At 38.3% G+C, this 72,089-nt stretch overlaps 3 protein-coding genes across 3 annotated transcripts; 2 read left to right on the forward strand and 1 right to left on the reverse strand.

The window, feature by feature from the left end:
- The first annotated feature begins 25,114 nt into the window (after positions 1 to 25,114).
- Positions 25,115 to 25,585, forward strand: LOC142605746 (uncharacterized). Its single transcript, XM_075777189.1, has one exon. The coding sequence runs from the start codon at positions 25,115 to 25,117 to the stop codon at positions 25,583 to 25,585; it is 471 nt and encodes a 156-aa protein (XP_075633304.1).
- Positions 25,586 to 25,708: 123 nt separating this feature from the next.
- LOC142605747 (uncharacterized) lies at positions 25,709 to 26,826 on the forward strand. Its single transcript, XM_075777190.1, has 3 exons — positions 25,709 to 26,249; positions 26,409 to 26,596; positions 26,713 to 26,826. Exons 1-3 carry the CDS (start codon positions 25,709 to 25,711, stop codon positions 26,824 to 26,826), a joined length of 843 nt encoding a protein of 280 aa, XP_075633305.1.
- A 12,257-nt stretch (positions 26,827 to 39,083) lies between these two features.
- On the reverse strand, positions 39,084 to 42,183 carry LOC142606808 (acyltransferase GLAUCE). The gene is made up of 2 exons (XM_075778147.1): positions 41,699 to 42,183; positions 39,084 to 40,159 (listed from the first exon to the last, which is right to left on the reverse strand). Exons 1-2 carry the CDS (start codon positions 42,152 to 42,154, stop codon positions 39,254 to 39,256), a joined length of 1,362 nt encoding a protein of 453 aa, XP_075634262.1. The 5' UTR covers positions 42,155 to 42,183; the 3' UTR covers positions 39,084 to 39,253.
- Between the last annotated feature and the right edge of the window lie 29,906 nt (positions 42,184 to 72,089).

The raw sequence follows: 72,089 nt of genomic DNA on the forward strand, positions 1-72,089 counted from the left end.
ATTTATTGGCATTTTATACATAATTAAATTTTTAGTTATATGAGACTATATGTAAATGAACTAATTGGACATTATCATAGTCCTTAAGATGCAATGTATGTGATTTAGTTATAGAAGATATAAATCACAAGTTCCTTGTAAACTCAAAATACAATTCGTAGTTGGTGATGAAATTTGGAGTTTCATCTGCGAAGACTATAATACATTAACTAAGATGGTTTGTCTTGATCATGTAAGTGGAGACTTCTAATTGATGTGTTAATGTGTCTTAAGTGTGTAAGACATATTGAACTGAACTGTTGCATATTTATATAGTTGTATTAAATATAGTTAATGGTAACTTTGGACTTGTCAAAAGTTGACAGGAAAGCCCAAGGCCCATTGGAGCTAGTGTCTTATTGGTCCCTTTTGATCCCACTCCAAGCCACACACTAAAGCTTAATTGGAAAAGCCCAAAAGGCTTGCCCAATTGTGACTTTTCACATAAATCACATACTATGCATCTCATGGACTATATGATAATATCTGAATATTCATGTTACCATTATTTTAGATAATAATAAAATAACTTTATCAATCACAATATTAAGTCATACATAATATCATACTTAATATCATACATGGCATCATACAATAGGATTTAAGGGCACTAATCCTAACACCAACAACTGTCACCTGAATAATAAATCTCACGACTTCTGATTTCATAGACTCTCAATACTGAGAGGATAGTGAACCTAATCATAAAATGTAGGTTTCTTTGATATATCAAGAGTCAGATCAAATTTAAAGGTCAAAACATTAGTATGTTGGGTAATTGCACGTAGTGTTGAGGGAACACATATTCTCAAGATGGAATCCATAATCTCTTTCTATGGAGACACGAAATATCCCTTTTTGATAAGTTTAATAGGAACTGGTTATTTAGGGCTGGCAACTTTAGTAAAGAGTTACTAAAGTTTATATATAATGAAATTAGATTTCATAAATATGAATAGCTAAAAGATTAAACCGGGGACTCAAGAAATAAATAGTTGTTAACAAAGTGACAGTTTATTATGACTTTGGTCACTGTGGATATTTCATAGAGGGGTCAAATGATATCATATTAGAGTCTTGGGATATAATTTATAATAAGTCCTAGAGTACAATTATATTTTTTATAGTGTTACATGTTATATAATTAATGGTAACTTTGGGCTTATCAAGAGTTGACAAATAAGTCCAAGGCCTATTAGAGCTAGAACCTCATTTGTCCCTTTGGTCCCATTCCAAGCCACATGCTAAAACCTAATTTGGCTGGCCCAAAAGGCAAACCCAATTAGATAATCAGTTATTTATTTAATAAGAGTATTAAATAAAGTAACTGTTAAGACAGTTAAAAATGTATGTATGGTTAAAAGAAGAGAAAATAGCTTTTTCTATGAAGCATCTTTTGAATACACTTTTCTTTTGAAAAATCAACATGCTTAAGAACTGATTGAGAGACCATTCATCTTGGGCATTATGTTGAGTTTGGATGAAGATTGAAGGTTTTCTCAAGTTTTGTTTTTGAATTTCACTACATCAAGGTACGCTTTTTTTTCTTTGCTCCAAAATTCAAGGTTATATGTTATCTCTCATGAATGAAGTAGATCATTGTGTTGCTTTTGCTGTGTGTTTTGTATGAGATTCAAAACTAGTTTTTCCAGCATCAAAGTCCATGAATCTCTCATCATCTAGGCCTTGGCATGCAACAAAGAGGCCCATGATTAGGGAGATTGATATTAACTTTGTAGGATGTTGGATGCAAGGCTCATAGCAAATTTGTTACCCTAGGCCCAAGGTTCTCATTTTCAAGGATTGTTTGATTTTGGGCTTATGATAGCAACTAGGCTACAGTCCTATGAACCTTCCAAGTTAAGATATATCTTTAGACTTTGAGATAAGTAAGTCTCTTATATGTGAGAACTTCTTTTCTTTTTCATCCCAATAAATTAGGGCATACCATAACCTTTATGCCATCCTTTCAAATTTTTGCATCTTTCATTTTTCCTTTAGAATTAGGTGAACACAAGGTATATGATTGAACAAAACAAGAGATATAAAGAATAGCCTCTTTTGATAGGATCTGATACCTCTATAAATGTGAGTAAGCTCCTTAAAGCTAAATGGATAGATCAATAGGTCACTCACAACTTGTTGGGTCATGATTCCAACCTTAGGCCTAAATGGATCGTAATGGATTGGTGGCAAACCATTAATATACTCAAAGCCTATTATAGACGATGGCACGGATTGTGAGTTGGTGAGATGAACTTTAGAAGATTTTGGCTTGAATGGAGCCTTCATCTTCCCACTCATCACCAACCATGGCAAAGGACAAAAAAACCAAGTGAAAGTGTGTGCAAACAATATGAAGAAAGTCTTTATTATGATTAAGAAATGGAATACATTGGAATCAAACTTTCTATCTCAAGTGGAGTGGCCACCATAGGCGTAAGCACCAGTGGATGTGTGGTGTCATCGTCGCAATTTGGAGGGAGTATTCCTTGGCCTAGGGTGGACCATGGCAGACAAATGTATATTAGGTCTAGGAATCATAAATATAGCACCCTTTGTGGAAGGACTGATCTTTTACCAGAGCACGTGTTCGGTGGTTAGGTATGGGAATAGGAAGGTGTTAGGCACCCAAAGCCACCTAACCCATGGGTCGATTTCCACTCATTGTGTTCCAAGTCTTAATCTCGTTAAAGGTAGGTTCAATATGTTATTCTAACTCACACACACTCTACCATGCATCTAAGGCACACAACATGGCATCGATCATCCCAAGCCTAACATTCATCTATCATGACATTTAAACAAACATCTCCAAGGGTAGAAACATCACATGGAAAAATCAATAAAACATGTTAAAGCATCTAAACATGATAGACATGGTATTCAACCAAGCGTGTTCATGTTATTTAGACATATCAATCTCATTCTCCAACCAATGCAATTTCAAGTAAGTGCATGACTTACCTCACTTACCTCATTGCATCACAACACTTGTGTTCATGTTCATATGCATGTTCATGGTATCCAAGTAAATCAAAATCCTAATAAACATAAAGGCATGAAACAAAGTAAAGTGAAACAAAACAAATGTATGCAAATGTGAAAACTAGGTTAAATAGAGGCTAAACATGTAGATAAAATAAAGGAAAAACAAACAGAAGTGAATTAAGGTCTCTGGGAAGAGTATGTGTAATACCCCGCATATCTTTATCTGAGCTTATTATATATTTATTTAATATACAGAGTTGATGGACCATAAGTAATTTTTTGTTAGTAATTATAGCCCACTACCCCAGTAAGCCCACATCTCTAATGGGTTAAATATAAGGTAGAGGAAAAGATAAATTAGGGTTTTCATAAGAAGGGTTTCATCACACAGGAGGCTAGGAGGTGTATTTTTCCTTGGAGTTAGTTAAAGAGGCAACCAAAGAATTCCATGTATGATTTCTCATTCGTTAGAATCAAAGAATTAAAGGTTTAGAATTTTATTATGGAAAACGTTAGGGATATGTAGATTGTTTAAAGGGGTATTTTTCCTAGAATATGGTTTACACTTTACATTAGTTTCCTACAAATTACAGTCTTAATATATGTATTGGATTTTTACGTTTTCATTAGGGTTAATATGTATTAAACCCCAAGTTGCCCACTATGTGCATTCTAGTACAGGCCGTGAATTTAAAAAGGTTATGTATATGGCTTTACATCTTCTTTTGGTTGTATGTATATTAAATCGTAGGTAGCCACTGTGAGTATTTTAGAACAAAGCCATGGATTACAAAACTCAATTCATTTATATAGCATTACATTTTCATTGGTTTATATATATATATACTATATTCTAGCATTGGCCACCATGTATATCGATGAACGAGTCATGGATCAAATCTTTAGTCATGAGGCCACCACCTTTCCAATTGTGGTGAAAGCCACAATATATAACCACAATAGAAAACCTTACAGCCATCCTAATATATATATATTAGGATGGCTGTAAGGTTTTCTATTGTGGTTATATATATTAGGTGGCTTTAACGTTTTTTTCTGTTATGTATATTAATTGAAGTCCTTAAGTATTGGTTACTTTCTCTAAGGTTTGATAAATTCAAGGAAACATTTTTGGGTAAAGATTCCCTGCATTAGTGTTATTAATTGGTTCATCAAACAACAAGTCTCTTGAAACAATTTTTATAGTTCAATAAGCTTTATATTTCGTGGAGGATATTAAGTAATTTTCATGATTAAATATAGGTCCTATTTAAGAGTATTTTGATATGATACAATGTGGATTGGTTATTGATGATGCCAAAAATCGTTATTGAGCCACATGGTCCTCACGTGCTCCCGATGAAAAACCTGCACAATACGAAAGCTGAAGACCTTAAGAGGAGTACCAATGTGGTACTGGCCAAATACCCTCCGATGGTCAAGTTAGAGAAAATCTCTTATTCACAACTCTAAAGCACTAGAGCTGAGGTGAATTATGCATACCTTGGTTTATGAGGGCTTTGGGGTATTTATAGTAGTGTAGGGCCAAAATCTGCGCCTTGGCTAAGAAGTACTTTCCTTCTAGGAGAGTAACTCATGGATTTTGTGTATCTTCTAGAGTTCTTTTCCTTATAGGAGTCCTTTTTAATTAGGGTTATGCGTGTAGCGCAAGAACTTCTCTTATACACGTATACGTGGAAACTAAGTAAGGCCATGGAAGGAGGTTTAATTAATATCTTCAGCTTATTCCCGTCAGCCTTCAATGTCCTCCCTTCTTGATGTCATCATCTTATAATTGGGGTCATTAGCTTACTACCTTCAGCAACTCCCTTCAGCTCAGTGGTCTTCAGCTCACCATCTTCAATTTACTATCGTCAGCTTTATGACTGTCAGCTTACTGCCTTCTATACACAGCTGTTAGGTATGAGGTGGAACTGTAAGCTTTACAAGAAGGTAGTTCTATGGGTAAAGCTGATGATCTTGCTATATTCGTTGCCTTCGGTTTTTTCATGGGCTAATTATGAAATTATCCTCATCAGTTGCCCCTACTCCATAGCCTTGTCAGCTTTAACTGACGATTTTATGGAGTTAACATCACCAAAAGGTCATTCATGCGTGGTGCCTCGAGCCACCTTCATTAAATGTCGTAGCACGTGTCATAGTTTGATTCACTTCGTTTTTGAACAAGCATGTCGCTTCATCTTCTGTTCCACTTTTGCCTATATATATCTCTCCTCTTCTCCCATTTCCAACTTTTCACTCTTTGCTGATTTTGAGAAGGAGAGACCATCGCCTTCTAAAATCCCTTTGTCCGTCATTTTCCTGGCCTCGTCGTCGTCACTACCGTTAGCTTCCCAGAGCCGTTGTTTTCTCGAGGAACTGCTCAACCATAAGTTCTCATTCCTTTTATTCTCCCTTTTAATTTTTATTTTTATAGCCAGTACTTCTTAGTCAAGTCGTCGACTTAGGTTCTTAGAATCAATCCGTCGCTTATAGGTAGTCAGATGTCTAGAGAGGCGACGAGTGAACAATCGTCGATCCGCGAAGGAGCAGGTTACGACGAAGTCTTTCAATCAGGTCATGAGCCCGAGGAGGGCTTCTCCTGTCCGTCAGAGAGGGGAACGTCAGCCCATTCTTCGGATGAGGAAGTGGAGAGTTGTAGTGAAGGTGAGGTGAGGTGAGTGAGGGTGAAGCGAGGACGATGGGAGTGAGGGAGGAGTACGTGATAGAGGTAAAAGGATGGGTGACAGGGAAAGAGAAGGAGCTGATGCCGAAGGTAATGACGACAGTGGTGAGGAGGTCTTAGAGAGCACCTCAGGGGCCCCCGGGGATGACCGTCCTTTCATTTTGCCCCCGGATTGGACCGTCAATGAATTCTTGCCATCAATGTCCATCAACGTTTTTAATAACCTACGTGCCCGTTATCAAATACCGGACGAGATCCCATTCCGTCTCCTCGAGGAATGTGAAAGATGTTATTCAGGACGAACCGCGGATGTTGGAATGTATGATGCCATGTTTACGGCAGGATTAAGGCTACCGCTGACAGCATTACATCGTTAGCTGGCTAATTTTTTAGGAATATTCGTCAGCCAGATTGCCCCCAATGCCTGGCAAACATTTATCGGTGTTGAGATCGTGTGGGGTCGTTTAAGTGGTGGACACCGTCAGTTAACCCTAGACAAGTTTTTTTGGTGCTACCGTCCCCAACACATCTCTTCGTCAAAGGGGATATATCATTTTGTAGTAAGGAAGAAGGAGTTAAAGTTGGTATCAGATATGCCCGATTCTAATAGGAAGTGGAAGGGCAGATACTTTTTTGTAGAGGGGACGAACTAGATATGTCGTTAGGAGGAGTGGGAGTCGATGCCTCATGGTTTTTTTGACAACACTTGGGCATATGTCAGGGACTCAGGTTGATCTCGTCTGCCTCTTTACTTGGTTCATTTGTTTGACTCCTAACTCCGTTTGCTTTTCCTTTCAACTAACGTTTATCCACGCATTACCGCTGAACAAGAGGATTTCATCCACCAAGTGACGGCTATCCCGTTGGACGATTGGAAGTGTCAAGACCTGATCACACTTGATGCTTTATATTTATATTGTGGCGGTCCGAAGCCGATAGAAGAAGTTTGCAAGCTGAACGCCTATTCTCTTCGTCGTGAGAATCTTCCTGATTTCTTCCGTATCTTCCCTCGTGTCATTGCCTTCTTAAATTTCACTGTCTTTTGCAAAAATGGAGGCAGCTAAGCAAAAAATACGGGCTGCTGCTGCCGCCAAGAAGAAGGAAGAGGAGAAGAAGGCCTAAGGGGAGGTGATTCCCTCATCAGCTATTAAGACCGTCGGGAAGACGGGAGCCAAGAGGAAGGCTGACAAGACGGAGCTTTGCTCTGGGAAGAAAATAGCCGTCACACCTAGGGATAAAACCCATAAAAAGTCGTCGCCTCCTAAGCCCGCCCATGGGGCAGGCAAAGGGCTAATGACGGTATCTGGCCCTATCAGCTAGGGGTCTGACCGTCGTCTTCTCACCCATAAGGACTACGCCATGAAGGTGGTGAAGTCTATATTAAAGAGTGGAGAGATGGACCCCTGTGCTGAGAGGGCGACTGAAAAGCTAGGGGCGTCGGGCTTGTTTGATCTTGCTCGAGTATGCTTCTTTTCTTATGTTAATGTTAGACAAGTTTTAGTAAGTTGACGTCATTATGTGCCATGTAGGCTATGGTTCGTATGAAGGCTCTGCAAGATAGAAGTGTCACCAAAGAGGGGGTAATCACCCATTTCTACACACGCATCAAGAATCTGATCGACGAGCAGGAGCAATACAAGGAATCCTCTCGTCTTCTTAGTAAAGAGGTGAAGGTGTTGAAAGAAAAGCTGGCAGAAGAGGGTCATCAAAGGAAATTGGAATAAGAGGCCAAGCTGATGGCAGAAAAGAAGCTGAAGGCTCTTTTAAGTCAAGTGGAATCTGCCAGAAACGACGCTAGGACGGAGTTTAAGGATTCTCAATCCTTCATAGATGCTTGCGCCGTCTATTATGGTGACGGATTTGAGGACTGTTTGAAATAGGTTAAGTCTGCTTACCCCAACTTGGATTTATCTAAGATTACTATGGACGAACCTCTACCGTCTACTCCGGGGGATGACACTGTCTGTGAAGAAAGTGACGGTGCTAACAAACATGAGGCGAGCCAGAAAGATGATAGCATCGTCCTTGCACAGCCAGTCGCAGATAAGTCCATTACCTTGATTCCGTCATCAAACACTCAGGGCGCCGACCTCAATGCTGAAGACCCTCCTACTCCAGGTGTTTAGCTATCCTTGCTAAGGGTGCTGGGAATTCTCAAGACCCTCCAACTTCATGAATTTAAGCATTTTTTTTTTGCAGCTTGCATAATGTTTTTAAGCCCATTTTTTGGGTTCTACTTGTAAAAAATACTACTTTATTTGTAAAATTTTGTACTCGTTACTTTCAATATATATTTGTGTTTATCTTGAATTCGTGTGTTAGGGTGCTTGGTGAAATAATCTGAAGCCGTCTGCCTATGTTTTCCTTAGGCTCATCTTCCTATTGATTTCAATTCGTCAACTTGTTAATGGGGACGTCAGCTTTCTTTTAGTTGACCAGTCGCCCGTTCCATAAACATTCATTTTTTAAGTTTTTGTAAGGAATTCGTCTGCTTTGATAACGTGCAGATCCACCTTGTGCAGCTGTCCACTTTGTGGGCTTACTGACCATTTCATCCATCTTGTGGACATGGTGATAATGTCGCCTACTAGGGCTAAAAGATAAGGTCGTCCACTTGGTGGACTGCATGGGCTTAAGTCCGTCCACTTTATGGATAACGACATCAGTTTTCTCTTAGCTGACAAATGAACTTATTTCAAGTCGTTTTCATATACCCATCAGCTTTATGGGTAACGGCATCAACTTTCTCTTGGTTGATTAAATTTATTCATTTTGTGAGTTTTATAATGGATTTGTCCACTTAGTGGACGTTATATTGAACCCGTCCACTTTATGGACTTAATAAGAAGGTTGTCCACTTTGTGGACTTATTGATAAATTCGTCCACTTTTTGGACTTAGTAGTAGATTCATCCACTTTGTGGACTTAATCATGAGGTCGTCCACTTTGTGGACTTAGCAGTAGATTCGTCCACTTTGTGAACTTAGTGATAAGGTCATCCACTTTGTGGACTTAATGATAAGGTCGTCCACTTTGTGGATTTAATGATAAGGTCGTCCACTTTGTGGACTTAATGATAAGGTCGTCCACTTTGTGGTCTTGGCAGCAAGCTCGTCCACTTTGTGAACTTGATAATGCTGTCTCCTTGAAGACTATCTAACATAACAAATATATCAGTCGTTTCTGATTAAAATCCTCTTATTATAATGAATGCATAAGTAGAAAATTGTTCCAAAAAGGATAAACCTTCAGCCCTTTGGGCTTAAAATGTATTGTAGGCAAAAATAAACTAAGAAAAATGATTAAAAGAAATATATTGGATAAACCGGAAATGAGGAGTAGTGTTCTTCATTCTATCTTCTACTGGTAGTACTTCTTGAGATGTTATGCGTTCCATGGGTGGTGCAGCTTCTGCCCGTCGAGTGTTTCTAGGTGGTAGGTGCCCTTCCTTAGCCATGACGTGATTTTGTAGGGTCCATCCCAGTTTGGGTCGAGCTTTCCTTGTGCGGGATCTCTGGTGGCACCTATCACTTTCCTCAGGATGAGGTCTCCAACTTTGAAATCCCGATGTTTGACTCGAGAGTTGTAGTGTTTTGCCACGAGGTCCAAGTATTGCGCGAGTCTCTATTCAGCCATCGCCCTGACCTCGTCAACCAAATTAAGCTGTAGTCGTATGTCCTTGTGATTTCTTCCCTCATTGTGATTGTCCACCCTGTAGCTCGCGAGTCCGATCTCAGCCGGGATGACTAACTCGCTCCCGTATGTTAGCCGAAACGAAGTTTCTCCCGTGGGAGTCCTGACTGTCGTCGTGTATGCCCATAGTACGCTAGGTAGTTCTTCTGGCCAGACACCCTTTGCCCCCTCGAGCCGAGTCTTGATTATCCGAAGCAGGGATCGGTTCGTGACCTTAACTTATCCGTTGGCTTGGGGATGGGCAGGGGAGGAGTAGTGGTTTTTAATTCCTAATTGTGAGCAGATGTCTCGAAAAGAGTCATTGTCAAATTGCTTACCATTGTCCGAGATCAAGACCCTTGGAATTCCATACCTACAAATGATGTTCCTCTAAACAAAGCTTCGTACGTTCTTCTCAATGATTGTGGCCAGGGCTTCAGCTTCTACCCATTTGGTGAAGTAGTCGATGCCGACTATTAGGAACTTCAGCTGCCTTGCTACGATTGGGAATGGGCCCATGATGTCCAGTCCCCATTGGGCAAATGGCCACGGAGCTGTTATTGGGGTCAGTTCTTCCGTCGGTTCCCTGATAATGCTGTTGAATCTTTGGCACTTGTTACAAGTTCTGACATACATCTATACGTCTTTTTGCATGGTCGGCAATAATATCCAGCCCGAATTAATTTATGCACCAATGACCGTGACCCTAAATGATTGCTGCAGATCCCCTTGTGTACTTCTCTCATTACATAATCTGCTTCTTCGGGTCCTAAGCATCTCAAGTTTGGTCGGGAGAAACCTCTTTTATACAAAACGTCTCTTATCGAGACAAATTGTGCCGCCTGGACCTTCAGCTTCCTTGCGGCTTCCTTCCCTTCAAGCAGGGTGCCATCTCTCAAGTAAGAAGCTAAAGTGGTGGTCCAATTGCTTTCGGATCCTATCTCCTGTACATCGATGACGTCTATTAGTGGTGAGAGCTGAATAAAGGATAGTACCTTGTTGGGAGTGGTCGTGTATTCTGCTGATACGGCTTTAGCAAGGCGGTTGGCTTGCTCATTTTCTCCCCTCAAGATCTGAACGACCCTTGCCTGCAGCTCATTCACCCTCCTTTTTGCTTGCTCCAAATACTTCTTCATCCTTTCTCCCTTACATTCATAGTCGACGTTTACCTGATTAGTGATGACTTAAGAGTCATAATGGATCACCATGTTTGCAGCTCCTACGGCTTTGGCTAGATCCAAACCTACTATGAGGGCTTCATATTCCGCTTCGTTATTAGTCGTAGGAAAATCAAGTCGAACCATGCATTCGATCTTGTCGCCCTCTGGAGACTGAAGTACGACCCCTGTTCCATCGGCCTTCTTGCTTGACAATCCATCCGTGAACACACTCCATTGGGGATACTCTACCCCCTGGCCTCCTGCATTGGTAAACTCTGCAATGTAGTCGGCGACCACTTGTCCCTTGATGGCGGTACGTGGGCGATACTTTATGTCAAACTCGCTTAGCGCTATTGCCCATATGGCCATGCGTCCCGTGGCTTCTGGGCTGCTCATCGCTTGTCGTAAGGGCCTTTTGGTTAAGACAACTATGGTATAGGCTTGAAAGTACGGCTTGAGCTTGCGGGCCGCCGTGACTAGAGCGAAGGCGAGCTTTTCCATCAGTGGGTATCTTCCTTCTGCGCCATGAAGTGCTCGGCTGGCATAGCATACGGGCCTTTGCACCTCGTCGTCTTCTCTAACTAAGACCGCATTGACAGTAGCTTGAGAGATGGCCAAATAGAGGAACAGTTCTTCTCCTAGTTGTGATGGACTTAGTAGCGATGGTGAAGAGAGGTAGGCCTTCAGGTCTTCGAACGCTTGTTGATATTCGTCCATCCACTCAAAAGACTTCTTCAGTGTGTGGAATAATTGTAGACATTTATTTCTTGCCCTAGATACGAATCTATTAAGCATGGTGACCTTGCCATTAAGGTTTTGTACTTCCTTCACATTTTTAGGAGGTGCCATTTTCATTATAGCCCGGATCTTGTCCAGGTTAGCCTCAATACCTCTTTGGGACACCATGTATCCTAAGAACTTTCCCGTCGTTACTCTAAAGGCAAGCTTGCCTAGATTAAGCTTCATGTTGTAGGAGCGAAGAATATCGAAGGTTTCCTTGAGATCCCCCAAGTGATCTTCTTCCCTTCGGCTTTTTACTAGCATGTCATCCACGTATACTTGGACATTTCTCCCAATCTGTTGTTCAAACATCTTGTTCATGAGCCTTTGGTATATTACACCAGCGTTTTTCAATCCGAAGGGCATGACTTTGTAACAAAAAAGGCCTTGGCTTGTTATGAACGAAGTCTTCTCCTGATCAGCTTCGTCCATTTGGATTTGGTTGTATCTAGAAAACGTGTTCATAAAGCTCAACAGTTGGTGTTGAGCCATAGAGTCTACCAGGAGGTCAACCTGTAGGAGGGGATAGCTATCTTTAGGGCATGCTTTGTTTAGGTCCGTGAAGTCGACACACATTCTCCATTTTTCGTTGCTCTTTTTTACCATTACGACGTTCGCCAACCAATCAGGGTAGTAAACTTCCCTAATAAATCCCGCCTCTTGTAGCTTGCGGACTTCTTCTGCCACTGCTCGATCTCTCTTGGGCGAAAACTCTTTTCTTTTGGCAAACAGGTGGAAAGGATGGCGACACATTCAACCTGTGCACCATGACCAACGGGTCAATTCCTAGCATGTCTTCATTGCTCCAAGCGAACACGTCTCGATTTTCTTTGAGGAAGGTCATGAGTTCTTGACATACCATCGAGTCTGCAAGGGTGCCGATCTTGGTTGTCCACTCTGGTTGGGAGTCGTCGAGAGGTACGTCTTCGAGTCTCTCAACAGGCTCCGTCGCTGCCCGACGTTATTCTATGCTCATGGCTTGGAGGTGGTCATCCATCTTCATCATAGCTACGTAATATTCGCGTGCGGCCACCTGATCTCCTCTTAATTCTCCTACTCCATAATCAGTAGGGAATTTTATCATCAAATGGTAGGTTGAGGTTATAGCCTTCCACGAGTTGAGGGTGGGATGTCCTATGATGGTATTGTAGGCTGATGAGCAATCGACTACGAGGAATGTTACATTCTTGGTGATCTGCTGAGGGTAGTCTCCAACGGTTACCGCCAAAGTGACGACGCCAAGGGGAAATACCCTCGTTCCTCCAAAGCCGACAAGCGGAGTGTTAGTCGGAATTAGCTACTCTCTATCATTCCCCATCTGTTGGAATGCGGGGTAGTAGAGGATTTCCTCCGAGCTGCCGTTGTCGATGAGGACTCGGTGCATGTTGTAGTCTCCTGCCTGTATGGTAACGACGAGTGCATCATCATGGGGGTGGTGAAGACATCGTGCATCTTCTTTTGAGAATCCAATGAAGGGATTTTCAATCAGTGACATTTTGGGTACGGAACCCGTCATCTGGATATTCTGAACCATCCTGAGGTATGTCTTTCAGGCTTTCTTTGATGACCTAGCAGCTGCAGTGCCCCCTACAATCATCCTTATATCTCCTAGGGGCTGCTTGGGGCGTTCGTTCTCCCGTCGGGGAGCTTGGTCTTGCAGCGGGTCCGCTCTCTCCTTGCTAACGAACCTCTGCAGCCTTCCTTGTCCAATAAGGGCTTCTATTTATTGCTTCAAGTCGTAGCAATCAACTGTGTCACGGCCATGATCTCGATGAAAGCGGCAATATTTTTCCTTTGGCCTCTTGTTGGGATCTCCCTTTAGCTTGCCGGGAAAAGTCAGGGCTCATTTATCTTTGATCTGCATCAATACCTAGTCGATAAGGGCGGTCAACGGGGTGAAGCTCGTGAACCTCCCCGCGGGTGGTCTGGGGCGTTGATCATCCCGTCATTCTTCAGTTCTAGCCTTCTTTCGCCCCCTATCCGAATACGTGTCTTCCTCTCTTTCCCATTTTTTTGGGTTTCTCTTCTCGAGCCTACAGTTCATCTTTCATGTTCATGTACATTGTCGCTCGGTAGAGCACATTTGACGAGGTCTTCGGGTCGTTCTTATATAGGGAGAATAGGAACTTACCCTTATGCAGCCCGTTGGTGAACGCTACTACGAGTATCTTGTCGTCTGCTTCATCAATCGAGAGGGCCTCCTTGTTGAAACGAGCTATGTATGACCTCAGTGTCTCGTCTTCCCACTGCTTAATGTTCATCAGGCATACGGTGGATTTCTTGTACCTGTTGTTGGGGTTTATGCCCTAAAACCTAATTTATTGGCATGTATTTAATAATTAACTTGTTTAATTATATGAGACTATCTATAAATGAACTAATGGGACATTATCATAGTCCATGAGATGCATTGTATGTGATTTATGTGATTTAGTCACAGAAGATATAAATCACAAGTTCCTTATAAACTCAAAATGTAGTTCGTAGTCGGTGATGAAATTAGGCATTTCATCTGCGAATACTATAACATATCAACTAAGATGATTTGTCTTGATCATGGAAGTGGAGACTTCTAGTTGGTATGTTGATATCTTTTAAGAATTAAGACATATTGAACTGGACCGTTGTGAGATTTATTATTCTCCTAATGACTATCAAATGAATAATAAATCTCACGACTTCTATTTACATCAACTCTAAATCCTGAGAGAATAATAGACCTGATCATGAGATGTAGGTTGCTTTGATATATCAGGAGTGAGATCTATTAGTTACGGTCAAAAACTCAATATGTTGGGCAACCACATTTAGTGTTGATGGAACACATATTCTCAAGATGGAATTCATAGTCTCTTAATGGAGATACAAAATATTCCTTTGAGATAAGTTTAATGGATTTAGTTATTCAGAGAGTTGGGCCCAACCACTTTAGTAAGGAGTTACTAAAGTATATATTTATGAAATTAGATTTCATAAATATATGGTGAATAACATAAAGGATTAAACTGGGTACTCAAGGATTAAGATGTAGTAATCTTCAAAGTGGCAGTCTATATATATAACTTTGTATTACTACGAATATTTTAATGAAGGGGTTGCATGTATAATAAAGTCTTGGGATATAATTTATTAATAAGGCCTAGAGTGCAATTATATTTATATAGTGGTATTAAATATAATTAATGGTAACTTTCGACTTGTCAAGAGTTGATGGAAAAGCCCAAGGCCCATTGGAGCTAGTGTCTTATTGGTCCCTTTTGGTCCCATTCCAAGCCACACACTAAAGCCCAATTGGAAAGGCCCAATAGGCCAGCCCAATTAGATAATCAATTAGTTATAAAGGGAGAAACATACAGAATTTTTATTGAAGATATAAGAAATGGTGTGTATGTGAAAGAGACACACACTTTCATTCTCCATTTGAAAACTGATTGAGAGACCACACATCTTGGGCGTAAAGTAGAATTGGAGTGAAGATTAAAAGTATTCCCGAGTACTTCAATCTTTGGTTTTGAATTTCACCACACCAAGGTACGCTATCTTGTTTTTAAATTCTGAAATTTACATAGTGCATGTTATCAATCATGAATGAAATAGATAATTGTTTGTTGCTTCCGCTATGTGTTTTGTATGAGATACAAAACCAGTTTTTTCCTTCACCTGTGGCCTCCAATGAAGTGCGAGGCGAATTGGGCGCTTAACTCTTTGAAGGTATCGATGGAGTTTGGGCGTCAGTCTACTAAACTAGATCCTCGCGGGTCCCTTCAACGTGGTGGGGAAGGCTCTGCACATGATCGCGTCTGGCAACCTTTGAAGGTGCATCAGGGTCTTGAAAGACTCCAAGTGATCTAAGGGGTCCTTGGACCCGTCGTAGCTTTCTACCTGCGACATGTAAAATTTTTGCAGAAAGGGGAACGAACTAACGAACGTTGTGAAGGTCGAGTTGGTTCACTAGACCAGATCATCAAGATCATTGGACACCCATCCCTTGAGGGCGTTCATCATGCAGTCCATTTGTTCCTTCATCATCTGTATCTCAGCGACTATGTGAGGTGGGACAGTATCAGTGACGGACGGCCGGTTCGTGTCTTGCCGCTCTAGCTTGCTAGAGGCGTTGCTGCCTTCCGGCCCCTCCTGGTTCCTTCTTTCCTCGCTAGTTCCTCTTGATCTTCTTCCTGGGTGTCCAAGTCTTGGTTCTATTTGGTGAGGCGTTCCACAATGGTTGCCAGAGTTTGGACTTGCCTCTCGAGTGCCGTCGTGTGCGGTTCGTCTCCTTAAACATTGTTAGTGGTTGCCATCAAGCGAGTGAGTACCATGTAACCCTTTGTCCGGGAAGCGATAGTACGACTTTATAAGTCGCTAAGTTTCCCACAGATGGCACCAACTGATGATGCCGAAAATCGTTAGTGAGCCACACGGTCCTTACGTGCTCCCGATGAAGAACCTGCACAATACAAAAGCTGGAGACCTTAAGAGGAGTACCGATGTGGTACCGGCCAAATACCCTCCGATGGTCAAGTTAGAGAAAATCTCTTGTTCATAACTCTAAAGTGCTAGAGCTGAGGTGAATTATGCATACCTTGATTTATGAGGGCTTGGGGGTATTTATAGTAGTGTAAGGTCGAAATCTGCGCCTTGGCTAAGAAGTACTTTCATTCTAGGAGAGTAACTCATGGAATTTGCGTATCTTCTAGAGTTCTTGTCCTTATAGGAGTCCTATTAATTAGGGTTATGCATGTAGTGCAAGAACTTCCCTTATACACATATGCATGGAGACTAAGGAAGGAGGTTTAATTAATCTCTTTAGCTTATTCCCGTTAGCCTTCAATGTCGTCCCTTTTTGATGTCGTCATCTTATAATTGGGGTCATTAGCTTACTACCTTCAGCAACTCCCTTCAGCTCAGTGGTCTTCAGCTCACCACCTTCAATTTACTATCGTTAGCTTTATGACCGTCAGCTTACTGCCGTCAATACATAGCTGTTAGGTATGAGGTGGAACTGTAAGCTTTACAAGAAGGTAGTTCTATGGGTAAAGCTGACAATCTTGCTATATTCGTTGCCTTCAGTTTTGTCATGGGCTAATTATGAAATTATCCTCATTAGTTATCATGATACTTTTGAGTTCTAAATAGGGGTTATATGGCCAAAATGGGGTTTTATCCCTTTCTGCAAAACTTTCCAGCAAAACGCCCCCTGTCTGAATCTATTTAAGGAATATGCCCCTGTTTTGAAACTCGTTTTTTAAAAAATCAAGTTCCAATGAAAAACTCAATTTGCCGAAAATCTATTTTTTTTTAAAATTTCTGCATGGAACTTGACCTCAATGTAGATTTTTTTTTTTTTTTTTTTTTTTTTTTTTTTAAGTTTGATTGCCTATAACTCGATTTTTGCCAAAACAAGTTTTTCATTGAAACTTGATTTTTAGAAAATCGAGTTTAAAACAGGGGCATATCCCTAAATAGTTTCAAAAAGAGAGGCATTTTGCTGGAAAGTTTTAGCGAAAGGGGTATATCCCCATTTTGGCCGAGGTTATATTCAACAGTGCATTTTCCCTGTGGAAAAGATATTATGCATAGACAATAAGCGATTGAATAGGATGCCTGTGATGAAAAAGAAAGTATTGATTACCCAAGACTGTCCTTAAATCAAGTTACCATCAACTCAAAGTTAAGAAGGAAGATATTCTTAAGATTTCCATTCATACATGTTGAAAGCTCGGATTTGTGTTAAAAACACAAGAGCTTGTTTAGACCCCAAATTAAAAATTACGGCTCGATTGATTTTACTCTAAATTATCTATGTGCGGAAACAAGAGTAAATGCGAGCAAACAACCAATAAAACTACTCTAAGCCATATTCAACAAATCATAGTAGTAAAATGAAAGCTAAAAGAGTACGAAAGAGAGATGCAAACATAAGATAACACGCCGATGTGTTATCGAAGAGGAAACCGAAGAACTCGGTGAAAAACCTCTCCGCCACCCTCCAAGCGGTAAATCGATCCACTAGACAATAAGTTGGGATACACGAATAGAAAAAGACCCTCCAAGCCTAGTCTACCCAATGCACCTAAGACCTCCAAGCTCCTACTCCAACAAGGCTTCTCGGAACCGTATCTTGTCTAGCTTTCCGGATCCTGTAATGTGCCTGATTGCATCCACCAAAGCTTGGCTTCTTCCAATGCTTCCCAGCAGCACCAAAAACTCACTGGACACTCAGTATGGGTGTGGTAAGTGTTTGGGCTATCAACCTCTTAAGGATATAGAAATGGAGAGGTAGGAGTAGAGGAAAACCACAATGGATGGTGTGTAGAATTTTGGGTATGACAATCTCACACTCTCAAGGGTTGAGGCTAAGGTTTTCTCTTCTGAAAAACTCTCTACTCAATATGTGGATAATGATGGTATATATAGTGTGTATGAGGATGTAGTGGAGCAGATAGGAAAAAATATCAAAACAAACTGTTTCACGGGTATCTCGCAGGAAGGCCTTACCTGCGAGACACTCACAAAAACCAGCTCTCACCATCTGTCATGACTCTTCGCATTCCAATCTTGTGCAAGGCACATGCATCACTTCACAGGATGCTTAGTCGCGAGATACCCGTCAGAAATCTTCTGTCTTCAAATGCTTGAGTCTTCACACTCTTTCTCTTTATCATACAACCCTTACAATAAAATTCCACATAAAGTACAAGGTATAAAAGATTGAACAAAATTACAATCAACTTTGGCACAGAATTAAAGCCAACACAAAGCAGTTGTAAATCACAACTTTACAATCTCCCCCTTTGGCTATTCCGTGGCAAAACACCCCATAACAAACTCTAGACTTAACGTGAGTTTAGGAACAGTGGCAAAACACACTCATACTTAATCTAGAAGCTGTGAAGCACTTGCACGAATACACTGTATCTTGAAACACTCGCTCACAAACAAAACTTTCGTTAAGCTTATGACAAGTTGAATACATGGTACGTATATGAGCAAGTATAAAGCGATTAAGATGAACAACAAGATATAAGCAATGAAGCATAACTTGATCATACAAGAACAGTCATTACGGAATGACTACAATGATCATATAACTAGTAAACGATCATCTGGACACACAATGCATTTAAGTGCAAAGCAAGAATCAATTGCATGTCCAAAACACTCAACCAATGCAAAATACCAAAGCATTTGCATTAAGGATACATGATCCAACAAGGGCACAAGAGTGTAGTACTCAAGATAAACTATAAGTACAAAAAAAATGCTATAAAGCAATGATATAAACACAAAGTACTGAATATTAAACTGAATTTAAATCAAAGTACTTAAAGCTTTTGAAAGAAAAGCAATGTAAATAAAAGAGTTCTAGACTATGGCGTAAGCAAGTAAAGAACTAAACCACAAAAAGAGTTAACCAAAAGTCTAAAAAGTGCATGTGCTACACTATGTTCCCCTCTATGCTCCCCCTCAAAATGTGCTTTTCCCCCTTAAAATTTTCTCCCCCTTTTTGACTGGAATGGCCAAAGGAGCTAGTCTTTATCTTCCTCTAGTTTCCTTTGAATTTGATTTAATTGAGTTTAGAGAGAATTGAACTTTGTGTCGAAGCAAATATGATGAGAGTGCATGATAGATGCATGTCCGAATAGCTTGGTGCTGATGTCTTACATGGATGACATAATGATGTCTAACTTCTCATCTAGAGCATAAGAGCTAGAGCTTAAACTAGCATAAGGATTATTACTCTCTTGCTTGGTTGCCTTCTGAGTGTGACTAATGTTGGCACTGAGAGAACGCGCACTAATTAGAGTAGGTTGTGGGTATGGTCTCTCATCTTCCAATGGGTGAACACCTTTCAGCTTTAGAATTTTTGAGATAAGGCAACTAAAGGGAAGGCAGTTCCTTGAGGCAGTCCTCTCGGCAATTTTGCGAAGGATGTGGAAGATATGCGAGCAAATGTCAATCACTTCATTATGGACCATGTCATTGAGAAATAAAGCCCGACCGAGATTCATGTAACCAATGCTTGAGAGAGGATAGAGGTTATGAAACATGATTGATGTGAGCAGCCTCAATTTGGGTGATAATGATGCAACACTTACTGCTTTGCCATTGGAAGAGAATTCCAAGTCCTTTCCTAGAGTTTCCTAAAGAGAATCCTGCACAGGATCTAACTCATCGTACATCGGGGGCATCAGAAACATAGGCCAGTTGATATGTAGAATGTTAGCAAGATAAGTGGGTGTTATTATGAAATTCTTTCCTGTAACCCAACATTTCAGCTCATCTCCCTCAGCAATGGCATTTGCATTGAATTCCTTCACCATATTCTTGTACGATTCAACAAAACTTGACAGAAGGAAATTCCAATCCGTGGTAGCAAACCATTTTGGAATGCTAGTATTGAGGAGAGAGGCTTGGTCAACTACTCTCTCAACCAATAAAGGGCATCTTTGAAATATTTCTCATAACTTGTCAACATCATAAAGCCCTATCACTGGTTCTTTTACTTTACTACTCCCCCCTTTTACAGCTGATTTCTTGAAGGGTGACATCTGCACAATAGACGTAAAGCACAAAAAGAAAAACAGAAACACAAAATAGACCACTAACACTTGATTAGATTCAAGTATAATAAACTCAAAACAACATGTTATAAGCATTGAAACATGTAAACATAAACACAATGCATGAAAAAAATGATTGTGCATGTGTGTGCATCTGCTGATGCATGTGTGTGCAGCAAGTGATGCATAGTGTGTGCCTAGGTGATGCATGGCATGGCATTGTAAGGCACAAAATGGGAAAAGTGTGTAAAACACACACCCAATGATCAAAACATGTCAAGCATGGTTAATCAAGGGTAATCCCAAGCATTGGAACTCATTTGAGTCCAAAACAACACAAAAATGTCACTTGAACATATTGTCAAACACCTAACATGCAACAGAGTTTTACATGAATGAACAATGCATGAACACAAAGAAATCTGCCTAAATACATGCTTAGAATGCCACATGGGGCCAACATAGATACAAACACAGCAAATGGGACTCACCCCAATCAAAAATTTGAAAATATTTTGCTTAAAAATCATGAACCCAACCCTTGTTTCGAAAAACCCCAAAATTTGTAACCCTAAGAAATTTTTTGCATAATCTAAAACAAAAGTGAAAAGAATGTTTAGAAAAAAAATATACCTTGAAGAGATTTTACAAATATTTTTCTTGAAAAAGTTGGGGTTTGAGTGAAAGAGAGTTTTGGGTTGAGAGGGGTTCGAGAGAGGCGAAGTGAGGGAAAAGAGTGATTTAAAAAAGAATGTTACATCTACTACATAAAAACTGAAAACACACGTTTTTCGCGAGTTAGAGAGTCGCGAGTCGCGAGACACATAGAAGCTTTCGTGAAAAGCTTTTAGTTGTGACACAGTCGCAAGACAATTGTGAAAGTCTCTGTATGAAATAGAAAAAATTCTAGTTTTTGCCTAAAACCATTTCGCGAGTAGAGTTTAGTCGCGAAATACTCGCGAGGCAATAGCGAGACTCTCTGGATGAAAATGTGACTTTTTAATTTCCCTTAAGTAATTTTCGCGGGAAGCTCTAAGTCGCGAGCTACTCGCTAAAATGCCTCTGAACCAGTTTTTGAATAAGAACACAAAAATGCATATTGAACAAAGACTTAAAGCACGAAAGTATAAAAACACTTTCAAAAAAACATAAAATACTCAAAAATCTTTTTAGGTTTGATCGGCAAGAAATTGAGAAATACACGTCACATTTAATCATGTACAATCACACAAATAAAATAAGCATTCATTGAATAAAGTCTTGTGTGTTGTGTGTGAGTATCAAAAGTGGAATAGTCCTTAATCTAGAGTGAAGCTTCAATGATCAATTCAATCAAGTCATACACAACTAGTACTAAGTCAAGTGGACTATCTCAATTATAGAAATAAACATATATGATCTCCCACAAGAATGATTACAAAACTTTGAAACTTTTCATTTGGCTTCTTTACAGAACATAACATATGATCATTTTTTAACAAAGTACATCTCATTTTGAGATCGATGCCTAAATTTTTGATATTTCAACTTTGTAAGCGAATAAGTGATGGGAATGACGAATTTAACTTACACGGACGAAATCAACATTGTCGACGAAGACAATTCCTTAAACGAGCTTGTCTCAGATGCCCACATCAGTGATGCGGATACCCAAAACAATTAATACAGGCAATAATATCTCAAACGGTTACAAAACAGTTGTTTAGACCGTTGAACACCTATCAAAGTCCACATTACAGAGCAAGAGGCGTTATCAGAAGAGGCATTAATGCCCCAATCACCACCAAAGCGGCTAGAGGCTGTAAAAAACATATATAAGCTCCTCACAAGCACTTGAAAAAGGTACTTAGACACACTGAGAAATACTACTTGCTATTTTTACTATATTGCTTAATTTTTTGTTGATATTAACTTTGGCATTGGAGGCGTTGTGGCAGGCACCACACCGGTGACCATATTAGGAGAACTACTTCATGGATTTTACTTTTGCGGGAGCTAGGGTTCGAGTTCATCTGGATGACTCCACTGTGACTGACGAACTTGTGCTTTATTAGTTTGGCGCCGTCTGGGGGGAACGACATTTTCGTACTACAATTCGAAAGCGTAGTTTCTACCAACTTCAATATTTAGATGGAGTCCAACCAGGATTCAGTGGCCTTAGCCCAGCAAGTCCAAGCTCTTGTGGCCACGTTGAAGAGCTCACCAGGCAGAATTAGAAGATGAGACAACGGCTTCAGCAGGAGGAGAATCGGTCCAAAGCTGTCCAAGAGGATGAAGGAGACAGCCATGGGAGAAGCAACCGACGAAGGACCACTACTCCAGACGAACAAAATTTTGATCTTCTTTAAGAAATGAGGATGGAGATGGACGAACTGAGAAATGCCATTAAGGAGAAGACCGATCGGAGCCTGGATAGGATGGTCAGGGCAACAGATTCTCCCTTCACTGTGGCAGTCTTGGAACGACCAGTGTCGGTGAAGTTTTAGTTGTCTCAACTTAAGCCTTTTGACGGGCTTAAGGACCCCCAGGATCACCTTAATACCTTCAAGACGACATTGGGCCTCCAACAACCCCCCGATGAAATAATGTGTCGTTCCTTCCCTACCACACTTAAAGGAGCTGCAAAAGAGTGGTTCACATAACTGCCAACCTCATCCATCGAAACTTCGAACAGTTAAGTAGCGCCTTTCTGCGCCATTTCGTCGAAGGGCAACGTCGTAAGAGACCAGTGGACCACCTACTCACTATTAAGCAAGGGGAGAAAGAAACCTTGCGATCATACGTGAAACGCTTTACTCGAGAAACCCTGGAAGTGGACGACACTGACGACAAAGTACAGCTGATGACCTTTAAAACAAGGCTGAAGTCTAGAGAGTTTGTGGTTTCACTGGCAAAGAATCCACCTAAGACGATGGCAGAAATGCTCCTAAAGGTGTAAAAGTACATGAACACAAAAGATGCATTAGCAGCCATAGTGGACAAAGGAAAGCCAGGAAAAGAGGGAAGGAAAGAGGACGTATGCAGGGGACAAAAGAAGGAACGTCCAGGCCGTCAAGGCAATGATAGAGATAAACGGAAGGACGAAAAAGCTCCAAGAACGGTAAAATTCACCGCTTTAATTATGCCTGTTGACAAAATTTTGACACAGATTAAAAATGAACACTACCTTAAATGGCCGAGACCTTTACACTTGTCCCCTAATGTACGTGACAAGAACAAATACTGCCGGTTCCACAAGGATCATGGCCACTACACAGAGGATTGCCGGGACTTGAAAGAACAAATAGAGGAGCTGATACAGAAAGAAAAATTGTAGAAGTATGTGAAGAAGGGAGAGTCCAGAAGGTTCAGAGATGGCAATAAGAGCCAGCGCAAATCCTCGTCTAAGAATGAGATTCGTCCGCCCCAATCACCCTAGGATGTGATCGGGGAGATAAGTACAATTGCAGGAGGGCCATTCGTGGGAGGATCATTCAAATCCCTTAAGAAAGCATGCCAGAGGTAGGTGAATAGCGTCCATATAATACCCCCATTCAAGTAGAGACGGACGAACCAGGACATGTCTTTCAATGAGGAGGATGCTAGGGGAGTGAAGCAACCGTATAATGACCCCTTGGTCATAACGCTCACGATTGAAGGGTTCAATACCAAGAGGATCCTGGTAGACAATGGTAGCTCCACAGACATCATCTACTTACCAGCCTTCTAGCAGCTGAAGCTAGATCCTGGAAGATTGCACCCATTCGACTCCGCCCTCGTTAGCTTTAGTGGAGATAGGGTATACCCTAAGGGAATAGTGATATTGAAAGTCACAGTAGGGACCTACCCGAGGCAGCTGACCCATCAATTGGACTTCCTGGTGGTAGATTGCCCCTCCTCTTACAATGTAATCATTGGAAGGCCTACGCTTAACCGGTGGAAGGCAGCTACGTCCACCTACTGCCTAAAAGTGAAATTCCCAACTGAGGACGGTGTTGGTAAGGTGAAAGGAGATCAGGTCTTAGCTAGGGAATGCTACTAGGCTGTGCTGGCTGCAAAGGAGAACCATACGTGGACGATCGAAGAGAAAAAAGAAGATAAAGTAGAAGCCTTGGAAACAGTAGAAATGCTTGAAGGAGAAGCAGCCAAGATGATGAGGATAGGAACGACCTTAAGCCCCGGGATGAGGACAAAACTCATTCAATTCCTCAGGAAAAACATGGACGTCTTCACTTGGAGTCACGAAGATATGCCCGGTATATTCCCTAAAGTTGTCTAGCATAAACTGAACGTGGACCCCAAGAAAAAGCCCGTCCAACAAAGACAACGAGTTTTTGCCCCTGAACGAAACTAAGTGATCACTGACGAGGTTAACAAGCTGTTACTAGCAGGCTTCATTCGAGAGGTTTACTATCCTGAGTGGCTGGCCAACGTCGTGTTGGTGAAAAAAGCCAATGGAAAATGGAGAATGTGTGTGGATTTCACGGACCTAAACAAGGCTTGCCTAATGGACAGTTTTCCACTGCCGAGGATAGACCAGTTGGTGGATTCTATGGCCGGACATAAGTTACTGACGTTCGTGGATGCTTTTTCAGGATATAACCAGATAAAGATGGCTAAGGAAGATCAAGAAAAGACTGCTTTCATTTTATTGTTACAAGGTGATGCCTTTTGGGCTGAAGAATGTAGGGGCAACCTATCAGAGGTTAGTGAACAAGATGTTCAGTAAGCAGATTGGCAGGAATATGGAGGTGTATGTGGATGATATGCTCGTCAAGAGTAAGGAGGAACTGTCGCATTTGGAGGACTTGAAGGAGACATTTACCACTCTTAGGGAATACCAAATGAACTTAAATCCTAGCAAATGTGCCTTCGGTGTCACTTTACGGAAGTTCTTGGGATTCATGGTGTCTCAAAGGGGAATAGAAGCAAACCTGGAGAAGATATAGGCTATACTCAACATGACTTCGCCCAAGACCGTCAAGGAAGTCCAAAAGCTCACAGGAAGGGTTGCGGCACTCAATAGGTTTGTTTCAAAAGTGACGGACAGATGCTTGCCCTTTTTCAAGACGTTGAAATAGGGTTTTGTGTGGACGGACGAATGCAAGGCAGCATTTTAGGAACTTAAATGTTACCTAAGTAACCCACCCCTCTTAAGTTCATCCAAGGAAGGGGAAGATTTATACTTGTATCTGGCAGTATCAACCACGGCCATAAGTGCGACATTGATTCCAAAAGAGGGCAAGATGCAGCTCCCAGTTTACTATGTTAGTCAAGCTTTCCAAGGTGCAAAGGCCAGGTACCCAAAGATTGAGAAGATTATATTCGCATTGATAGTAGCTTCGCGCAAACTACAACCGTACTTTCAAGCGAACCCTATCCTAGTAATGACAGACCAACCCATTAAGAAGTCCATGAACAAGCTCGAAGCAGCAAGGAGAATGGTCCAGTGGGCAATCAAACTCAGTCAGTTCAACATTATATACCAGCCCAAAACAGCTATTAAAGCACAAGCCCTGGCTAACTTCATTGCCAAATTTACTCTCTCGGACGAGGATAACCACACCGACGAAATAGAACGGTGGACAGTACAAACAGACGATTTGTCAGCTCAAAAAAGATGGGGAGTCGGGGTCGTCATGATCACCCCTGAAAGAGAAGTACTCAAGTATGGAGTCCAGCTGAAATTCTCAGCTACTAATAACGAGGCTGAATAAGAACAGATACTAATAGGACTGAGGCTTGGAAAAGCACTTGGGGTCAAAAATCTATTAGTCCAGAGTGATTCGAAACTAGTGGTTAGGCAGGTCAAAGAAGAATATGAAGCAAGGGAGGAAAGAATGCAGAAATACCTCAGATTGACAAAGCATTTGATTCAAGAATTTGATAAAGTTGAATTTAAACAGATTCCAAGAAGTCCGAACGTCCTACCGGATGAAGTCGCAAAGATGGCATCATCGAAAGAAGCAACAGTAGATGCATACTTGATGCTAGAAATCCAGAAACACCCCAATATTGAGGAGATCCCTACATTTGTAAAACAAAGCACAAGTAGCTGGATGACGCCAATCATATCCTTCCTTCAAGAGGGGCACCTCCCTCAAGACATTAAAGAGGCCAGGAATGTCAGAAAGAGAGTAGCCAGGTTCACGATCTTGAACGATACTCTATACAAAAGAGGCTTCTCCATGCCATACTTGAAATATGTGGATGAAGAGGAAGCCAAATATATTTTGAAAGAAGTTCACGAAGGAAGTTGCGGAGACCACGCATGCCCTAGATCACTGATAAGTAAAGTTATCAAGACTGGTTATTTCTGGCCCAAAATGCAGGAAGATGCTAGGAACCTCGTCAAGAAGTGCGACAAGTGTCAAAGATTTGGTAATGTTCAACGTCTTCCAGCGGAGAAATTGACGACCATATGTTCCCCTTGGCCTTTTGCACAATAGGGGATCGACATCGTCAGCCCATTGCCCCAAGCTAAAGGACAGGTAAAATTTCTGCTAGTCGCAATTGATTATTTCACAAAGTGGTTTGAAGCAAAAGCTCTAGCAACCGTCACTGAGGCCAGAATCCAGAACTTCATCTGGAAGAACATCATCTGCAGGTTCGGGATCCCACGGACGATCATATCAGACAACGGGTGGCAGTTCGACAGTCAGAATTTCAGGGACTTCTGCTCAAGCTTAGGGATCAAGAACCAGTTCTCATCCTTGGGACACCCACAGGTAAACGGATAGACAGAGGTAACGAATCAGATACTGCTCAGGATAATTAAGGCCAAGTTGGATGACGCCAAGGGCACCTGGCCTAAAGAATTGCCCAATGTATTGTGGGCATACAGGACTACAACAAGAACCCCAACAGGAGAGACCCCTTTCAGGCTCACTTACGGCACCAAGGCAATCATCCCGGTCGAAGTAGGAATAACCAGCATGAGACGAGAAATGTTCAATGAGGAGAGTAACGACAACAAGATACGAGTCAACCTAGACTGTCTGGATGAAGTGAGAGACAAAGCCTCTGATAAGATGATGAAGTATTAGTGGAAGATGGCTGCTTACTACAACAAGAGAGTGAAGCTCAGACGACTTAAGATAGGAGACCTCGTCTTACGCAAGGTCACCCCGGTAACCAGAGATCCTACTTAAGGAAAGCTCGGCCCTACATGGGAAGGTCCATACAAGGTCATCCATTATTCCAGACAAGGCAGTTACCATCTAGAAACCCTAGAAGGGCAGAAACTCCCACGACCATTAAACATTGAGCACTTGAAGAAATACCACCAATAGATGTAACAAGCGATTGTATTCATCCTTGAAAGCAATAAAAAGAATTATTCAACCAATTGTTTCAATGTGTGCAGGTTTTATAATACAAAATGTGGCAAAAAATGACTAAGTAACAAGATTTCGCCTAGACAGATGTAAGTTACTGACGAAGTCAAGCGATTGACAAGGGCTCAAGTCACAAAAGTGACTAAGTAACAAGATTCCACCTAAATGAATGTAAGTTACTGACGAAGTCAAGCGATTGACAAGGACTTAAGTCACAAAAGTGATGAAGTAACAAGATTCTGCCTAGACTAATGTAAGTTATTGACGAAGTCAAGCGATTGACAAGGGCTTAAGTAAAAAAAGTGACAAAGTAACAAGATTCTGCCTAGACGGATGTAAGTTACTGACGGGACAAACGACTGACAAGTTCTTAAATCACAAGAATGGCTAAGTAATAAGATTCTGCCTAGACGGATGTAAGTTACTGATGACCAAATTAACAAAGTTCCTAAAGGGTGTAAATCGCACCTAGACAAGTACAAGTTCGTCACAGGATGCAAGCTGCTCAGACAAAATCCGTAGCCAGTTCTCACCAAAACTATCAAAAAAGGTCACAGGCATGTAAGTGAGCATGCAATTGATGTAGAAGGAAAAGGCTACAGGAACATAAACCACAAGTAAGAAAGCATGCAGTGGTTAAATTAGCTTAAGCCTAAAAAATAGCAAGCAAATATCATTGTTTTCCAAACCTAAAGCCCATAAACACTGGGCCAAAGATATTGTTCTCAAAATTAGCCCAAAACATAACGGGTAATATAAAAAGAAGAAAAAAAAAGGAATTTCTTCTGCAAACGACAAGTTCAGGGATCAATAGCAGCATCTCCAGTAGGGGAATTCTCAGAAACATCAATTTCTGGAGCAAAGGAACGAGTAGCCTCGTCAACTGCCATCTCCTTATCCACCTCCTCCAAGTCTAAGCTTTCCAGATTCACCCTAGTGGAATGCTTAACAAGGTACCTCCTCAGGAGTTCAAACCCCTTGAAATACCAGCTGAAGAGAACAGTATTGAATTCGCCAGTCTGTTGAAAAGCCTCAACAACATTGGCGGCCATCGTTTTAATCCTCTCCTTGGCACCCAGAAGTTGTTCATCCTTCTCCAAGACTAGTTGACGCTCATCTTTAAGGTTGTCACCTAAGGTCTTGACTTTCTCCTTCAAAGTAGTGGACTCGTCCATAGACTCAATAAGCTTCTTCTTTAGTGTAGAATTCTCCAACTCTAAAGCCTCCATCCTGGATACCATAGACGCCACCTTGGCCTCTTGGGTAAGATACTCAAAGGTTATATGAAGGCTCTCTCCTAGCACCTGAAAAGAAAATTGAGGTTGTTTATGCAACGAAAGGGAAGAAAAATGAAACTAAAAAGTTGCACGAGCTCTTTACTTGAACAAGCTTATGGACATGACGAGTTGCAACCTCATTAAAAGGCATACCAGATAAGACCTTCAGGTCCGCGGTAGTGACGACCCTATGCGCCCTCTCCACCGCCAGCTTCTTGTTATCCCAAATGGAGGACGAACGAGAATCTGCCTTTTCCTTCCCTTTGTCAAGTAATCGTGGCCTTTTGGAAACAGGAGTGGGGATCTCTTCAACCAAGGTAGCAGGAGACGCTGTCCTCATTGTTTCGATACCTGAAACAACGAGAGTTCCGAAGATAGTTGGATTGACGGAGGGGCCCTTCCCAGTGACGCGCACCATCCTCTTCCCGAGATTGGACAGTGGCTCATTCTTCTTTGACCTCATTTTTGTGTACAAATCCTTGTTAAACTTGGTCGTTATTTTTGCAAGAAAGAAGGCACTCATAAAAAAAAATAAAAATAAATAAAAAAGGAAAAAAGAGAGATAATTAAAATCAAGTTTGTGCAAGAGTCAACACTAACGAACTCACTCTTTTGTTTCTTTTTCTCCTCAATGTCAAGGTTGCGCAGGACAAAGGCAGAAGGCTCTGGGCCAAAACAGTAGAGAGAGAGAGTCCTCGGGTCCACCAAGTCGTCCCAATCTTCAATCGTCTTTGCGTACACGAGTGCTTTCTCCACCCAATCTTTGTACCTACTCTTAAGCTTGGGTCGTCTTTTAACTGCGCAAAACAAGGAGTAAAAGAGTTAGCAACTACAAAAGCAAACGCAGCAAAACTCAAATGACGAAAGAAAATAATAACGCACCTAAGGTTGGGGCTCCCCACCGACGAAGTAACCTCGGAAGATCACCCCAAACCCCACCGGAGAGAGTCTCAAAGTCGTCCCCAAAACACAAAGAAAAATCTAGACTTCCAATACTTGAAAGACGAAGGCAAACCCCTGACTATTCTGGTCCTTCGCTCCTAGGGCACCAACTCATAGTACCCATGCTCCTTGGACTCTTTCAATCAATACAGATAGACAAGTTCATCTACTTTAAGCATGCTTCCGTCCATGGCAGCCAGCCATATCCCCATACAGCTGACCAGTATCCTCCACGAATTGGGCATAAGTTGCCCAGGAGCAATACCTAAATGATATAGCAGCTCCATGACGAATGGGTGGACGGGAAACCTCAGCCCACAGACGAAGGAAGACTCATAAAAACATACCTCCTTGGGAAAAAAATGTCAAGCCTGATCCCTTTTAGTAGGCAGATGAACCCTAACCCAATCTGGGAACTGGAATTTGTCCTTAAACCTACCCAATGTTTCAGCGTCCAACGCACACACCTCCTCGAGAGCGTGAAAAGCCTTAACATCTCGAAGCATAGAGACGACAATATCTTCCTCAGCTGGGTTATCGCTAGACGACAGCCCAGTCTCGAGTTCACTCGACCTAACGTCAGACATTATTCCCCACTCTTTCACCAGACCCTCGAACCAATCGACCGATTAACGAAGCAAAGGCAACAGATCGGCCAAAGCAATGCTAAGGCTATTGCCCTCAAAAACAAAATTTCGTGGTTCGGAAAAACTCCTAAAGACCCCCCTAAATGCACAAAGAGAAAAGAGATCGAAGGGCAAGCTATCCTAACTTCAGAGCCACTAACCATGGAAAAACCAATAGAGCCAAGGAGAAAGACAAGTCTTAAAACCCAAAAGAGCCAGAGGAATAAATGCGCCGAAAAAGAAGAAAAAGAAATAAAAAATTTAGCACAAGGAACGCCAGTTAGGAAGAAGAATCAAAAGGAAAGATGAGAAGACATACCTCAAAACAAAAAAATGGGAAGCTCCGCCACGCACCAGCCTGGAAGGAAAAATCACAGAGGGAGAAGAAGATACTCAAAGCAATGATTGGGAACTTAAAAAAAATGAGGAGAAGAAAAAATTTAAAAATTGGAGCCCAAAAATCTGAAATTCAGCGGGAAACCCAAGGGTCGGGCAACTGCAGCATTAACTCCACCAATCGAAATAAGCCACGTGGCAACAACGCGTGTGGTGCAGCCACTACACAATTAATGCGGAGCAAAATCCCAAGAGCCATGTACAGTCCACAGACCTTTCAAATTCTGCGATCGTCAGTAAAACATGACGATCGCAAAATCTAGGGGCAGCTGTTGGGAATGACAAATTTAACTTACATGGATGAAATCATCGTTGTCAACGAAGACAATTCCTTAGACGAGCTTGTCTCAGACGCCCACATCAGTGACGCGAATACCCAAAGCAATTAACAAGCAATAATATCTCAAATGGTTACAAAACAATTGTTTAAACTGTTGAACACCTATTAAAGTCCACATTACAGAGCAAGAGGCGTTATCAGAAGAGGCATTAATGCCCCAATCACCACCACAACGGCTAAAGGCTGTAAAAAAACATATATAAGCTCCTCACAAGCACCTGAAAAAGGTACTTAGACACACTGAGAAATACTACTTGCTATTTTTACTATATTGGTTAATTTTTTGTTGATATTAACTTTGACATAGGAGGCGTTGTGGCAGGCACCACACCGGTGACCATATTAGGAGAACTACTTCATCGATTTTACTTCTGCGGGAGCTAGGGTTCGACTTCATCTGGACGACTCCACTGTGACTGACGAACTTGTACTTCATCAATAAGTCTTTGGCTTTTTGAGGCACCACACATTTCAATACAAGTTGCTTTCCGTTTTTCCTAGTCAAATACTAGTATGTGAGACGGTTTTTGCAGCTCAATATCTCTTTTCGAGATTTGACATTTGATGAGCTCTTTAAGCAAAAACATAAAAGTGTGGGAAAAGATATAGGCACAAGTCTATGCATGTATGAAGACCAACAAGACTATTGACTAATCATTCATGACAAGCTTGAAGATCGATTTACAACAATCACACATAGATTTCAAGATTTGTCCCACATAGATTTCAAGATTTGCATACAAAATAAGCTAAGCTCGTAAATGCACTACGCCATTAGTACGAGAGTACTAGGCCAAACTCACATGTGATATACACAACACAAGAGATCAAACTTTTTAAAGATTTTTCAATTTTTATGAGTTTTTGAATTTTTCAACATACTCAAAAACATAACAGAAAAAGTAAGATCAACAAAAACAAAAACAAAAACAAAAATGACAACTAGCAAAAGAAACATGCTACGAATCAGAAGCAATGACACAAGAAGATTTTGCTTGACATGATGCATAAACCTATGACCCTAAACAATGAAAGAATTAAAACATGGTCATAGGAAATAATTATGCATGGGTACCCTTCTTCACCCACACTTTTCAAGTGTTTTGGGTGAGAGCCTTGGATGGAGGTGCACGACCAACATAACTTTCCAACCTCAGAGTGAAGCTAGCAAGGCATAGAGAGATGTTCTTCAGCATTTCCATGACGTCTCCAATGAGATGTCCTTCATTTTCTCCCTTGGATTGTATTCCCTTTGCTTTCTTCTTTGCACTTTCTTGGCCACGCATGGAATCAACTTTCTTGAGTGCATGTAGCTTGAAACAGTTAGGTCCTGTGTGCCCCTGAACGCCACAACGATGACACACATGATTCAATTAAAGCCCCTCTGATTTTTGGGTAATGACTTCCCTTTATCTTTTGGTCTTACACCAATGGTTCTTTTCTCAACAGTAGGGGTTTCAATCTCAGGCATCACTTCTTTAAGTTTCTCAACACTCTTGGCTGATACAAACCTTACTTCCTTCTTCGGTTTGCTGCTGGAGCTTCCTTCTCCGGTATAGCCCAAACCGGTCTTGTCATGTGAAGATTTTTGTGATGACAACACACTTTCAAATTTCTTGGTGGAGATACGCTCAACCTTGACATTGGCTTCGATTATTTCAAGCTCTAGAAACTTGATCTTACAGTAAGCTTCAACTAGCTCTCCCTTAAGTCCTTCTACTTCACATTTTGCCTCTTTAAGTTGCATAAGGCTCTTCTTCAATCTTCTTCATCTTTCTCACAGCATGATTCACAACCTTGGCATATTTTCCATAATTTTCTAGCAAAGAATCATATGCTTCTTGAAAATTGCTCTCTCCTTCATTTTGGCATATATCTTCATCTTCCGATTCTTCAACTTCCTCACCCTCGGAATGCTCACCAAGTTCATTTACCAAATTGCTCAAATCATCCTTAGGTTTGACGGAGGTAATTGTCATGAAAGCCCTATAGTTCCTGTCACTGTCACACTCTTCTTCCCTATCTAAATTTGAGCTTAAGGAGTCGCTAAGAGTAGTGGCAAACACCTTACCCTTCCCTCTCAAGTAGTTGGGACATTCTTTCTTGATGTGTTCATGGCCGTTGCATTCAAAGCACACAACTCCTTAGGGGGATTGAGAGTCCTTCCCATCTTTCTTCTTGAACTCCTTTCTACCACCTTTGGATGATGAGAACTTTCCTTTGCTAAAGGACTTCCCACTGTTCTTCATCTTCAAAAATTTTCGGAAGTTCTTTGCAAGGAATGCTACTTCTTTCTCCATATCATCTTCTTCGGAAGAGTTGTCCATCCTTTCATTGATGGTTTTGAGTGCAAGCGATTTGCTTGGCTTGTGAGAAAGCAGTCCAAGTTCATATGTTTGGAGAGATCCAATTAGCTCTTGAATTTTAATCTCATCTAAATCTTTGCTTTCTTCTATAGCAGTAACCTTCGCACAATAACTCTCCGGTAAGGACCTCAAGATCTTTCTCACCACCTTAGCATCCTCATTCTTTTCACCGAGATTGAGCTTGGCAATTACAATTTCGTTGAGCTTCCCATAGAATAAATCAAATGACTCATCGTCACTCTTCTTAAGCTCTTCAAATCGAGTGGTAAGCATTTAAAGTTTTGTGTCCTTGACCTTCTTGGTACTTTCCTAGGTAGTCTTAAGAATCGTTCAAGCTTCCTTTGCGGTCTTCACATGCGATATCCTCTGAAATACATCAGTAGACACACTACAAAATATAGCATTAATTGCTTTGCTATTGGCATTTGCCAAAGCAAGTGCTGCCTTGTCCCATTCGGACTTGGCTATTATGGGTCTAACATACCCATTCTCAACAGAATTCCATACGGACTCATCTATAGAACAAAGAAATTCCCTCATATGAACTTTCCAAAAAGCATAGTTGCTCCCATCAAAGAATGGTCTAGCATTGAGAGATTGTGACCGATCCATCATAAAAAGGGTCATGGATCGCACTTAGGTAATGAAACCACAACAAGTGCACCCGCTCTAATACCAATTGAAACCTCGTATTTGTGTTAAAAACACAAGAGCTTGTTTAGACCCCAAATTAAAAATTACATCTCGGTTGATTTTACTCTAACTTATCTAAGTATGGAAACAAGAGTAAATGCAAGAGAACAAACAATAAAACTACTCTAAGCCATATTCAACAAATCGCAGCAGTAAAATGAAAGCTAAAAGAGTAGGGAAGAGAGATGCAAACACAAGATAACACACCGATGTGTTATTGAAGAGGAAACCGAAGAACTTGGCGAAAAACCTCTCCACTGCCCTCTAAGCGGTAAATCAATCCACTAGACAATAAGTTGGGATAAACGAATACCAAAAGACCCTCCAAGCCTAGTCTACCCAATGCACCTAAGCCCTCCAAGCTCCTACTCCAACAAGGCTTATCGGAACCGTGTCTTGTCTAGCTTTTCGAATCCCGTAATGCGCCCGATTGCATCCGACAAAGCTTCACTTCTTCCAATGCTTCCCAGCAGCACCAAAAACTCACTGGACACTCAGTATGGGTGTGGTAAGTGTTTGGGCTATCAACCTCTCAAGGATATAGAAATGGAGAGGTAAGAGTAGAGGAAAACCACAATGGATGGTGTGTAGAATTTTGGATATGACAATCTCACACTCTCAAGGGTTGAGGCTAGGTTTTTCTCTTCTGAAAAGCTCTCTACTCAATATATGGGTAATGATGGTATATATAGTGTGTATGAGGATGTAGTAAAGCAGATAGGACAAAATAGCAAAACAGACTATTTCATGGGTATCTCGCGGGAAGGCCTCACCTTCGAGACACTCGCGAAAACCAGTTGTCACCATCTGTCATGACTCTTCACATTCCAGTCATGTGCAAGGCACATGCATCACTTTGCGAGATGCTTAGTCGTGAGATACCCGTGAGAAATCTTCTGTCTTCAAATGCTGGAGTCTTCACACTCTCTCTCTCTATCACACAACCCTTACAATAAAATCCCACATAAAGTATAGGGTATAAAAGATTGAACTAAATTACAATCAACTTTGGCACGAAATTAAAGCCAACACAAAACAATTGTAAATCACAACTTTACACAGGTTATGGATAGTACTAAGTTTTAGTGATGCTATTTTGGTTGACTAATATCTCTCTATGTTCAAGGACTAAACTTATTTTAAGAGGGGAAGAGTGTAATACCCCACATATTTTTATTTGAGCTTATTATATATTTATTTAATATACAAAGTTGAAGGGCCATAAGTTTTTTTTTTTTTTGGTTAGTAATTACAGCCCACTACCCCACTAAGCCCACATCTCTGATGGGTTAAATATAAGGTAGAGGAAAAGATAAATTAAGGTTTTCATAAGAAGGGTTTCATCACTAAGGAGACTAGGAGGTGTATTTTTCCTTGGAGCTAGTTAAAGAGGCAACCAAAGAATTCCAAGTATGATTTCTCATTTGTTAGAATCAAAGAATTAAAGGTTTAGAATTTTATCTTGGAAAATGTTAGGAATATGTAGATTGTTTGAAGGGGTATTTTTCTTAGAATATGGTTTACACTTTACGTTAGTTTCCTATGAATCACAATCTTAATATATGTATTAGATTTTTATGTTTTCATTAGGATTAATATGTATTAAACCCCAAGTTGCCCACGGTGTGCATTCTACTACAAGCCGTGAATTTAGAAAGGTTATGTATATGGCTTTACATCTTCTTTTGGTTATATGTATATTAAATCGTAGGTAGCGACTGTGAATATTTTACATAAAAGCCATGGATTAAGAAACTCAATTCATTTATATAGCATTACATTTTCATTGGTTTATATATATACTAAATTCTAGAATTGGCCACCGTGTATATCGATGAACAAGTCATGGATCAAATCTTTAGTCATGAGGCTTTCACCTTTCCAATTGTGGTTATACATACATACATACATACATACATACATACATATATATATATATATAAATATATTAGGATGGTTGTAAGGTTTTCTATTATGGTTATATATATAAGGTGGCTTTAACATTTTTTGGGGTTATGTATATTAACTTATGTCATTAAGTATTGGCTACTGCCTTTAAGGTTTGATAAATACAAGGAAACATTTTTGGGTAGAAATTCCTTGCATCGGTGTTATTAATTTGTTCGTCAAAGTACAAGTCTCTTGAAACGATTTGTATAGTTCAATAAGCTTTATATTTTGTGGGGGATATCAAGTAATTTTCATGATTGAATATAGGTCCTATTTAAGAGTATTTTGAGACTATTTGGAGCTTGTTTTAGTCGGACTTTCAGAGTGATTCAATGGCTGTAAGTAATTATGCATAATATGCACAATTTTTTTCATTAGGTTCCTAGAAGTCGAAGGTTTTCAAAGGTTATGTTTTTAAGCATACACTTTCTATGGTTTATCAAAAGCTTTTTTTTACATCATTTAAAGAGAAACTTTGACTTTTAAATAATTTCTTGAAGAGAAACTTCAAATTGTAAATAAAGTTTTGAATGTCCGAATCTCATTTAAAAGATGATTTCTAAACTAAACTATTTTCAGAAATAATTGAGTTTCAAAGTACATTTTCCAAAAAGGTTCTTGTTCATTAAATTTGTTTAAAACCAAGTGATTTGAAAGTCATTTTCTTATTTTTCCAAATGGTATTTAAAACATTTCTTTTAGCAAGTTGAATTTTCAAATTTACTCAAGAATTGTAAAATACTTGTATAAACCCTTCAATTCTTATTTATTACTTAAGAAAGTTAAGCATCCTTTGATTTATGTTTCAATTTGATATTGTGATATTCGATACGCCTTTATATTTCGAATAGTCGTTAATATTAAGAAAATTATACTATTTTGTATAAACTTTGCGTTTGTGATATGTGACTCAAAATAAGTGTTTTTAGAATTGATCAGGTATATATGTAAACCCGCTCATAGGGTTGTATGTGAGAATAAGTGTTGATCCCTCACCAACAAGGGTTAGATGTTGGTATCCGCTCACAGGATTGTATATGAGAATATGTGATATGTGTATATATGATAATGTGCTCTGATCAATTATATGTATGTATTTTCGAATGATTTTAAGCTTCGATTACATATGTATTAAGTGGTTCATTATATGTTTTGGGATAATTATATTTGATATCATTGAATGAGTTTGTGAAAAATCAAAATACTCGTGCTTTTCTTGACTCTATTTTATTGTGTATTGTGTATAATTGCTTACTAGATGTGTGGGTCACCCCATCAATTACAATTTTCAGATTAAAGTTTAGCTGGGAAACGGAATTTTGGATTACTTCATAAGGTGCAAGGTAGAGCGTGGGAGTTTTTAGACAATGTCAATAATGCTTGAAGCTTTTAAGGATTTTTAATTATTTTTATTTCACTTTAGATTTTATAGTATTTGGAGATTCTAAATTGTGGATTTTAGATATTGTAAGAGGCTTATTAAGAGCACTTTTTATTTGGAGTTTTATTCAAATTTTAAATTAATTATGTTTATTGAGTTATGTAAGATCAGCAAGTTAGTTATGCATCTAAATTCATGTTCCATGGATTTGGGTCGTGACAGTATGTGTTTGCATACATAAGGCATGCGTACGCAGCCCATTTGTATGCATATGAATACTACGAGTATTTGTACACATGCAAGCAACATGCGCATGCATACTTGTCCTAAGAACCCTAACCTAGAAACTACAAAACAGAAACACGAGAACAAAGAAACTAACAACCTAACATGCTCAGAAATAAACACAAAGAAAACCTAAGCTTAAACAAACATATTAGAATTCACAAACTTAACTAAAAACATTTATGAATGAAGAAAATAAAAGGAAAGTGAAGAGCCAAAGTTAGAAACTTTACCTCAACACTAGAACTCTCTAGAGCTTGATTTTGACTATTCTCCTCAGTCAATCTATTTACAACCAAGTCAAAGATGAGTTAGTAAACTTAGAACTAAAAGATCAAGACCATAAAAGGCCTCAATCAAACAAAATTTTACTTGAGGATGTTTTGTGAAAAACTCCCGCTTTGATTCACTATTTTCTAGTGAATCTTATGTGTTTTACCACCAAAATTCGTCCTCCTTGAATATGTACCATTTATGGCTTTATATAGTCGAAAAATAAGGGTTTAGGGGGGGGGGCTCTTAGATGATGTGGGATTTGTCCCAAACCAAATTTTAATGCAAAAAGCATTTCCTTTCATAGTTTCTAGAGCCCTAGCATGTATGTGTATGCATGCATGAAGCATGCACACGTAGAGCTTGAGCATGCGTGCCTATATGCGTGTATGCGTACACATGCCCTAGGGTTTTTGTGGATTTTATTTTCCAAAAATAGTTTCATTCTTCTAAAAATAAGTTATATTTTTCCACACATGCTTTCCTCAAGTCAATTTTCATCTAATCAGGTCCTAAACTAACCTTGGATTTTATAATTCTAACATCATTGAGGAATAGGGGCCCGAGTTATAAGGGGTACAAAATGCGGTGTCTACAAGTAGTTGCTTGATTAAAAATCCTCTCGATTTGGACTCCAAAGGAAGCCCAAGTTTAAATGTGCTCATTGCTACCTCTTTGTTATTACAACACCCAGTGCTGGTTAGAATAGGCACGCAAGGTCTCCCCTTCCTTTATAGACATTGACAATAGGGCATCAATCGGATACGGAACTCGGCTACACATTATGAACCTAGCCCCAAATGCTTGAATCAGCTCCTCGAAGCTGGAGATAGAGCCATTATCAAACCCGTTAAACCACCATAATTTTTGGAATATAAGACCATCAATTGACTAAAGTGACTTACGTACTTCACTGGGTCCATTTTGCCATTGTAGACAACAAAAGCGAGATGGACAAAATGGTGTGGGAACCTTGTTCTTTCAATCTCTTCAGAAAAAAAAAAGGGAACTTGAGATTTGCCATAGTGCTTGGCTCATCGCATCTAGAGCTGCGTTGGGATGACCCGTTGCTCCTCCTTTTGAGGATCCCTTATTATTGTGGGTACATTTTGGGGCTGATTGGGTAAATTAGGGGTCTTATGCTATTTTATAAGCACTTATTCAAATAGATATATAGCAAATCAACATTTCAAATATATAGACTTAAAATATAAACTAAAAGCATACATTATCTAATGTACCAAATGATTAATCATTGATAAAGGGAAAAAAAAATTAAGTTTATTACTCTTGTTTTTTTTTATTTGACAAAAAGAGTCGTCTATATATATATATATATATATATATATATATTTATATTTATATAAAATACACCATATATAGTCATTTACAATGCTTTCATCCACACGACAACATAGTCCTCTTCAACAACTTTCAACTTAACAGACCAGCTGCATATTAGAGTACCAAACACACTTATGCATTATACATATCTAAGAGACCAAGCAACAGAGCTTTTTCAAGCTAAGAACTTGTGAAAGAGGCTTTGAAATTTTTCCATTTCATTGCCAGGGAGAGCTACCAAAACATTAACCCCACTATTGCTTCCACCACCTTCTTTGATATCTGGGAACAACAAAATGATGTCCTTCCTATGATACACCACTGGACAGCTATACCTTGGCCTCCCCCATGGATATTCTACTTCATCAAATCCTAATCTCCACCAAGAAGAAAATAAGAACTCCCCATGTGGAAATCCTTTGTACAACTCGCCCCAGTCTATCACAGACCTTGCATACTCATCTGTCATCCTCCTTGCACCTTCAGAAACCATCTCCACCAGCCTTGCAAATGGCCCTTCATTCAATTCCTTGCATGTGGCTGTTGCATACGCGGTGAGGACCGCGTTTCCGGCATAAGATGGTGGCAATGGGGGGTTCAATCTTTGCCTTATGTCAACAGCGTAAAGGATGGTGGACACTCTATCCATGTTGATCCCTGTATCACATGATAATGCCTTGCACTGCCATATATGAGCCGTCACAACGTTAAAGCCCGTGATACGCGCATTCGGGTGGACCCCACTGGCAGCTTTGGCTTTTTCTTTAAGGCTGTTGATGTCGTCCGAGGTCAGCCGGAAAATATTGAAGGCAAGGTCTTCTTGGGTGGCTTCAAAGACAGTAGGGTTTGAGTCTTGGCCTATGGGGATTTTGAGCTGGACAAGCTCTTGGTGTGGGAATGTGACACGTGGTGGTGATCGTGAGGCCAGGAGGTGACGGTCATGGCTGAGGGTGACAGCCAGGGGTTTGTTATGACCTAGGGCAGCCAGATTGTCCAAAAAGAGTTTGAAGCTTAGGCCGTCCAATGTTGTATGGTTTATAGAGAGGCCCATTGCAAAGCCACCACACTTAAATGATGTCAACTGTAACAAATGAAGTAGAATTATGAAGCTAGTTCATTTCAATTTCTAGAATTTGATTTAGGAACGAAATATGTTTTGGATTTTTTTTTTCTTTCTTTTGTTCTCTTTTCTTTTCTTTTCTATTAAAATACTAATAATATTGTAATCTTTATTATATAAACCTTATAAACTTATTTTCGATCTTTCGTTAAAAAGTAATTTTGACATTTTTATATTAAATTATTATATGATTATATGCTTTTTCTTTATACATAATAGTTGTCAAATCAAAATGATGGAGATCAACAACAATTTCATTTATAAATTGTTCAAAATTTTACTTTCTTTTAAAATAAAATAAAAGATATTAAGTGCATGAGATTATTGATATTATAATAAATTATGTTTGATGATATGAAATTTTACATGCATATACGATAAATATGTAAAGATTATCAAATATAATGATTAGACCAACATAAATATTGATTTAATGTAAAATTATACATAAAATTTGAAAAGCAAGCATGAAGTATTGTGGCTGGAAGCCTGAAAGGAAAGAGAGATCAGAAACAATTGCACATTTATCACTTATTTATAAGGTAGAAATATATTGTACATTCAATCCTTTTATTGTCCACAATCCACAATCTATAAAATCAAAGGTTGAGTAGTTAGATCCAATAAAATAAATAAATGAATAAACTAGCACATGTAGGCTAGATATGAGAAGTTAGAAACCAAAATTATGCAGTGATAATTCTAGTACTCTATAAAACGTTATAATTTTTTATGTAAGTTTTCTATGTAACAAACTGTAACAAGTTATTTATCATTTTTACGTTTATTTAGCACTTTATTTCTACCGCTTATAGTCTGTCATGTGAACAATAGTGATAAATATTGCGAGATATATATATATATACACACACATGTGGGTTTAGAATTTTTGTTATGCAATCTAATGTCTCTTTTTCTTCTCCCTGCAGGTCCATCTGATCGGGATGGTAGGTTGGCTCCCCAACTAACTTATTAATTATAAGTTCATTACAAATTCATCTTTAAGGCAGAGAGGAAACAAAAAGTAGCCAACCATCACCTGTCCAAAATTTTAAGTAGAGTATTACAGAACATGAGATCTTATCAAGATGGCAGATCTAATAATTTAGGTGGAAAATTGGTTGGTCATAAATGTCTTTATGTACCCTACAATTTATGGCGGGAAAGCCGTCAGAAGGCAGTAGTAAGTGAAGATGAAGACCTTTTATTAACAAACGTTTAGGTATAGAACTACAAATCCTTCAATTTTATCAATTTTACTTGGAACTGAAAAAACCTGTATTACAATTAAGAGATAATTTTTTTTATATCTAACAATATACAAAGTGATACATTATTTAAAATTTAAACTAATATAACACTGAATATGTTTTAGATTTATAATATTTAATTTGAACAACAAAATAGAAGAATTTCTATCTTTATTTACCACCTTGAGAGTTGATTTGAAAAGGAAGAAAGAGAAATTATTTGAAAGCTATATGGCATTTGGATTTGTACCTGGAAAATGCATAGTGGCTGATCATCTGGTTTCAAGAAATTGGAAGTCTTACAAACTAGTTGTGCAAAAGCCGGGTTGGGATAAACCAAATCGCCAATCTCATCCAATGTATACTCACTAGAAGCTACCACAAAGCCAGCTCCCGCAGCATTGCAGTCAATCTCAAGACGAGATGTTTCAGAATTTATCTTCAATCTTCCAGCAAAGAAATCATAGGGGACTAGTATTTTTGCTAGTGTGTTCTTGAGCTTGTCAGCTACAATTTTGGGGGAGAAATCTTTGTGGGATGGAAAGAAATGAACAGTTTCAACGTCGAAATTGAGAACTTGGTCTATGTTGGATAAGAACAAGGTTCTTTTCTCAGTTTCTTGGGATGGAAAAACTAGAGATGATTTGTGAACAGTGACCTTGAGGTCTTGGAGGAGAGACGGGGGTCCTTGGTATATGGTTCCCATGGTGTGTTGTTTTTGGTTGCGAAATGTATGATCGATCATGTAATATATAGTAATGTGGACCGAGGATATTGGAAGCAAAATGCTACAATAAATATGGTTCTAAGATATTGTGAAATATAGGTCCAAATCATGACACGTATGAGGGTGAAACTGGTCACCACAAAATCATTAAATTTTCTCATGACTAAGCCTAGACCAGGTATTCAGCCAAAAAAAAAAAAAAGGCCTAGACCAGGTGAGACCCCTGTTACTTCTATTTGCACTGTTTTTTTTTTCAAATATTTTCATGTAAAAAATGAGTATCAAGAATATTCCATTTATCTGCCCGCTTGCTACATAATTACAAAAGTGGTTGAGTAGGTTTTATAGATAAAGGGAGACATATGTATTCAACGGCTATACATTTTAGTTGGAAAGAAAATGTGCGGTGGTGTGTGCTTGCATAGGTTCTAGTAATGTTTAGCTACTTTAACATGCAATTAATCTCTCTCTTTTTTCCCCTCCTCTCTCCCTTTAATTTTATGGTGCACACTACAAAATAGTTAGCTTTTTTTTAGGGTCAAAACTCTTGAAAATTTTACAAAAAGCCTTAAAAAGAAACATTATTTTGAGGGCCCGAATGATGGCCTTCGAAATAAATGCCATCCAAAAATAAATTTCAACAATCTATGTGATCCTTGAAACAAGTGATAAAGGGCCTCCCAACCTCCGAAAATTTAAAAATATAATAACCATTTTTGATGGTATCCCGATCGACATTCAAAAAAAAAACATCTGTATCTATATATATATATATATATATATATATATATATATATATATATATATATATATATTTACAAGATGAAGAATTATAATTATTGTTACATTTCTATTGGGTCACATCAACAACAATGTCAACATTTTCTTTCCATCATTTAATATATATATATATATATATATATATCTAAAAATAAAAATAAAAATAAAAATAATTTTTTCTCCTTATTAGTCCACACCTTATTGTTACACTTCCTTCAACATTTCCCCTCCCCTTTTGCCTCTTCCTCTCCTCACTACTCTCTAGTCTACCATTGCACTTCCTTAATCCTTTTGTCTTTCTTACATTTTAACTCCTTTTCTCCCCATTTTATTTTATATAAATTTGATATCATTTTTTCAATTCAATCCATGTTTTTCCTTCACAAAAACAGTGAGTACTCTCTCTCTCTCTCTCTCTCTCTGGATTTTTTGTTCGTTATTATAACTATAATTAAGTTTGATGGTTTTTTTTAATATGTGATTTTGTATTGTGTTTTTTTTTTTTCTCATCCCAAAGTTTTATCTCTCACTTTTATTGCTTTGATTAAATTTTGGTTTGGGTTAATAGTTAGTTTTTTTTTCTTTCTTTTTTTGGAAATAGGAATTTGAGTTTATATTAAAACGCAATCTACATGGCTACGAATTTAAATATGCCTACAAATTGTATAAGTAATAAATTATTATAAAATATATCTTTTATTCTTTTGGTTTCATTTTAATTTTGGTTAAGATAAGAAAGAAATTTTGTAATGAGTTTTGATTATCATGATAATTTCCTTATTCCTCAAGCAATGAAAATTTTGAAATTTATAAAATTTAGTTGTATATTAGGAAAATATAACACAATACAACAGAAGTTAGAAGAACATGGTCACCTTAAAAAAAAATATTCAAGCACCAAAAAAAAAAGAAAAAAAAGAATGATATATTTGTATAAATAAATAAAAAATGAAAAATACTTGTAGAAATCTTTAAAACAATAGACAATATATGCCATTAACCAGTTTCCATGATCTTCTTACACTTCCATTGTCTGTTTGTCTGTTTATCTCTCTTCCCTTTATATTAGTTGGTATCAGAGCCATACAAAAGTGCATAACTAGTTTCTCCCTCCTTTGATTAGTATACTTTGATTATTGTTTTGATTAGTATGCTCTGTGATTTACAGTTGCCACAATACGTGGATCCTCTGTATTTATCACATCAAAATACTGGATTTAATAAACAAGTAGAACACTAAGGGGTTGTTCTTAACATTTCAAAGAGCCTAGTTTTCCTGAGTTATCTTGTGGACGTGTGAGCCTAGAAGTGGCGTTTTAGTCATGTTAGGTCGTAGGTAAACAGTTCTTACTTCAAGAAACTATCATGGCTAGTTCATCTTCAGCAATTACTGATACCACTACAGCTACTTGTGACCTTTCTCTTCGTAAATCAACCGCAAATAGGTTAGACTACTTGTATGAAATCTCCCGTGTACCTAAAGATAGTAAGATTCCTATCACTGATTTTCCTATTGTAAATCCTTACACTGTGTTTGATAAACCTCAAAATACCTTCAAAAAATCCATAAAAAATTTTCTAGGTCCTTCTCATCCTTCTACTATAAAAGAATATGTTCAAGCTTCTAAGTTTGACCTGTTCAATATTCTAGCAAGCGAAAATGAAAACTTCATCACCCTTGCCCTTCCCCAAGAATTTTTAATCCCATGGAAAAAACAAGGGTACACCCACCTCCATTTTGGTGCAGTAAGGTTGGCATTAACCTTCCATGGAAGAAAGGGACTCCCTGTTGCCTCTAGAATTTCACTTCTTGATTCTAGATTCATGGAATATCACAATGCAGTTATAGGAACCATCCAGACTACTCTCAATGCGGGATTAGTCTTTGTCACACCCTTTCCTAACTTTAACATGTCTCTTAAAGATCCTCACCTTTGTGATGCTCTTAAAGTTCAAGTTCAGATTACAAGAGCTTCGCAAGTGCAAGATACTTTTGCAGCCACACTCCATTACCAGCTTGCCTACAAACTTCAAAACCATGCTTTTGACATAGCTGTACCAAAAATATCTCAGTCTAATGATGCTTTGTTAATCCAAGTTAATCCAGGCATGACGCCTATGTGCACATTTTTTCCAAGACAGTTAAACATAAAGCAGATGACTACTCTCTTTCCAGAATCATGGATTATGAAATATGAGACACTTCATCAAGCGGCTAAGCCAAAACAGTCCAATAATCCTTTCTTTATCAAAAAAGCAAATGGTGAAGTTGAGATTAGGTTCTTGGCAGACACACCAGAAAAGACAGAGGTAACAGTCTTTCCTACTCAAATTGCTATGATCCAGCCGGTGTCCTACGAGGGTCTCGATGGCCTTTAAATCAAAGCATTTCAAGAAGATGGACAGCCTTGTTATGAAGGAAAATCATCTTCTAGTCATATATGGTGGGATGTTTGTGACTATGCTGATAGTCAAGAAGAAGAAGTTTTTGAAAAACATCATTCAAGAAAAAAGAAAAAGTCCTCCCAGCAGATTCTAAAGGAACGATATGAAGCAGGAGATCCAGAAGTTGACCTCCTTGGAGAACCCACTGGAAAATTTGATTATTATGTTCTCTATCCTAGAACCAGGAAACAAAATCTTCCTTCTTCTTCTCCATGCAAAGAAAATCATACTCAAAATCAGAAACCTCCATTAATCCCATACTACCAAAAAGTCCTTCCCCGAATACCAAAAAGTCAACCCAAACCTACTAGTCAAACCCATATACAGAAGCCCTTACCTTGTTACATGTTTGACCATGCCTCACCTTCCTATTCACAGAATTTTCCTTCATTAGAGAGCTTTGACCATCCCCAAACCAATACCAAACATGTTTGGAAAATCAAAAATCATGTTGGAAACAATCCAAATGGAACCAAGAAACAGGTTTCTTCGGTTAAAGCAGCTTTAAATTGGCAAGCAGAGAATGTTATGGCATAGAATCAAGTCCTTTCAAAGATTCTTGATAATCAACAAAAGATGACTGAAGCAGTTACTCATACCTTCTCGTCCTCAAATTCTCTTATTGAAGACTTGAAGAAGAAAATACAGACAGTTGAACAAGAATTAGAAACCATTGCTTCCACAGTAAAAGACTTATCTATCTCCTTCCCTCTCATTAGGCAAAAAGAAATAGAAAGAAAACAATTGTTGATGCAACTTCAGTCTATGGAGAATTCAAGGAAAGAGGTTACCCAAGCCTTTCCAATACAAGTCCACATGCCTTATTAAACTTGCCAATCATTGTATAAAGATCTGTCTATACCTTTAACCTCACCATTCTCCCCAGTTTCTCCTTACCAAAACCTCTAACCACTAGCCATGACACATCCTGATCACAATCCTTTTAAACCAAGTGGAATCTTTTCTAGTATAACATGTTCAACACCACTCTAACTAGAACCTCAAACCAGACCAGAAAAAGAACCTTCTCCTATAAAAAAAGGATAAAGAACCACTATACCAACCCCCAAATCCAACTGTTGGTGCTTCTTTAAGACCTCCAGATATGAACATGTTGGCTATAGACCCTGATCCTCCAAACCCAATTTCATCATTTCTTAAAAGCCTTACCCTTCAAGACCCAAAAGAACCTTTTGTGCTCCCATTCATTGATGACACAGATCTAGACTTGTCTGGTCTTGAACTAGAAGGCAATTTATGACAGAACCAAAGGTGGAAGAAGATGATGATATCCTTCACCCTGAACAACCTCCCCCACCACCAATTTTTCCTCCCTCACCTTTCATCCCTGACTACCAAACAAGATTAACCTACTTATCAACCACAAATTCAAACCACTTGTTTACCATTGATAACACCCCTCCTTCAAAATGGCATGATGAGATCTTTAACATGTATTCATGGAGCATAGCTGAACTCCAAGCCCCAAATAACACTATTGCACAAATCATTGCCAAATTTGTTGTAAGACTTACAGGAAGATTGAGACAATGGTGGATCAACCTTGGAGAATACAGGCAAAGATAGGCAGCTCAATGTAATACTCTTGAAGATTTTTTCACAATCAGTCATAGTGAATTCCTTGGTTCAATGGCCCATTATACAGAAGTGGTAAAAGAAGAATTCTTACTGATGAAATGTTGTTCCTTTGAAAGGAAAGATTTGGAAAAACATTTTAACAGAATTTCAAGCCGATACTACTCTTTTAATGGCATGGGTGATGTCAATTCTAAGCACACCTTTCTTAACTCTTTTCCAGAGCCATTAGGAGACAAAACTCTTCGTATGATGAATCTTTAAAAAATAACTCTACAGCAAGCTTTCTTGAGAGAAACCTACCAGCATGTGCTTATTGCTCTTGAAAAACTCTGCAATCAGAGAAAGTTTCTTTCAGAAATTGACAAGGTCCATAGCAAGCTTAAAGACAACTGTAAGAGAAAAGATTTGCAGATAAAGTGCCATGACAAAAATTGTGCTTGTAAAAGAAGAGATCACTTCAAGACGTATTCTTGGAAGAAAAGACACTATGCAAGTTAGAAGAAGAAATCCTTCAGAAAAAAGAAATGGAAGTTTCTTAGAAGAAAGTAGTTCAAAGGAAAAACTTCAAAAGTCTGTTTTATATGTAGAAGACCGGGTCACTTTGCAAAAAACTGTCCAAAAATGGAAAAAGCAGCAAAGCTTTTGGAACAAGCCTAGATTCATGCAGATGATACCCCTTTCTCAGATGTAGAATCACTCTTCTCACTGGATGATGATTACTCTCCATAAGCTTTGGCAATTATGGCTTATTCTACCTCAGAAGATGATTCAGAACCAAATAATATTGATGATTCAGACCCAGAAATCCAAACCATTTATACATCCCAGCCTCTTATAGCCCCCCTAACTGACCCCACACCCATAGCCCAAGTGCACATCCTCCTTGACACTTATTCCAGACCCATTCCAATAATAGCCTTGTTTGACATAGGAGCAGTAGCAACAATTCTCCATCCTAAGATATTACCTGAAATCTTTTGGCTACCTCATCATCAGATGTTTAGAGCAGCCAATGGAGAAACCTTTTTTAATCACCCAGAAAAGTAAGCCTATTCGCATTAGAATCTTTCCAACCCTTACCATTAAACACCAAGTCCTTGGATCCACTCACAGGCAGAGACCTTCTCATAGGATTTGATCTCCTTCATCAAATACCTAGCCTCAGATGGTCATCAAAAGGACTTCTGCATAAACAAAATCTTCTCACCTGGACCCAAGTACCCCACTTATTCATAGTAGACCCCTTTGACTCTTTGAGACTTCAGATTATCAATGAATGTTGTGCAACCACCCATTCTGAATTCCTCCTTAAAAATCCAAACCCTTTGTGGAAAAATCCATCTTTTTTCATAAATCTACCCTTTAAAAAGAATGAAGATGTTAACCCCACCAAAGCCAGTCACAGAGGAATAAAACCAGAACATTTGTCCTTGGCTAAGCAAGAGTTATCTACTCTTCTTTTAGAAGGCCTCATTGAACCCACAACTTCTCCATGGGCATGTGAAGCTTTCTATGTCAACAAGCACACTGAGCAAGTTCAATGAAAGCTTAGATTGGTAATCAATTACCAAGATCTTAATCATTTCCTTGCAAATGACAAGTTCCCTTTGCCAAACAAAAGTGCTCTCTTCCAGCATCTTTCAAATGCTATGGTATTTTCAAAGTTTGATCTTAAAGCAAGAATTTGGCAATTAGGAATCCATCCAGAAGAAAGGTACAAGACAGCGTTTTGCATCCCGGACCACCATTACCAATGGACTATTATGCCTTTTGGTCTTAAAAATGCTCCATCTCAATTCCAAAAAGCAATGGTAACATTGTTCCAGCCATTCTTGTCAAATGCATTAATTTATGTAGATGATATCCTCCTATTTTCAAAGGATGCAGAATCCCATGAAATATTGCTTACTGAATTCTATAATTTAGTAAAAGTTCAAGGAATAATGCTTTCAGAAAAGAAAATGGTCATAGGAGCATCTTTTATAGATTTCTTGGGAGTAAACATTTCAGATGGGAAGTATACTTTGCAGCCCCACATAGCAATTTCTCTTGGTGAATTTCCAGATAAGCTCATAAGTACCAAACAGATACAACAGTTTCTTGGAATTGTTAATTACATGTCAGACTTCATCCCAAAAATCTCCAGATACAGGGATTGTTTAGCTCAATTGCTGAAAAAATCTCTTCTAGAGTGGAATCCAGTCCATACAGAAGCAATCCAACAATTGAAAAAATTAGCAGAAAGACTTCCTCCTTTACAGATTCCAGGACCAGGCAAACGAATTCTACAGACATATGCAAGTGATGAGTATTGGGCAACAACTCTCTTTGAAGAAGTTGATGGCAAGAGAAGTATTTGTGGTTATAAAAGCGGTGCATTCAAGACTTCAGAGCTTCATTACCATTCTACTTTCAAGGAAATCTTGGCAGTTAAACATGGAATTGAAAAATTCCAGTTTCACCTTCTTAGGCACAATTTTCTAGTAGAAATGGATATGTCTTCCTTTCCCAAAATGCTCCAGTTCAAAAGAAAAATGTTTCCACATCCTTAGTTACTCAGATGGTCAAATTGGTTTTCACAATGGTCTTTTCAAATCAAACACATCAAAGGTAAAGATAGTCTTATCACTAATTATCTTTCTAGAAAACCTCCAGTCCTTAACACCACAATTATTCCTCTACCTTTATGTGTATATCCAATTACAGATCCATCCTCATCCTCAGGCCCTTCTTCAGCCCCTAATAATATTCTTAATAAGATAGAAACTCTTCCCCTAGAAATAAAAGACCAAATAAATACCTTGACCCTTGAAGAGCATCAGTGTCATTTCCTTGCTATCTTCCCAGATATAAAACAACCATGGAAAACCCCATTTTACCTTTTGGATAACCAATTGGACTGTTGTACATTACCTCTACATGTGGTACTTACTCAATGAGTATTACTTATGCCTCCATTTTGAACCAAAATTTTACTCATATATTTTCCCTCGTGAAAATAAATATTTTCACAAATTATAGTTTGAAATCTTGAAAAATGATGCTCATAATGGTTAATGGTTCAAGTATTCCAAAATAGAGCACCCACACTTTGGTCACAAAATTACTTCAGCATGTTTGGTTACTGAACTCTTTTCCAAAAATGATGTTCGTGCTGAAGGAGTCCTTCACCCTGCGGAAAATGCATTGGGTTACTAATGCAGACGGTACTCTTCACACACACATTGATGTGTCTTGGATATCTTGTCACTATTCTCTCACAATGACAGAATCCCTTAATCAGGGAATCTTACCTAAGATTGTACCAGCGGATCCAGATGTTTGTAGATAGCAATGGCCACATGAAGACCATTGGAAAATGCCAAATCCTTTTATTGGACATGATGATACTTTCTACCATAACCATGACCCAGATGCTGACGTTGATGAAGAATGGTTCCAAGGAAGAGATGGATGGGACGACTAGACATTTCCAACACTTAAAAAAAAAAGAAATCCAATAACATCTCTCAGCATGTGTATTTTATCTATCGGAAAACTTTATGTCCACTAGCAGACTATAGAAGACTTTTCTTCCAGACAGTCTCTACTCTCTTTGCCAGATGTTTGTTCAATCCATACCCCTATTGTTTTACTACGACAGTTGTCAACCATGTAAGGAGTTCCTGACGTTCTTATCTTCTCCTCCCAGATAACATTTATCTCTTTGTCAGCAACATATCTAGAGAAAGATCACTACTGACCTGGGCATCCTGATTCAAAATGACATTTGTCAATCCATTTTCAGGACCCCTACTTTCATAGACATTTGTCAAGGATGAGCTAGCCCCTACCATCTGTTGTAGACACTTCTTATCCTTTGAATGTAAAATATTTATGTTACTTATAGCCTATAAATAGGCCTCTTGTACCCTTAGATCAGCAGATAGAAAGTGAAGAAAGCCTTTGTAATATGCCTTTCAGTTTCTCTTATGTCTGATGTAAAAAAGCTACTAAATCTAATAATATCCTCCAGTTTCCTATATCGTGTTCTATGTTCCATTCCCTATTTTCATGTTATCTTTTATACGTTCTTAACAATATATGCCATTAACTAGTTTCCATGATCTTCTTACACTCCCATTGTTGCTGCTGCTCTTGTGTTAAACAAGGCTATTATTGGAATGGGTTTGGAATAAGTGTCAAGGAGGATGTGCACTTGGGCTATGGGTGTGGGGCTGGTTAGGGGGCTATAAAAGGCTGGGATGTATAAATGGTTTGGATTTCTGGGTCTGAATCATCATTTTTATCTGGGTCTGAATCATCATTTTTATCTGGGTCTGAATCATCATTATTATCTGGTTCTAAATCATCTTTTGAGGTAGAATAAGCCATAACAGCCAAAGCTTGGGGAGAGTAATCATCATCCAGTGAGAAGTGTGATTCTACATCTGAGAAAGGGGTATCATCTGCATGAATCTAGGCTTGTTCCAAAAGCTTTGCTGTTTTTTCCTTTTTTGGACAATTTTTTGCAAAGTGACCTAGTCTTCTACATACAAAACAGACTTTTGAAGTTTTTCCTTTGAACTACTTTCTTCTGAGAAACTTCCATTTCTTTTTTCTAAAGGATTTCTTCTTCTGAATTGCATAGTGTCTCTTCCTCCAAGAAAACTTCTTGAAGTGATCTCTTCTTTTTGTCGGACAAGCACAATTTTAGTCATAGTACTTTATCTGCAAATCTTTTCTCTTACAGTTGTCTTTAAGCTTGCTATGGACCTTGTCAATTTCTGAATGAAACTTTCTCTAATTGCAGAGTTTTTCAAAAGCAATAAGCACATGTTGGTAGATTTCTCCCAAGGAAGCTTGCTGCAGAGTTATTTTTTGAAGATTCATCATGCGAAGTTTTTCGTCTCCTAATGGCTTTGGAAACGAGTTAAGAAAGCTGTGCTTAGAATTGACATCATCCATGCCATTAAAAGAGTAGTATCGGCTTGACATTCTGTCACAATGTTTTTCCAAATCTTTCCTTTCAAAGGAACAACATTTCATCAGTAAGAATTCTTCTCTTGCCACTTCTGTATAATGGGTCACTGAACCAAGGAATTCACTATGAATGATTGTGAAAAAATCTTCAAGAGTATTACACTGAGCTGCCTGTCTTTGCTTGTATTCTCCAAGCTTGATCCACCATTTTCTCAATCTTCCTGTAAGTCTTGCAAAAAATTTGGCAATGATTTGTGCAACAGTGTTATTTGGGGCTTGGAGTTCAGCTATGCACCATAAATACATGTTAAAAATCTCATCATGCCATTTTGAAGGAGGGGTGTTATCAATGGTAAACAAGTGCTTTGAATCTGTGGTTAATGAGTAGGTTAATCTTGTTTGGTAGTCAGGGATGAAAGGTGGGGGAGGAAAAATTGGTGGTGGGGGAGGTTATTCAGGGTGAAGGATATCATCATCTTCTTCCACCTTTGGGTCTGTCATAAATATTCCTTCTAGTTCAAGACCAGACAAATCTAGATCTGTGTCATTAATGATCGAGAGCACAAAAGGTTTTTTTGGGTCTTGAAGGGTAAGGGTTTTAAGAAATGATGAAATTGGGTTTGGAGGATCAGGGTCTATAGCCAACATGTTCAGATCTGGAGGTCTTAAAGAAGCACCAACAATTGGATTTGGGGGTTGGTATAATGATTCTTTGTCCTCTTTTATAGGAGAAGGTTCATTTTGTGGTATGGTTTGAGGTTCTAGTTGGAGTGGTGCTGAACATGTTATACTAGAAAAGATTCCACTTGGTTTAAAAGGATTGTGATCAGGATGTGTCATGGCTAGTGGTTGGAGGTTTTGGTAAGGAGAAATTGAGGAGAATTGTGAGGTTAAAGGTATGGACAGATCTTTATACAATGATTGGCGAGGTTGATAAGGCATGTAGACTTGCATTGGAAGAGCTTGGGTAACCTCTTTCCTTGAATTCTCCATAGATTGAAGTTGCATCAACAACTGTTTGCTTTCTTTTTCTTTTTGCCCAATGAGAGGGAAGGAGACAGACAAGTCTTTTACTGTGGAAGCAATGGTTGCTAATTCTTGTTCAACTGTCTGTATTTTCTTCTTCAAGTCTTCAATAAGAGAATTTGAGGACGAGAAGGTATGAGTAACTGCTTCAATCATCTTTTGTTGATTATCAAGAATCTTCTAAAGGACCTGATTTTGTGCCACAGCACTCTCTGCCTGCCAATTTAAAGCTGCGTCAGCCGAAGAAACCTGTTTCTTGATTCCACCTCAATTGTTTCCAACAGGATTTTTGATTTTCCAAATATGCTTGGTATTGGTTTGAGGATGGTTAAAGCTCTCTAATGGAGGAAAATTCTGTGAATGGTGAGGCATGGTCAAACATGTAATAAGGTTAGGGCTTCTGTATATGGGTTTGACTAGTAGGTTTGGGTTGACACTTTGGTATTCGGGGAAGGACTTTCTGGTAGTATGGGATTAATGGAGGTTTCTAATTTTGAGCATGATTTTCTTTGCATGGAGAAGGAGAAAGAAGATTTTGTTTCCTGGTTCTGGGATAGAGAACATAATAATCAAATTTTCCAGAGGGTTCTCCAAGGAGGTCAACTTCTAGATCTCTTACCTCATATCTTTCCTATAGAATCTACTGGGAGGACTTTTTCTTTTTTCGTGAACGATTTTTTTCAAAAACTTCTTCTTCTTAACAATTAGCACAATCAAAAACATCCCACCATATATGACCAAAAGATGATTTTCCTTCATAACAGGGCTGTCCATCTTCTCGAAATGCTTTGATTTGAAGGCCATCGAGACCCTTGTAGGACACCGGTTGGATCATAGTAATTTGAGTAGGAAAGACTGTTACCTCTTTCTTTTCTGGTGTAGCTGCCAAAAGCTTAACCTCAACTTCACCATTTGCTTTTTTGTTAAAGAAAGGATTATTGGACTGTATTGGCTTAGCCGCCTGATGAAGTGTCTCATATTTCATAATCCATGATTCTGGAAAGAGAGTAGTCGTTTGCTCTCTATTTAATTTTCTTGGAACAAATGTGCACATTGACGTCATGCCTGGATCAACTTGGATTAATAAAGCATCATTAGACTGAGCTATTTCTGGTACAGCTATGTCAAAAGCATGGTTCTGAAGTCTGTAGGCAAGTTGGTAATAGAGTGTGGCTGCAAAAGTATCTTGCACTTGTGAAGCTCCTATAATCTGAACTTGAACTTTAAGAGCATCACAAAGGTGAGGATCTTTAAGAGACATGTTAAAGTTAGGAAAGAGTGTGACAAAGACTCTTCCCGCATTGAGAGTAGTCTGGACAGTTCCTATAACTGCATTGTGATATTCCAAGAATCTAGAATCAAGAAGTGAAATTCTAGAGGCGACAGGGAGTCCCTTTCTTCCATGTAAGGTTAATGCCAACCTTACTGCACCAAAATGGAGGTGGGTGTACCCTTGTTTTTGCCATGGGATTACAAATTCTCGGGGAAGGGCAAGGGTGATGAAGTTTTCATTCTCACTTGCTGGAATATTGAACTGGTCAAACTTAGAAGCTTGAACATATTCTTTTACAGTAGAAGGATGAGAAGGACCTAGAAACTTTTTTATGGAATTTTTGAAGGTATTTTGTGGTTTATCAAACACAGTGTAAGGATTTACAATAGGAAAATCAGCTATAGGAAACTTACTATCTTCAGGTACATGGGAGATTTCATACAAGTAGTCTAACCTATTTGCGGTGGATTTACGAAGAGAAAGGTCACAAGTAGGTGTAGTGGTATCAGTAATTGTTGAAGATGAACTAGCCATGATATTTCCTTGAAGTAAGAACTGTTTACCTAAGACCTAACAGCACTAAAACACCACTTCTAGGCTCACACGTCCACAAGATAACTCAAGAAAACTAGGTTCTTTGAAATGTTAAGAACAACCCCTTAGTGTTCTACTTGATTTTCAAATCCAGTGTTCTGATGTGATAAATACAAAGAATCCACATATTGTGGCAACTGTAAATCACAGAGCATACTAATCAGGACAATAATCAAAGTATACTAATCAAAGGAGGGAGAAACTGGTTAATGCACTTCTGTATGGCTCTGATACCAACTAATATAAAGGGAAGAGGGATAAACAGACAATGGAAGTGTAAGAAGATCATGGAAACTGATTAGTGGCATGTAGAATTTAATTTCAATAGTACTATGAGTGTGAGTGCGGTCTCTGGTAGATGCTTGAAAGAGTAAAAGACACAGAACCTCTCAAATCTCAAAAAAGTAGCTCTCCAAGTCTTGAAAATTGTGCATTATGATTTTCTTTATATACTTAGTGAATCTGGACTTAAACCCTAATTAGGTCATGGGCTTAATGGGCTGAAATTAAATTCTATAGAATTTAATTTCGATCGATCAAACAACAGCTTCGATTGATTGAAATTGGCGTATTTCGATTTCTTGAACCTGTTGCTTCCTTGTTTTTGTACGTTGACTTGCAGGATCTTGATAATTATCTAATCTAATAACTTATAGATGCTATGAACTATACCTAAACAAGTTTGTGTTCACTTGTTTGCCAATATGTAACAAATACAAGAACTACTCAAAGACATGAATTTGCCCAAAGACATATACATCCGAATCAGTTTTCAACTATCCTACAAGTTGCAATAATAGGCAACTGAACATAACCAAAATAACTTGTATTTTCCTAAAACAATCAAACAAAGCATCAAGGCATGTGTGGAAGGAAAATTAGATAAATCACATATCAATCACAATACTATAAAGAGATAAAGGAAACCAAATATATCCAAATATCCAAAAGCATTTGTGTTGGGGTTTATGCCCTAAAATCCAATTTATTGGCATGTCATAAATAATTAAATTGTTTATTTATATGAGACTATTTATAAATGAATTAATGGAACATTATCATAGTTCATGAGATGCATTGTATGTAGTTTATGTGAAAAGTCACAGAAGATGTAAATTACAAGTTCCTTGTGAACTCAAAATGTAGTTCATAGTTGGTGATGAAATTGGGCGTTTTATCTATGAAGACTATAACACATCAACTAAGATGATTTGTCTTGATCATGGAAGTGGAGACTTCTAGTGGATGTGTTGATATGTCTTAAGAGTTAAGATATATTGAACTGGACCGCTGTGAGATTAATTACTCAATCAACAACTGTCACCTGAATAATTAATCACACAACTTCTAATTTCATAGACTCTTAATCCTGAGAGGGTAGTGAACCTAATCATGAAATGTAGGTTACTTTGATATATCAGGAGTGAGATCTAATATACACGGTCAAAACTTCAGTATGTTGGGTAACCACACGTAGTGTTGAAGGAACACATATTCTCAAGATGGAATCCATAATCTCTTTTGTAAAGACACGAAATATCCCCTTGAGATAAGTTTAATGGGAACTAATTATTTAGGGCGCCCACTTTAGTAAGGAGTTACTAAAGCTTATATTTATTGAAATTGGATTTCAATAAATGTGAATAACTAAAATATTAAACCCGGTACTCAAGGATAAAATAGTTGTTCACAAAGTGACAGTTCATTATGACTTTGTTCACTATGGATATTTCATGGAAGGGTTAAATGATATCATTTAAAGTCTTGGGATATAATTTATTAATAAGGCCTATAGTGAAATTATATTTATATAATGGTATTAAATATAATTAATTGAAACTTTGGACTTGTCAAGAGTTGACAGAAAAGCCCAAGGCCCATTGGAGCTAGAGTCTTATTTGTTCCCTTTAGTCCCATCTTAAGCCAATAACTAAAGCCCAATTGGGTAGGTCCAAAAGGCTAACCCAATTAGATAATCAATTTTTATTTAATAAGAGTTATTAAATAAAGTAACTACCAAGGTAGTTAGAATGTACATTTTGATGAAAAGAAAAGAAAATAGTTTTTCTCTACAATGAGAAGAAGAAGGATTTTTCTTTGAGAATCAACATACATAAAGACTGATTGAGTGACCACACTTCTTGGGCACCATGTGGAATTGAGATGAAGATTAAAGGTATTCTCAAGTCTTGGTTTTAAATTTCACTGCATCAAGGTGTGCTTTCTATTATTTGTTCTAGAATTCAGGGTTACATGTTATCTCTCATGAATGAAGTAGATCTGTGTTTGTTTCTTCCGCTATGTGTTTTGTATGAGATACAAAACTAGATTTTCCAACAATATGATCATATACAAAATTATACATAAAATTTTAAAATGCAAAACATAAAAAAATATTTGGCTCTCAAAATACAATCTACTTCCCCTTGTTGGAACAAGTGGGCATAGGCAATCAATATCAATCAAAAGAAGGTGGTGGTGGAGGCATCACATTACTTCGGAACTCATTAAAATCAATCCTAAGGGCTGCCACATCACTAAGCAGAGAGTGAAAAAGCTATCCATGGGCTTTCTGTTGTGGACACAAAGGGGAGTTGCCACCTAGTTTTTGCAATGGTCTAGGAACCATATATATAGCGTCCTCTCGAAGAAGGACCTTTTTGATCTTACTATCATAGATATGGGTTCAGAGTTTAGGTACGGTTTTGGGAAGGTGTTAGGCACCCAAAACTACCCAACCCTAGGGTTGGCTTCCTCTCATTGTGTCTTATGTCTTAACCCTATTAAAGACAGACTCACTATTGCATTCTAACTCACACACATACTAGCATACATCGAAGCATACAACATAGCATCAATCATCCCAAAAAGACCTAATCATTCATCTATCATGGCATATTCTAACATACATCTATCATGGCATCTCCTAACATTTATCTATCATGGCATCTTAAAACATTCATCTAGCATGGCATCTTATATCAACCAAACACACATCTACCATTATGTCATCATATCTTATCCATGGCAAAAACATATAATCATTGACCCAAGCCAAAACATAGGCATCATGTCATGCAAGGCATTATATATACATGTTCATCAAAGAAAGATGAGGATTTTAGAACAAGCAAATGCATGTTCATGTGAATGCATGACTTGCCTCCTTACCTTACTGCATCACAGCAAATATGGCATCAATGGATGGACATATGAATGCATGTTCATAACACCAAAGCAAAAAAAAAAAAAAAACCCTAATTTAAACACGTGGAAAGCAAACAAACAACAAGCATGTGACATAGAAGCTCAAAACCATAAATATATGAAAAAGGATCTAAAATAGAAGCATTACATATGAAATAAGAAACAAAATCCAAAAAACTAGGGTTAGGGTTTCTGGGCAGGATCATGCACACACATGAACAAGCTTGCGCGCGCAAAGTCTATCCTGCATGCATAGGCAGGACTATGTGCATATGGAATCCACCCTAGAAACCCTAGCAACACAGAAAATAGAGCATGACTTCTAAACAATAAATCTAACATCCTAACATGCTTTAAAACATAACAACTACCTAAACCTAAAATGTAAAGACACATATAAACATAAAACAAAACAAAGAAACAAGATAAACAATAGGATTTAAAACAGAAAAGAGAGAAAAAAGAATTTAGAACTCAATACCACAAAACAAAAGCTCCTAGGCTTGATTCTGACTGTTTCCCTTAGTCAAATCTACTCACAATTATAAACAATAGTGATTAGTAATTTTAAACTCGAAGATCACAGCCAAAAAATGCCCCAATTAAAAGAAAATTGACTTGAGGATGTGTTGTGAAAAACTCCCTCATTGATTCACTATTTCTAGTGAATCTTAGTGTTTTCCCTCAGGAATTTTGTATGTTTTGAAAAGGTACCATGTATGGCTATTTATATTGTGAAAATGGGGGTTTGGAATGGCTCTCAAATGATGTGGGATTTGTTGCAAATCTCAGTATTAATGTAGAAAACTTGTCTTTTTTTATGTTTCTAGAACCTAAAATGCGCACGCAGGATCGGGCTTGCTTGCACATGCATGCACGTGCCGAGGGCTTCCTTTGGCCATACTTTTACAAAAATAGATTAATTTACTCATTAAAAGTTATTTTTTTTATTTTAACATTTCTTAAGACAATTTAACGTCTGATTGGGCCCTAAACAAACCTTGGATCTTAGTATTTTAGCATCATTTGGGAACTGGGGCCCAAGTCATAAGGGGCACAAAATGTGTTGTCTATAGATGATCATCTTTCAATTAATGAGCTCTACTAATGTAATCAAAAGAAAAAGAGACAAACATCACATATACATAGGGCGGGGTGCAACTCCGAAGAGTTGTGTGGGATTCGTATGTCCGAATTTCCACCTTTATTGCTCGGGAAACAATCAACAACATATTCACTATCCCAAAACCTATTTCTCCAATTGGAAGCAAAAGGCGAGTGACTCACTATCCTAGAGTCGCATAAAATGAAAAATAGACAAGGCCAATGACCACAACCATCATCCAAATAAACAAAGGTGCTCTTAGAAGCTTAAAAGGATATATATCTGCAGTGTCCATCTGGGGCTCTTGCCTCAAACTTCTCCGGGTGGCTTGCTTCTTTGGGTGATACTTGTCTTTTCCATCTATATCTCCACCTACTCTGGTGAGGCTCTTGCCTTAGAGTGACCATGGTCTCTGTCTCCATCTATATCTCTTCCATTGTGCCTGCATATTCAATTCCCTCAAAATATGTGTACAAGTTCATTATGATGTGCTTGTATGTTCAATTCCTAGAGGATATGTGCACCATTTATGCATTCCAACTTTGCTTGACTCATATGGCCTATGCCTGCATATTCAATTCCCGTAGGATAGGTGCACGAATTTTGATTTGTATAGGATTTGTGCCTGCATGTTCAATTCCCATAGAATATGTGCACAGTTTCTTCATTGTATAGGATTTGTGCTTGCATATTTAATTCCCATAGGATATGTGCACAAGATATATGGACAAATTCTATATTCTGACTTTCTAACTTGCTTGACTAACTTTATATATATATATATATATATATATATATGGATGAAAGATCCACTAAGGATGCTGGAGGACTCATAAGGGAGTATAATTCTACCAAGAAGTGTTTTGGTGATGACTCTGACCTACCATGAAGTCTTGATGGTCTATGGTCCACTAGGGAGGGGGGTAGCTTATGGGGGATTTCTTGGTGGTGTGTTGCTCATTGGGAAAAACTTTCCTCCACTGGGGAAAAACTGTCTTCTTCTTTCTTAATACTCACTAGGGATTGATTCTAGTTCCACTCTCGAGGGGGTTTTATCAACTCCATTGGGGAAATTTCTCTTTATAACTCTCGAGGGGCTGCTTCTGTGTCTTAGACCCACAGGGGAGTCCTTCTACAATACTAAAATTTGCTTGGGGTTTTGGTTGATGATATTGACTCAGAGAGGAGTTTACACGTTTTTTTCAACTCCATTGAGGGATGTTTTTGATGCTTTCACTCCACTAGGGATGCTTTTAAGGGTCCTTGTGTTCTTCACCCACTAAAGGCATTTTTGGCATTTTTGGATGTATTTTTTAATTTTCCTTGGAATTTTTGACCTCTTCAGGACTTCCTGGGGATATTTGGGATTTTTTTTTTTTTGCTAAACTACACGTAGTTTAACAGGGATGCCTAAACTACATGTAGTTTAGTCATCAACTATATTCCTGCCTCTTCATCTTTTTTTCTCCAATGGTTACTATAGACACCTCATTTTGTACCCAGTTAATAAAATTTAGTCATCAGTCCCAGTGATGAGATTGACATGTCTACAAAAGGTAATTGAAGTTATTTTGATAGTTTGGAAGTAATCACAACTCAAAAGTGCTCAAATCGCTTGGAAAATGATGTTGAAAAATGACCTTTACTCACTATTTTGGTCATAACTTTTGATCCACAAAGACTTTTTTAGTAAGATTTATCTCATTGGAAAGTAAACATCCTATGTTTCAATTTGAGTACAAATTTGCCTAATTTGAGCTTAAATTGATTGGGTTATGACTATTTGAAGTTGGGCCAACTAGGCAATCCGATTTTTTGTGTTTTAAAACTTAATTTTAAGGGCCCAAAACAAAATGTTTTGATGTGGGCCAACCCATGGACCTTTGAGAATGCCCAAAGATCATTAAAAGGTCTGAAAACCCTAATTTTAACTTATAAATATTCATCTTATGCCTCCAAACTAAAACCCTAGCAAGAGAGAGCCATTTTTTAGCCTCCATCTTCTCTAAAACCCTAATTCTTTTTTCTAAAACACACACACACAACACCTTTGCACGTTTTCAAAAATTAAAAACCTCTCTTTAGTTAGTTCTAAGGCAAAAACTATTTTCCCAATTCGATTTCTCAAAATCCTTTTCAAAACTAATCTTATTTTTGAGTTGTGATTACCTATAAACTATTGAAATTTATTTTTACATGGATATCTCATTGAATCTTGTTATGTAGGCACTAAGGGGCCGGTTAAATACCAATCAAGTTTGTATTCCATAGCAAGGTGAGTCTCTCTTCATGGCTTTTCCTTGATTTGGTTCCTATTGCTTTCCTTGCATGCTTCTTAGGATTTTCTTTCTAACCTTATATGTTGTCGCAGATTGTATGGAGTCCTTGGGCCGGTGTTAATCCTGTAGAGGACCCGAACTTGGAGGCGAGTGCTATTATTGCTTCTAGGATCTCCCAACCCTTTGAGGGCGCTAGATTGAGGGTGATTTACTTGGTAGAGAAGGTGTGCTATCAGCTGGCGGGTGAGGATATGCCCTAGGTTTCGATGGACCCTCTAGTATTCATGCTTGTGCCACGCTCCATGATGACCACAGAGTATGACCTGTGGGGGCCAGGCATCCCTTACACTAAGCGAGTCACGAATGAGCTAGACTATGACGATTTTAGTGAGACTTGCCTCATGCCTTCCCTCACCACTGTAGTATGTGTTCTTGCTTCTCTCATCTTTTTTTTTTTCAACCATCCATCATTTTGAATTCTTGTACATTGGTGATATTCAAATGAAACACTTGTGGTAGGCTAGGCTTACTAGTGGTGCTCCTATTGACCCTCCTTGTCTACCCTGGTTAGTCTATGCTTAAGGCCTTGATGGCTTTGCCCAGGAGCGTCTTGTTGGCTGCAATACAAATGTCACGAGTTACCCTTTTCCTAGTGGTACACAGGCAATGAGTTCTCTTTTATTCTTCCTTTAATTTTCTTGAATCTCTTAAACCTTGTCCTAACACTATCCTCTTTCAATTCAGCCAACCCTATAGAAGCACAAGGAGCTTGTTTAGCTTGTGGGGAACCTCAAGCTAAAGGTGACTGAGTATTCTAGGTAACTATACTGCAGTGAGGATGTTGGTGATGAAGATGATGATGATGATGATGATGATTGTGATGGTAGTGATTACGGTGGAGGTTCAGAGTCGACTCCAAGCCATCAACCAAGGAAAAGGCATTTTTAGTGATCTTGCAGACAGATAGATAGACATAGATAGCATAGCATAGCATAGCATATTTCTTTTTTGTTGTTTTTATTATCTTTCTCTTTATAGCATACATTCCTGAACATTGGATTTGATTTGAGACATTGGGTTGTATTTAAGAACATCTTTCACATTTATGCTTTTATTTTGGATATGTACTTAAATTACAAACTTATGGAAACTTTATGTAATTTTGTTGCTCTTGATATTTGGAAATTCTAGGCGCAAATTATGCCTTAAGTAGTTTTTTAGGCTATAAGACTCACAGGAGAAGCTTTTACGAGAAAACATACTCAAAACAAGAAAATATGTGACTCTGACTTCCTTCTTGCATGCTCAGACACAAGTCTACGTGCGTAGGTCATGACCATGCGTGCGCAGTCTTGACTCTACGTGGTACAGAGGGCTAGAAACCCTAATTGCCTTTATTCATGTAAAAAATAACCATTGGGGCGTCCAAACCTTTACCAAATTCAAAAAACACTTCTCCGAGCTTTCTAATGGCAGAACTCTTTCCTTTGGAGGTCTCAGTATGGATCAAGGAACTTGGCCAAAGTTTCAAAAAGGCTCTCACTCTTTTTAGTTTCTCTTGCATCTTTCCCATACCATCAAGTCAACATGGATGAACCTCTCTCTCAATCCCTAATTTTTGCCTAGGTCCTCGACCTAGCGAGATTCCTCTAACTTTTGCATGTATCACCTTTTGGTTTTCAACCCATCGAGGCTTCTTACATCATCTTTGAACTTATCATTTCTTTTAACTCTCTCTCTCTTTTCCTTTTACTCATGCTTTCTTTGCTTCTCTCTTTCCTTTTCCGAATATGGCCATATGAAAGGCTCTAATTGTTTCATCCAACTTTAGGGTATAAGAAATGACTTGGAGGCTGTCATGAAGTGGGTTCACATAGCTGAGGAAGCTTACAAAAGTCCAATCAAAAGAAAGAAAGACTAATCGACCAACTTGATATGCCCTAAATTTTATCTTTTTGCACTTTATGATTCTTATGTCTTTTATTATAAATTTAATAAATGATTGGAATGTTCCAAATCCCTTATGGAAACAGTTTATCATCTTTTAATTTGAGCAATAAGAGAACCATCAATTTATTAGCTTTGCTTATTGTCATTTTTTTCTTTCTTTTTCTTTTTCTTTTCTTTTTTCCATGCAATGTAATTTTTTCCCATGTTTTCCTTTGAGGAATTTTTTCCATGCACATGGTCTTTTCCCCTATCTTTTGCCTAGGCTACCCTTTTGGGTTTTCAACCTAGCAGACTTTTTTCTTTTCTTCAAATGTTGTATCTTTGGAGTCTATCCATGTTGATTAGGCAAAGCATTTCTTCCCCATCCAAATTTGTAATTCTTATAGCACCTCCTAACATGATCTTCTTGATAATAGAAGGCCCAAACCATCTTGGCTTTATCTTTCCTCTTGGATCAAAAGTTTCATCTCTAAGCACTTTAGGACCAAGTCCCCTTCTTTAAGGTTTCTAGGTTTCACATTTTTGTTAAATGCTCTAGCAATCCTCTTTTGGTATCCTTGTGCATGGTATTGTGCCCTAGCTCTTATCTCATCTATCAATGTCAGTTGCTCATATCTTTGTTTCATCCAATCTTCCTCTAGGACCTTCGCTTTTGCTAGTACTTTCAAGGATTGTATCTCCACCTCAATGGGAAATATCATTTCTCTATCATAGACCAAAGATTAAGGGGTTGACCTAATCAATGCACAGATAGAAGTTCTATAATCCTAAGGCAAATGGAAGCTTCTCGGTCCAATCCTTGTATGTCACTACCATCTTGGCTAGGATGTTCTTGCATTCTTATTGGATGTTTCTACGGCCCCATTGGTCTTTGGTTGGTATGGTGAAGACTTGTGATGCTTAATGTTGTATAGTTTCATGATCTTTCTAACCTCTTCCTCAAAGTGGGAACCATTATCAGAGATAATCTCTTGGGGTACCCCATACTGACAAATGATGTTATTCTCTATGAATCAAGCCACATGCTTGGCTTTTAGCATGGAGTAGGAGGCCGCTTCAACCCACTTGGTGAAATAATCAATTGCCCTAGGATGTATTCGTGTCCATTTGAGGCCTTAGGGGCTATTCTCCCAACTACATCTTCGCCCTAAACTGAGAAAGGCCATGGAGAGGTGATGCTGTATAGCTCGCTAGGTGGCACATGATTCAAATTTGCATGTGTTTGGCAATCGTGACAACTCTTCACAAAGTCTACACAATTGATCTCCATCATGTTCCAATGGTACCCTATCCTTAAGATCTTTTTGGCTAACATTCTCCCATTCATATGAGGACCATAGATCCCTTTATGGATTTCTTCCATGACTTTCTTGGCCTTTTCTTTCTTTAGACAACTAAGATGTATACCATCATAGGATCTCCTATAGAGCTAAGATATATTGCAATGCCATCATCCTCATCGAACGACATTCTCTCTTGTCGGCACCATCTGGATATACCCCCAATTTCAAGAATTTAATGATGTCATAATACCAAGGAACCCCTTCCTCTTTTATAACCAGGATTGAAGCTTTGGCCTTCTCCTTGTGTACTAACCCATAACTTTGTTCAATATCTAGGGGTCGTGTCCATATCCCTTCGGGTATTTCAAACACAGAGGCTAGAGTAGCAAGGGCATCTACAAACTGATTCTGAGCTCTAGGGATAACCGTATATTCAATCATGTCAAAGGTTTTGGTCAAATCCTCTAAATATTGCTAATAGGGCTTTAAGTGTTCTTCCTTCACTTTCCACAACCTTTCATGCTTGAGCTTTAACAAAAGTTGAATCTCCAAAGACCTCGGCCTCTTTTACCCCCAATTCTTGGAGAGCTTCCATTCCAGTGACGCAAGTCTTATATTCTGCCATGTTGTTGGTTGCCACAAAGTTCAACTTAACTGCCAAAGGTATGTGAAATCCTTTGGGAGTGATCAGGAGTACTCCTATCCCATTCCTACATTATTTCACGACTCCATCGAAATATATCTTACATGTCCCTAGCTCAATGTCCAAAATGTCCTCATGTGGAAAATCTTCTCTACCATCCTCTTCTTCCACAAGGTTCGCAACACAAAAATCTGACATGACGTTTCCTTTGATGGTTTTCCTTGCCACATACTTCAAATTGAATTCTGTTAGTATGATCAATCATCTTGATTGTCTTCCACTCAAAGCGGGCTTCTCAAACAAGTGCTTCAATGGATCCATTCTGGCTATTAACCATATTTGGAAGGATAGGATAATGTGTCTCAATTTTTGTACAGTCCATATGAGAGCAAAGCAGGATTTTTCTATGGGTGTATATCTAGTCTCATAATCATGGAACCTTTTGCTCAAATAGTATACAACTCTCTCATTCTTGTTATTGTCCTCTTATGCAAGCATACTTTCAACTGCATCTTTTATGATAGAGAGATACAGGAGTAATGGCTTTCCATGCTTTGGGGGTATCAATATAGGTGGATGGAGGAGATATTCCTTGATAAGCTCAAAAGATTTCTGACATTCATCATTCCATTCATGAGGTTCATTCTTTCTTAGGAGCTTGAAGATAGGCTCACAAGTGGAAGTGAATTTGGCAAAGAACCGGCTGATGTGCTTTAATCGACCCAAGAATCACTTTATTTGTTTCTCACTCTTGGGTGGAGGCATCTTTAATATGGCCTTGTGGCCTTGATCTTTGATGGGTCAAATTCTATCCCTCTATCACTTACCAAGAAGCCTAACAACTTCCCTGCGGTTACCCAAAATAAGCATTTTTGCAGGTCCAATCTCAGTCTATACTCCTTGATCCTCTCGAAGAAATTTCTCAAGTTAATGATATGACCCTATCTCTCTTTGGATTTCACAATTATATCATTAAAATACACTTTTACTTCATTGTGCATCATATCATGTAACAGGGTTATGGCCATTCTTTGGTAAGTCGCATTCTTGAGCCCGAATGGCATCACGGTGAAACAATAAATTTCTCATTTTGTGGTGAAGGTAGTCTTGGTCATGTTCCTAAGAGCCATCTTGATTTGGTTATATCCCGATAAACCATCCATGAAAGACATCAAGGCACTACTAGCTGTGTAATCCACTAAAACATCTATGTGTGTAAGAGGGAAGTTATCCTTAGGGCAAGCCTTGTTCAAATCCCTAAAATCCACGCACATTCATTCCTTCCCATCTTTCTTGGGTACGGGCACAACATTGACTATTCATTCAGCTTGGTGTACGGGTTTGATGAACCCTACCTTTAATTGCTTGGTGACCTTCTCTTGATCTTTAGAAGCCATTCGGTTCACATACATCTTAACTTTTACTTGACGGGTACCATGTGAGCATGAGTATCAATGTGGTGTTAAGCTATCTTAGGACCAATACCAAGCATATCTTTATAAGACCACGCAAACACTTCTTGAAATTCAATAATCAACTCTTTGAGATCTTTTCTTTCTTTTTCATTTAAGGTAAGCTAATTTTAACTAAGAGTGGATTCTAATTATTGCCCAAATTAAGAGTTTAAAAAGTTGGTTCCTTAGGTTCAATTATTTTTATTAATTTCATTTTTAAATTCATTTGAATCATTTAAGTGTATAATTTCAATATTATGGGACACATCAAAATAAGGCAAATTGGAATTCATCTTCTTAAAAATGTTGAAAAGTACATTGGGACTTACATTACAAACTTTCATCCCACATTCTTAGAAAACCCAACCCAAGTCTAATTATTAAGTTTCCCCATGATGAATTTTGTCCTTTTTCTCTTTTAGGGTGTGTCGCTCTTCTTCTCGTCCTACTCTTCAAAAAAATCTTTAGCTTAGTGAACTAGTCCTCATCTTTCAAAGGCCCCCATACGCATATAGCTTCAGTTATGTCATACAGAACATCACCGTCATTGGGGAAATCTCTTCCCACCTCATTGAAAAACCAATCGCCATCATCTTCACTCCAATAGCTAATCACTCCATCATCTCCTTCCTCTTCTTCTTCATCTTGAGTCAGCACGAGGTATTTATCATCATTGGAAGGAGGGTCTATGTCATGCTCAAGCATGAAGCGAGTTGGGGTGACTTGAGTCACCCCTACTGTCAAGGTCCATTCTGGCCAGTCATGATCTTCCCAAGATCCCACATCTCTCGATTCAGAGAAGTCATTAACATGGGCTATTTTGAAAGTACATGGTCCAAGAGCGCTCCTTAGCTGCAACATGAATTCGAGTAGAAGTAGGCAGACCTTGGTGGTGCAATGATTCCTGAAAAGTGGTCCCTTTTTCATTTAGTCCATGTCTCAATTAAAATATTTTTAGATGTTCTTAGAAAGTCTTTAAGTTCATTTTAATGGAGGCCTAATTATAAAATCACTCCCTTTCCTCTCATGAACCTTGCTCCTTGTTTCATTAGGGTTTGGTTCATTTACAATGATGTTCTCATCTTGAGGGTTTTTTCCCTTTGATAACCTCATCCTCCTCCAAAAGAAAAAGAGAGAATCCCTCAAATTTAGGATGAGAATCTCTTGATTTTTGGAATTTTTAGTAAACTACAAAGTTGTAGATCTTTGGGTCTTCTTTCTATAGCCTCAAAAATTAGGTTAATAGGACATATGTGTAAGAAGTTATGGTAGAAATACTGAAACAATGTAGGATGTTTCCAATTTTAGATTGAATTTTTTTTTCTTCCCTTTTTTATTCTCACTTGTTTTTTACTTATTTAATTCTTCAAAAACCATGATCCAATTGATCTTGACCCTCAGATTCTCTTGATTGTATGTTTGCATGATTAGCTGAATGGGTTTACTCTCCTACAAGAGAAAAATACAAGTAATGAGTATATTTTCTAGAAATCTTTCAAACTCACATATTTACATGTAAATAAACATGAAATTTATGTGATATTACCTACCAAAACTATGATAATAGTATAATTTTAAGCAATCAAAAATCAACTCCCGAATTAGCAAAGAGGCTCAAGGACTTTACCAATTCTTGAATCAGTGTCATAGGATCTTGTGCTTTTAGCACACACTTTTTACTTAGTTGTTTGCTTGCTAGTTTGCAACTTGAAAATATTTGGGAGAGTATTCCGATCACCACCATAGAGGTGAAAAAACCAAAGAGGATGAGGTTTATTTTGTTTATTTACTACAGGATGAATAAACTGTTAGAATTGGATTTACTTAGATCAACCCTAATTTACTATGTAGCAAGAATTTCTTCCTCATGAACTTTCTCAATAGATGTTGGAGTAAACTCAGAAGAAGAGTTGAAAAATTTTGTGAAGGAATTTGTAGAGGAAGAACCACCTTTAATGTAACCAAACCCAGTCTTATCAGAAGAAGATTTTTGAGTTCCAAGCATATCATCAAGTGTAGAGCCAAAAGACCGATCAAGTTGTTCTCTAGTAACACTCAAGTCAATTTCTAGTTCTTTAACTCAATCTAAAAAAGAGATATTTACAACCTTAACGACATTCAATAACTCATTAGTGTCAAACAATTTGATCAAAAGATTTTTCTTTTCCAATTCAAGAGAATCAATCTTCTTTAAAGAAAAATACACAATTATAGCATCTTTTGCTGCAATCTTGCATAGCTTGTTATGAGCTTCTTGCAAGTCAGCATTCTCAAGTAAGTTGGACACTTAGACTTGATATGCCCATAGACCTAACAACCATAACTCTGTTGTCCCAAAAAATTTTAGATGATTGACCAACCATTTCTCTTTCAAAATTTGATTTTTTAGTAACAACATTATAGGGTATTCAGTCTTCTTCACATTTTTATTTTCAACAAAGTTTTTACCTTTTCCCTTTTTGTTATTTTTTTTCAAAAAGGTTCTGAATTGTTCAGCAAGGTAAGCCATTTATGTGGATGATATCTCATTATCAAGCAGATTTTCATCTGTCTCATCAAAACTTTTCAAGGCCATAGATTTGGCCTTGTTGGTTTTTGGAAGATTTGACTCATAGGTTTGGAAGGAACCTACCAATTCCTCTACAGGTATAGAGTCAACATCTTTGCTCTTAGTGATAGCAATCACTATAGGTCTAAAGTCTTCACTTTAGGTTTGAAGTCTCCAGTTAAGGATCTTAGGTAGATCATAGACCTCACCCAAATTGAAATAAAAGCTAACAACTAACAATGTCATTAAGTTTAGTATAAAACTAATCAAAAGGCTTATCCATAGACATTTTAATGCTTTCCAATTTGGTGGTTAACTATTGAGGTTTGTTGATTTTAACAGCATTAGGTCCCGTTTATCAAAAACATCCTTAGTTCCTTTATGTACAATTTGAAAGATGTTCCATGTTGTGTGTGCAACTTCAACACTTGAAATCTTTTTGAACTTTTCTAAGGAAGCAGCATTGAATATTGCATTCATTGCTTTACTATTGTAACTGTTAACTTTATCTTAAGCTCCAAACCATTTAGCTATGGAAGTAGTAGGTTTCATCCAACTAGTTTCAATAGATTCCCACACTTTCTCATCTAAAATTTAAGAAAGCATTCATTCTCACCTTTCAATAAGCATAGTTGTTGCCATCAAAGTGAGAAGAAGGTGCAAGAAAGTGACTAGGATCCATGACAATAGAGGTCAAGGATCAACTTAAGGTAAAACTATCTAGTCAAGAGCTAACCCTCTCTAATACCACTTGATAGTTTTTAGACCCTTGAGAAAAACAGTGTTTAACCAATTTTAAGGCCAAGTTATTTATTAGGTAAATTATGAACACCTTATGTTAAACAAATAATCAAACATATCATGCACATCAGAAAAGTAAATAACACAATGATATGTGACCCAGGAAATCTTATGAAACTTATTCCAAAGGAAAAACCTTGGGGGACCAATTCCAAGAAGAAGAACCCACTATCAGATGGAATTTTGCAGTAGGAATATTTAATTCATAGTAAACATAACTAGAGTTAACTTAGCTCTAAACCCCACACACTTCTCTGATATGGATCTGTTTCAAATGAACCTCCAATTTATTTAGATTTCACTAGTACTAAAAGTGTGAGTGTAAACTCCGATAGATGCTTGAAAGAGTAGAAGGCTTAGAACCTCTTAGATCTCAAAAGATTTCCAAGTCTTGAAAAACATGCATTAAGGTTTTCTTTATACACTTAGTGAATCTAGACCGAAACCCTAATCACTTGATGGGCTTAATAGGATGAAATTAAATCCTACAGAATCATATTTCGATCGGTTGAACAACAAGTTTGATTGATCAAAACTATCATATTTCAATTTCTTGAACATGCAGCTTCCTTGTTCTTTTACTCTGACTTGCATCATCTTGAACATTGTCTAATCTAACTTATAGATACTATGATCCATGCCTAGACAAGTTTGTGTTCATGTATTTGCCAATTATCCTGTACATATAGGACCTAAAATACTTACAATACAATTTTGGTAGTTACTAGGTTTGCATAAAAGTCCAACACACAAACTAATAAAATACTTACAATACAACTCTCTCTTTTTTCTTTAAATTAACAATTTAATATTTAGATCAAGTGTAGGAACCATATGTAATATGGAGTTGCCACCAAGATTAAGTCTAGGAACCATATGTATAAGCACCCTTTATGGAGGGACTGGTCTTACCAAAGCACTTGTCTAGAGTTTAGGTTTGGGGGTGAAAAGTGTTAGGTACCCAACCCCACCCGACCCATGGGTCGGCCACCACTCTTTGTGTTCCACATCATAAGTCCATCAAAGGGTCCTTTAATAGGCTATCTTACACACACACACAAATTCTATCCTAACATGCATCTAACAACTTCCCTAGCATTCATCTATCATGGTGTATCATATATATCACATACTCATGGCATCTCATTACATCCTAAAATTCACCTAAACATGGCATATGTACGACTAGTCATCTAAGAATTCATACTTGCATTACACATTCCATGGCAGCAGACATGGCACATCATCTAAAGGTAGTAACACATAGCATCACAATATCATGATCTCAACCAAGCATGTTCATCATCAAATACATAAGTCTATCATGTTGATCCTCAAACAAATTTTCATGTGATTATGCATGGCTTACCTTCACTTACCTCACTGCATCACAGCACCACAGTACCTATGCATCTCATGAATGATCATATGTATGCATGTTCATATCGTTCTTCAAGCATACAAACCCTAGTTCTTAATCTAACAATCAAAACATATAAGAAATGTTACACAACTGCATACTGACCTAAATAAACATAAACTAAGAATATATAGGACCTAAGCATGTATTATAACTAAACAAAGGAAAAAAGAAAGAGCAAACAAATATGGGTTTCTAGGTTAGAACATGCACTCACATGCATAAGCATGCGTACACATGTTCATAAGGATGCATATGCTGTTAGGATTAGTGCCCTTAAATTCTACTGTATGATGTTATGTATGTTATTATTTATGACATTATGTATGACTTAATGTTGTGTTTAATAAAGTTGTTTTATTATTATCTAAAAATAATGGTAACATGAATATTAGGACATTATCATATAGTCCATAAGATGCATTGTATGTGCCTTATGTGATTTAGTCACAGAAGATGTAAATCACAAGTTCCTTGTAAACTCAAAATGTAGTTCGTAGTCAGTGATGAAAATTGGGCATTTCATCTACGAAGACTGTAACATA

The sequence above is a fragment of the Castanea sativa genome, chromosome 8 (assembly GCF_040712315.1).
Source record: "Castanea sativa cultivar Marrone di Chiusa Pesio chromosome 8, ASM4071231v1".
In the NCBI taxonomy this organism is placed as follows: Eukaryota; Viridiplantae; Streptophyta; class Magnoliopsida; order Fagales; family Fagaceae; genus Castanea; species Castanea sativa.

What these genes read in the sequence shown, in the direction of transcription:
- LOC142605746 (XM_075777189.1), top strand. Translation starts at nt 25,115, where the DNA reads ATGCAGCTCCCAGTTTACTATGTTAGTCAAGCTTTCCAAGGTGCAAAG.
- LOC142606808 (XM_075778147.1), bottom strand. Translation starts at nt 42,154, where the DNA reads ATGGGAACCATATACCAAGGACCCCCGTCTCTCCTCCAAGACCTCAAG. An exon ending in AGCCACTATGCATTTTCCAG is followed by an intron (nt 40,160 to 41,698) that starts GTACAAATCCAA and finishes CATTTGTTACAG; the next exon opens with TTGACATCATTTAAGTGTGG.
- LOC142605747 (XM_075777190.1), top strand. Translation starts at nt 25,709, where the DNA reads ATGCAGAAATACCTCAGATTGACAAAGCATTTGATTCAAGAATTTGAT. An exon ending in CGACAAGTGTCAAAGATTTG is followed by an intron (nt 26,250 to 26,408) that starts GTAATGTTCAAC and finishes AGTGGTTTGAAG; the next exon opens with CAAAAGCTCTAGCAACCGTC. An exon ending in CATCCTTGGGACACCCACAG is followed by an intron (nt 26,597 to 26,712) that starts GTAAACGGATAG and finishes GTGGGCATACAG; the next exon opens with GACTACAACAAGAACCCCAA.